General features: G+C 35.9%; 3 protein-coding genes across 5 annotated transcripts; 2 read left to right on the forward strand and 1 right to left on the reverse strand.

The window, feature by feature from the left end:
- Positions 1–7,394: 7,394 nt before the first annotated feature.
- On the reverse strand, positions 7,395–36,341 carry LOC121415561 (cell death protein 3-like). 3 transcript variants are annotated; one of them, XM_041608817.1, is made up of 14 exons: positions 36,223–36,341; positions 34,639–34,726; positions 31,151–31,295; positions 26,272–26,391; positions 24,668–24,738; positions 23,952–24,288; positions 23,039–23,181; positions 22,852–22,876; positions 21,756–21,844; positions 21,213–21,386; positions 20,736–20,964; positions 17,462–17,662; positions 8,489–8,598; positions 7,395–8,110 (listed from the first exon to the last, which is right to left on the reverse strand). In XM_041608817.1, exons 3-14 carry the CDS (start codon positions 31,269–31,271, stop codon positions 7,961–7,963), a joined length of 1,770 nt encoding a protein of 589 aa, XP_041464751.1. In that variant the 5' UTR covers positions 31,272–31,295; positions 34,639–34,726; positions 36,223–36,341; the 3' UTR covers positions 7,395–7,960. The 3 variants fall into 3 exon arrangements, with proteins under 3 accessions (XP_041464751.1, XP_041464762.1, XP_041464767.1); XM_041608828.1 differs by lacking the exon at positions 34,639–34,726; XM_041608833.1 differs by lacking the exons at positions 26,272–26,391; positions 31,151–31,295; positions 34,639–34,726; positions 36,223–36,341 and adding an exon at positions 25,601–25,656.
- A 19,884-nt stretch (positions 36,342–56,225) lies between these two features.
- Positions 56,226–57,696, forward strand: LOC121430855. The gene is made up of 2 exons (XM_041628281.1): positions 56,226–57,639; positions 57,677–57,696. Exons 1-2 carry the CDS (start codon positions 56,226–56,228, stop codon positions 57,694–57,696), a joined length of 1,434 nt encoding a protein of 477 aa, XP_041484215.1.
- On the forward strand, positions 57,636–59,738 carry LOC121406463 (adhesion G-protein coupled receptor G6-like). Its single transcript, XM_041597472.1, has 2 exons — positions 57,636–58,667; positions 59,549–59,738. The coding sequence occupies exons 1-2, from the start codon at positions 57,711–57,713 to the stop codon at positions 59,714–59,716; spliced, it is 1,125 nt and encodes a 374-aa protein (XP_041453406.1). The 5' UTR covers positions 57,636–57,710; the 3' UTR covers positions 59,717–59,738.
- Positions 59,739–72,089: the final 12,351 nt, after the last annotated feature.

The raw sequence follows: 72,089 nt of genomic DNA on the forward strand, positions 1-72,089 counted from the left end.
GCATCTGTAATTTTATCGTATATTTGTATTAACGCCTGATCAATCGAATGTCCTTTACTGAATCCATATTGGTTGGAATTTAGAAAATGAAAAGTATCTAGAAAATTTATAAAGTCTATTGTAAATAATCTTCTCTAATATTTTGGAAATGCTGGGAAGAATTGAAATAGGCCTGTAATTTGTTATTTCATGCGGATTGTCTTTTTTAAAAACAGGATTTACCTTTGCAATTTTTAGGGAATCAGGACATATCCCGGTGCTAATCTGTCGCTAATCGACAGATTAGCACCGGGATATGCCTGATTCATTAAAATTCTTTCATTATTTTTTAAGGTTATAATTTTGATTATAGTTCTTTATTATAGTTTTACTGTAAAAGGGGTTTTGAAATAATATGTTTGAAAATCCATGACTGCACAATGTATTTTTGGGTGGATAATCAATATTCATATTAAATCTATAGGCATATCCAATGACCAGTGGACCTGATGGGGTACTGCATTCATGTCACATTAAATCCTGAAAAATTCATTGTTCTTTGATCGCAATACTATATCATTTAAAGTACATTGCGAAAACCTTCTAAAATGATTAATCTTCTCCTGTATGTCAAAAAAAGATTGTTGAAATGTAAAAATATTTCATTCCCATCTATATTCAGAATTATAGCATACCTTAAACCAAAATTTGGCCAGAGGGTTATCAATACTTCGATGATAAAATCATACGCCAAACAGGGTAGCAGCAACTCCCATTGACACGACCGGGGTTTGAACTCCCGGTTGTGAGACCGCGGACGCTCTATATTGGGTGTTTTCGAAGAGTTATAGTCCCTTCCATTTCCCGGTCACGAAATTTTTTTCACCGCAGTTCTGGAACAAAATGAATATTCATTATAGTCCGGCAGCCCAGGAGGTTTATTCAACCGAAAGCCGGACAAGCAAATGACCCCATAGCTGGATGGCATGGACCTTGAAGTTTACAAAAATGCATTGCTGCCGGGTTCTATGCGTGGTCTTCTCTCCGAAATGACGTAATATATGACGTCACTATAAAATGGCCCTACATGTGTACATGTGTATTTTATCATTTTGCAGACATTGTACACATAGCATGAAGTCAAGGGAGAATATCTCAGCCAAATCATGCTTGTTTTGTATGAAACTTTCACAATATATTGTTCAAGTAGTGCACAAGAGATATGCAAAATTTCACGAACAGAAATTATTGTTTACATATGCAAATTACGTAATGAAATTTGCATATCATTAGTTTTGGAGATTTCTCGCATAAAAAATTGTCAAAAATCGATTCAGAAATTTATTTTCTTTTTTAGTGTACTTTATTTGATATTTTTCCTCTCAAGCATAATATCATTGTCTTCATCTATATCTCTACTTTAAGAAAATATATAACAGTAATTGAAAAAGACATTATAGACTGTGATTTCAGCCCCCTTTCCAATATGGTGCGCACGTAGAAATCGTGCGTTTTTGGCCTATTTTCACCATATGGCTGAGGTGTGCGAACGATATGCCTACTTTATTGATGTTTCCTGCATTTTGCATGATATTAAATCTTCCAAACAACATATTTTCCTCTTCATTATGTCTCTGGTGATCAATCAATGATTTCAGCAAAAATTGATTGCCCACTGGGCAGTCTATAGGCTACGTTTTCAGCCTAGTTTTCAACAACGAACCTATACCATGTATGACTGCATCGTTGTAGTCGAGTCGGATAAGGGGGTTTCTATGTACCATCAAAATATTTTTCTCTCAATGTTTTGGTATTTGCCTAAAGTGTCTAGTTAATGAATCTTGATGTTCCCTTCCCAAAATCGTGTCCAACGGAGTTCAAAATTGATATCTTTGGCGGCCCTCTTGGAATTTTTTTAATGAAAATCAATTATTTTCATATTTTATTGCACAAAGTCTGACAATGGGAAATTTTAAATCAATATGCATTTCACTAGGATTTGGATAGTAGAAATCGGTTGAAATTGTTTTCTGAATAGTCCGGTTAATATATTAAAAAAAAGAATTCATCAAAAAAAAACTTTGAACCAAAATGTTCATGTGCATTGACATCTATCTGTTTCATCTTGCATCCGATCGCCTTTGTTGATGTGCCTAACATGCAGAAAAAACGTACTTAGCGATCGATAGAAAGGTATGTATTGCTTTACTATCATGTGTATGAGGGTAAAAGGCAATTTCTACACAAAACAATTTTTATGATAATTAAATCTCTTGAAAAAGAGGCATTGCTCTGCATTTTCATTTTGCATGCAATTACTCTCTTTTGCATGCAATTACTCTCGGGCACCTTAAAGCATAGTCCCACAAGAACCAGTAAAATGTTACATACAGTACCATACCATTATCCATAGCTTGACTATTATGATATCGTGCTTTTCGGAGCCCCCAATGTGGTAAAATTTTGTTTTGAGTATGTAATTTTTTCCTTTAAATCACTTTTCTCTATCAGCTACATATACAGAAATTGGGGCATAGCAAAGCCTACCCCTCAGGGGGCTGCCAAAGTCATCCAATCTTTTTTTTTTCGTATCTTGCAGTCTTGCCAGTTTCTCGGAAAATAAGTCATTTTGAGGCAAACAGTGTTTCTGCCTTGCGGTAAAGCCCTTGTTTTTGTTTTGTAACCACATACAGATGACAAAGTAGGATCTTCTTTATCAGTTACATATGTCTATTTTCATTCTTTATTGTAAAAAAAATGCAATGTTTGAGCCCCCATTCAGACAAAAGGGCATTTCTGCTATATAGTAAAGCTAGCTTTGATTTTGGAAACCACTTGGAAATAAAAGAAGAGGCATTTTTTTCTATCAGCTACATGTAAAAAAAAGTGCTGGCACATCGACTGCTACCTTCTTCAGAGGCTTCAAGATTGGCAGATTATCCCCATATTGGAAAAAAATATGGAAAAGGGGTGGGTGACTTTCGGAACCCCCGGAGGGGATAGACTTTGCTGTGCAACCACTTATTAGCAGCAGATTGAAGAAAGTCTAGTCCTTTAATTCCATGTAGTTTCAAAAGAATGAAAGTGACTTCACTATATAGCAGAAACGCTTTTTGCCTGAATGGGGGCTCGAAAATAGCACATTTTCCCATAAACAGGTAAAGTATGGAAAAAGGGTAGGTGATTTTGGCGACCCCATAAGGGGGGTATGTTCCAATATGCCAACACCTCTTTATATGTAGCAGATAGAGGAAACTCTACTCTTTCGTCTCCATATAGTTTAAGAGCAATAAGAGTAGTTTTACCACATAGCAGAAACACCTTTTGCCTCAATGGGGGCTCGAAAATAGCATATTTTCCCCAAAAATAGTTATATTATGAAATAGGGTAGGTGATTTTGGTGACCCCCTAAGGGGGGTATGTTCCAATATGCCAACACCTCTTTATATGTAGCAGATAGAGGAAACTCTACTCTTTCGTCTCCATATAGTTTAAGAGCAATAAGAGTAGTTTTACTACATAGCAGAAACACCTTTTGCCTCAATGGGGGCTCGAAAATAGCATATTTTCCCAAAAAATAGTTATATTATGAAATAGGGTAGGTGATTTTGGTGATCCCCTAAGGGGGTATGTTCCAATATGCCAACACCTCTTTATATGTAGCAGATAGAGGAAACTCTACTCTTTCGTCTCCATATAGTTTAAAAGCAATAAGAGTAGTTTTACTACATAGCAGAAACACCTTTTGCCTCAATGGGGGCTCGAAAATAGCACATTTTCCCATGATTTTGCAAATTACGTAAAAGGGGCGGGTAACTTTGGCAGTTCCCAAAGGGGGTAGGCTTTATGGTACCAGCACCTCTTTATATGTAGCAGATAGAGGAAAGTCTACTCCTTTAATTCCATGTAGTTTCAAAAGAATGAAAGTGACTTCACTATATAGCAGAAACGCTTTTTGCCTGAATGGGGGCTCGAAAATAGCACATTTTCCCATAAACAGGTAAAGTATGGAAAAAGGGTAGGTGATTTTGGCGACCCCATAAGGGGGGTATGTTCCAATATGCCAACACCTCTTTATATGTAGCAGATAGAGGAAACTCTACTCTTTTGTCTCCATAGAGTTTAAAAGCAATAAGAGTAGTTTTACTACATAGCAGAAACACCTTTTGCCTCAATGGGGGCTCGAAAATAGCACATTTCCCATGAATTTGCAAATTACGTAAAAGGGGCGGGTATCTTTGGCAGTTCCCAAAGGTGGTAGGCTTTACTGTACCAGCACTTCTTTATATGTAGCAGATAGAGGAAAGTCTACTCCTTCGTCTCCATATAGTTTGAAAATAATAAAGGTGGCCTTACTACATAGCAGAAACACTTTTGCCTCAATGGGGGCTCGAAAATTGCATATTTTCCCATAAAGAGGTAAAATATGGAAAAAGGGTAAGTGATTTCGGAGACCTCCTAAGGGGGTATGTTCCAATATGCCAACACCTCTTTATATGTAGCAGATAGAAGAAAGTGTAGTCCTTTAATTCCATGTAGTTTCAAAAGAATGAAAGAGACTTCACTATATAGCAGAAACGCTTTTTGCCTGAATGGGGGCTCGAAAATAGCACATTTTCCCATAAACAGGTAAAGTATGGAAAAAGGGTAGGTGATTTTGGCGACCCCATAAGGGGGGTATGTTCCAATATGCCAACACCTCTTTATATGTAGCAGATAGAGGAAACTCTACTCTTTCGTCTCCATATAGTTTAAGAGCAATAAGAGTAGTTTTACCACATAGCAGAAACACCTTTTGCCTCAATGGGGGCTCGAAAATAGCATATTTTCCCCAAAAATAGTTATATTATGAAATAGGGTAGGTGATTTTGGTGACCCCCTAAGGGGGGTATGTTCCAATATGCCAACACCTCTTTATATGTAGCAGATAGAGGAAACTCTACTCTTTCGTCTCCATATAGTTTAAGAGCAATAAGAGTAGTTTTACTACATAGCAGAAACACCTTTTGCCTCAATGGGGGCTCGAAAATAGCATATTTTCCCAAAAAATAGTTATATTATGAAATAGGGTAGGTGATTTTGGTGATCCCCTAAGGGGGTATGTTCCAATATGCCAACACCTCTTTATATGTAGCAGATAGAGGAAACTCTACTCTTTCGTCTCCATATAGTTTAAAAGCAATAAGAGTAGTTTTACTACATAGCAGAAACACCTTTTGCCTCAATGGGGGCTCGAAAATAGCACATTTTCCCATGATTTTGCAAATTACGTAAAAGGGGCGGGTAACTTTGGCAGTTCCCAAAGGGGGTATATAGGCTTTATGGTACCAGCACCTCTTTATATGTAGCAGATAGAGGAAAGTCTACTCCTTTAATTCCATGTAGTTTCAAAAGAATGAAAGTGACTTCACTATATAGCAGAAACGCTTTTTGCCTGAATGGGGGCTCGAAAATAGCACATTTTCCCATAAACAGGTAAAGTATGGAAAAAGGGTAGGTGATTTTGGCGACCCCATAAGGGGGGTATGTTCCAATATGCCAACACCTCTTTATATGTAGCAGATAGAGGAAACTCTACTCTTTCGTCTCCATATAGTTTGAAAATAATAAACGTGGTTTTACTAAATAGCAGAAGCACTTTTTGCCCCAATGGGGGCTCTAAAATAGCATATTTTCCCATTAACGGGCAAAATACGTATAATTATCGGGTAACTTTAGCAGTCCTCATAGGGGGTAGGCTTTGCTGTACCAGCACACCTTTTTTTGTAGCAGATAGAGAAAACTCTACTCTTGTCTCCACATAGTTTAAAACAATGAAAGTGGCCGTATTACATAGCAGCAACACTTTTTGCCTCAATGGGGGCTTGAAAAAGCATATTTTCCCACAAATAGGTAAAATATGAAAAAGGGTGGGTGATTTCGACGCTCCCTAAAGGGGGTATGCTTCAGTATGCTAGTAGCAGATAGAGGAAACTCTACCCTCCTTATCTCCATGTAGTTTAAAAAGAATGAAAGTGGCTTTATTTCATATCAGAAACGTTTTTTGCCTTAATATGGGCTCCAAAGTGGCATATTTTCCAATAAATGGGTAATAATGGTATTTGCCCTTTAACTAAGCAAATAAAGACATACATATTATCATGAAGCATTACAGTATTATCGGTATATTATATCCTCTTTCGTGTCGAATGCTGATATTTTGGAATAGTTGTTGATGTTAATGATTGGACAGATAGATATCAATGCACATGCAAATTTTTGACCAAAATCATGCCCATTTCGGGATAAATTTTATTTCAAAATATATCATCAGAAAACGAATTAAATCGATTTCTACTATCTCAATCATAGTGAAATGCGTATTGATTAAAAGATTGTCCCATTGTCAGACTCTGTGCAATAAAATATGAAAATATTTGATTTTCATTTTAAAAAAGTCCAAGAGGGCCGCCAAGGATATCAATTTTGAACCCCGTTGGACACGATTTTGGGAAGGGAACATCAAGATTCATTAACGAGACAGTTTAGACAAATACCAAAACGTTGAGTGAAAAATATTTTGATGGTACACAGGAACCTCTTATCCGACTCGACTATACGATGCAGTCATACATGGTATAGGTTGGTTGTTGAAAACTAGGCTGAAAACGTAGCCTATAGACTGCCCAATGGGCAATCAATCTGTGCTGAAATCATTGATGTATCACCAGAGTCAAAATGAAGATGAAAATATGTTGTTTGGAAGATTTAATATCATGCAAAATGCAAGAAGCACTAATAAAGTAGGCATATCGGTCGCCCACCTCAGCTATATAGTGAAAATAGGCCAAAAAACGCACGATTTCTATGTGCGCACCATACTGAAAAGGGGGCTGAAATCACAGTCTATAATGTCATTTCCAATTACTGACATATATTTTCTTAAAGTAGAGATATAGATGAAGACAATGATATTATGCTTGGGAGGAAAAATATCAAATAAAGTACATTAAACAAGAAAATAAATTTCTGAATCGATTTTTGACAATTTTTTATGCAAGAAATCTCCAAAACTAATGATATGCAAATTTTATTACGTAATTTGCATATGTAAACAATAATTTATGTTCGTGAAATTTTGCATATCTCTTGTGAACTACTTGAACAATACATTGTATAAATTTCATACAAAACAAGCATGATTTGGCTGAGATATTCTCCCTTGACTTCATGCTTTGTGTAGAATGTCTGAAAAATGGTGAAATAGGGCCATTTTGTAGTGACGTCATATATTACGTCATTTCGGAGGGAAGACCACGCATAGAACCCGGCAGCAATGCATTTTTGTAAACTTCAAGGTCCATGCCATCCAGCTATGGGGTCATTTGCTTGTCCGGCTTTCGGTTGAATAAACCTCCTGGGCTGCCGGACTATTACTCGCATCTTTGAAATTGGAGTACGCATATACGCGTGGATCCATTCACTCTGTGGTCGTACACGTACGTTAATACGTTAAGAGCGTTCACGTAGGTTAATTAACCAGTTCGAAGTTAACCATGGCATTAGTCGGCTACTATATAGCATAAGGCATTAGACAGGTCCAGATTTGAGGTATTTTAATGCGCTAGCCTAAGCTAGCCCTAGCCTAGCATTTTGTCTTGTCAATAATGGCAGCTAGTTTGATGTTTAAGAATTTGATGTAGATGCATACAGATCTAAGCCCATAAGGCCTATGTAACTATAATATAGGTACCGGTAATTTTAGGGTGCTTATCAAGGCACTGACAATTAATCAACTCGCATGCGTACTCTTATTCCGAAGACGCAAGTCATGAATGTTCATATTTAGGTTCCAGAACTGCGGTAGGATAAATTATTTTGCTCCCCGGTTATTATTTCTCAGATTTTACAGATTTAAGAGAGGCTTTTTGCGTTCCAATTAATTAAGTTTACACTGTAAGGCATTATTATATTTTGCATAAACGACTTAACTAATTAAGTTTCATGCAGATTCCGATGTCGGATATTTAGGAGCGAAATAAATTTTCCTTCGTACTCCCTGTTTCCGGATATCTGGTGTCTGTAGCATGGTGACTTCTTGACCTGTCCTCAGTTTCATTCTACCCCATAATCTGGTTACTCGCCTCGTAACCTTAAAAAAAAAAACACGAAGGCATCTTTGTTAATTAATTACAGATGTAAACTTGGATCAGTGATGAATCTAATAAATCTGCTCAAAACATTACTATTTTTATGTACTTTGTATATTATTGTTCATTTGGATATGGAAAGGATTTCTGAATATCTCTCTATCTATCTGTCCTTCAATCCACCCATCTACCTATGTTAAATATGATATAGTAAATCATATATATCATAAATACATACGTACATAATAATGCATGAGGAAAAATAGTAAAGTAAACTGATGAATTAATAAATAAATGAACCCTAGATATATATATCATAATAAACCAATATATTAGCAGTTAATCAATCAGTTGATACTGTCAATGTGGTATTTACTTACACTTTCCATCATAGTATCAAGATCATCAATATGAGCCCCTGCAATGAATTCCTCACATGTAGCTTGTACAAACCACGAACCCTTCACCGTGTCTCGAACTGAGAAGTAACCTGGAACAAAATTTTTCATTACGATTTTTTTTCCTTTAGTAGAAATCGCTGTGTACTCAAATAAGTGGAATTAATGATTTAAACGCAACACTCACTAAACAATCAATAAAAATTATACCTTGTGTGTTGAAGATAATAATAATAATTAGAGTTATATCGCGCCAAATCCACTCTGTAGAGTGCTCAAGGCGCTTTTTAGGAAATGATAAAAGAAATTAAGAAAATAGTTGGAAAATAGTTTTTTTTATTTCTTCTTTTCTTGAAGGAAATAACAAAAATTAAATTAGATTACACAATTTTCTCACCTGATTACGATTTATTTAATGTGTAATTGTCGTTATCATTATTGTTCACATTATTACTTATTACAATTTTCAGATCTTTGTCGTTTTTACTATAATTATCATTCTTTCAAATTGGCAGCATTTTGTCTGTTGCGTTACTCTTTACAGTTCTTTCTTGATCTTTTTTAAAAGAATATGACCCCAAACATAAATACAATTACCACCGGCAACAGTAAACTCTACAACTGCCCGCACCCGCAAAAATATATATATAGCAAGTTAACTTCACGTTACTTAATCAACCACCCCAGCCCGTTTTCACACCAAATAAAACTTCTTGCTTAAGGCCCCCTCACACCTGACCGAATGTAGGTGGACGAAGGGTAACGAAAGGGAAAAATGAACGAAATGCACGCGAATTCAACGAATTCAAATAAAATTTCAGTCAAATCATGCGATCAGTAACTGTTGTCAAATTTTATCAACGAATGGTAAGCAAAGGATAAATATGATATGCGAAGGATGTCGATTTTTCGGTTTACCTCTTTGAGAAGATTGCGGCCGAAGGCAAGCGAAGGGTTGATATAACCCAGTAACACGAACGTACAGTGAGCAATGGTTTGATATGGCGTGCGATTAGAAACGAAGACGAGGGAATAGATCGGCCCCATCACACCTAACCGAATTGCCTGAAATATGCTTTGCGATGGCTGGCGAAAGGTATTTTTTTAAACTCGTTTTAAATGGTAACTGATAGTAAATCATATCTACGTGTTTGGGTTCGTACTTACAGCAGCGATTATCCAAATTCGCGCGGGAATTTTTAACATGCTTAAAATTTCCCGACGAATCGAAAAATAGTTGGTAAACTGTTTGAATTCGTATCTCTTATTTTAGTCTGCGGTAATCTTTCGTTTATAGTTCGTGTGGTTTGTCGCGCATAGTCCCTCTTTGCGCTTTTGCCAAAGTTGACCGATCTCGAAAGAATCCGTAACGAAGCAACACGATGTCACAACGAACAAGATTGCCTGATCTATTCCCTCGTCTTTGTTTCTAATCGCATGCATCAAACCATTGCTCACTGTTTCCTTTGTCTTATTGGGTTATATCAACCCTAAATTCATATTTAAATGATCAACTGAGATGGAAAATGTGTAAGATAAAAATTAAAGAATTAAGTATTAAATATTCTAAAGATAAACAAATAAGAAAGAAAATGTACTATTCCAAATTGAAAAAGGAATATCCAGATATTTGTGAGAAAATTGATGTCAGTGCAAATGTACGAGATATTGAAAAGATGGAAAAAATAAAATATGAGTTAGATGCCTGGTATAAATATAAATGTAAAGGTGCGTTTGTGAGATCTAGGGACAAATGGCTAGAGCATGGTGAAAAGTGCCCGAAATATATTTTTTTGGAAAAAAAGAAGTGTTAAAAAAATAAATTGTGTTGAAATTAAAGGTAAAATTGTACATGACGGTGAAAAAGTTTTAGAACATATATTTGATTATTATAAAGATCTTTATAAAGGGGATTGCAATCAAAATCAAGAGTTCGATGAATATTTTACAGGATTAAACTTAAACACTTTATTAGAAGAGCAAGCAAATTTATGTGAAGGTTTATTAACGGAAAGGGAGTGTTTTGATATACTTATGTCAATGAACATGAACAAAGCCCCAGGTAGTGATGGCCTGAGTGCAGAGTTTTACAGGTGCTTTTGGAATGATTTAAAAGATATGCTAATTAGTAGTTTAAATACTGGTTATGAGGAGAAAAAAAATGTCATCCTCCCAAAGTCAAGCTATTCTCACATTGTTATATAAAAAGGGTAATAAACCTTATTAGAAAATTGGAGACCAATATCACTGTTAATAACATTGATTATAAGATAGCTGCAGGTGCATTGGCAAAAAGAATGAAACAAATTATTCCGCATATTATTTCGGATGATCAATCGGGATTTAGGAAACATAGGTCGGCATTAGAGAATAAGCGACTTGTACAATATGTTATTGACTATTATAAAATGAAAAATCAATCAGGTGTTATCATGTACATAGATTTTCAAAAAGCATTTGATAACGTTAGACACGATTTTCTGTTCACTACTTTACGTAAGATGCAATTTAAAGAGTCATTTATTCAATGGATGCAAACGTTTTACACAAATGCAAATGGTAATGTCTTGAACAATGGTTGGCTGTCACAAAAATTTTATTTTAATCGAGGTGTAAGGCAGGGATGCCCGTTATCGGCTCCATTGTTCTTAGTAATTTCTGAAATATTAGCTCAAAAAATTAAACAAAATCCATTTATTACAGGTATATAGCTGTACCAACTAAAGATGATACTATAGTATTCGCCAATGGAACAAATTCTGTACAAAATATGACTGAGATTAATATATTTGGAAAGATAGCAGGGCCGAAAGTTAATTGGTCTAAATCTAAAATAATGAAGCTAGGTGAAAATATAGAGTTAAATGACCTAGAATGCACGGACGATCCAGTAAAATGTCTTGGAATGTTGGTAAAAACCATGTTGATGTAGAAAATAGAAATTGGGAAGGGAGACTTGGAAAAGTCGAAAATATACTTAATTTATGGAAAATGAGAAATCTGACTTACTTTGGGAAAATATCTGTCATTAAGATTTTAATTGCATCACAATTTGTTTATGTTGCTTCGGCAGTTCCTGTGCCCGATTATATTTCAAAGGAATTGAATGAAAAATTATATACATTTTTATGGAATTAAAAAAAAATAAAGTTAAGAGAAATGTATGTTTAAAGAAATTGATGGTGGGTTAAACATGGTTGATATGGAAGCCAAATTTCCATCACTCCGATTAGCATGGATTTATAAATATATATGGATGAAATAAAGGGAGCATGGAAAACTCTTTTTACCTATTGGACAAATAAGATTGGTGGCTTTTAATTATGTTTACATTATAATTGTAATAGTGTAGACATTGTTAATTTAGGGAAAAGGTATAATCTACCCTCCTTTTATATCGATTTTCTATGTTTGGGCAAATTTGAGATACCAGAATTTTTCAAAATAACTGATATTCCAAAACAAGTTTTATGGAAATACAGTAATATAAAAATACAAAATGAAACGCTAAGTTTAAATGGAGGAATTCTGGTGTATTGCTGGTAAATCATGTTATAAAAGAAGGGAAATGGAAAAACCTCAATACGGTATTTGATGATTTTGAAAACAGAAAACTATTATACAATTTTGAACTACAAAAGTTGAAGAAAGCATTTCCCAACACGTGGCTGGAAAATAGATCAAATGCACAACAAAAGGAAATAACGATTATACCTAACCTTATTGAAATATCAAATGGTGATATAATTGATGTAAATATCTTGAAAGCTAGACATTATTATCATTATTATTTAGAAACAAAAACAAAACAAAACAGAAGCATCTTTCTTTATGTTTTGGCAAAATTATTTAGGACTTCAGATATAAATTAATTGGGACAAAGTCCTGTATTTTAAACTTAGACAAATAAAAGATAACAAGGTTAGAGAATTTAATTTTAAGCTTCTGCCTAAAATACCTCCGTCCCAATCAAATTTATTTAAATGGAGTTTAAAAAATGATGATAAATGTAATCTCTGTTTACTTAAGGGAACAATTATGCATATGTTGATAAAATGTGAGAATAGAAAACCTCTATGGAAAATGGTAGAAGATACAATTCGTTCTGTTTCTTAAGTACAGGTCTGTTAATGAAAATATAGTGATTTTAGGTTGGAATATACAGGAACCGAAATACTGGTTAATTAATATCATTTTGAATTTTACTCAATACACAATTTACAGAAATTATATTGAAACGAGTATGAAAAAAGGTTATTACTCTGTTAATGTAAATAGATTGTGGATGAATTTGAAAATGAAACTAAGATGGTATCTAAGTTCAAAATATGTTACCAAAAATAAGAATACAAAGGAAATTGACAAATTCATTTATTGATTGATTAATTTGATTACTGTATATACTTTGTGATTTGTAAATTGTATTATAGAGATATAAATAAAGTCCCTCGAAAGAGGTTTAAAGAGAAAAAAAATACCTAATTCGCTCGCCTTCGGCAGCAATTTTCTTGAAGAGGTGAACCGAAAAATCTATATCCTTTGCATGCTTACCGTTCGTTGATAAATTTTTGACTATAGTTACTGATCGCATGATTTGACGGAAATTTTCGTTGAATTCGTGTGCACTTCGTTCATTTTCCCATTCGTCACCCTTCCCGAATGGAAAGCGTCCGTCTCACAACCAGGAGGTCGGGGGTTCAAACCCAGCCGCGTCAGACCAAAAGACGTTAAAAGATGGGAGTTGCTGCTACCCTGTTTGGCGTTCAACATTTAAAGGGATAGAGCCTCGTCGATCTGGCGCTGCACGGTGGCTGCCGGGCCCACGATCAATTGGGCAAAGCAAATTTTCGGAATATTTCATTTCATGTCTATTTCGAACAATAAATTATGGATTTTCATTTTCGTTCGCCTACATTCGGTCAGGCTTTTAAATTTACCGACGAATTGAAAAATCGTTGGTTACCTGTTTGAATTCTCATCTCATATTTAGTCTGCGGTAATCATGGTAATCATTCATTTATCTTGATTATCGTTCGTGTGTTATTGTCTCGCATAGTCCCTAATCGCGCTTTTTTGTATTGAGTAGTTTTTATTGACAACTTAAATTCATATACAAAATAAAATATATATAACAAATAGAACTTTGATATCTTTACAAATACCTGGACAACTCATAATTTTAACATCATTTTCATGTCAGACATCTTCCAATACATAATTATAAATAACATTGATGATAATTATATGCATAAAGAAGAAACTTCTACAGTAAATTCAACATATTGAATTTTTTTTCAGTGTCAAATAAAAACATAAAAGAGAGATTTTCCAAATACAAAAAAATAAATCATTAATAAAACCTAAACGAATCGAAGCCATCAGCATATATATATATATATATATATATATATAAAAATCCATCACCTCGGCCTCTTCACTCAAATAAATTCAAACTTAACAACAAACTCAGCCCTGGTCCCTACCCCAACCCCCCCCCCCCCTACCCTCCCTTAGACACCCCCATCCCTTATCCGGTGGAGAACTGGATCTGGGCTCCAATAAATGGTCTAATATTTAAGTTTTCTCATTTAGAGAAATGGATTGTAAGAGTCCCACTCTTTGTTGCTAATTTCTTTCTTCTCTTTGATCCCCTTAATACTATTTTTTTTTAATTTCAATCAACATGATCAATGAAGGAGTTTTTTTAATTCTCGGTTTTTGTAAATTCGATATTTAACTAAAATCAAGATATGATTAATTAATTGATATTTACCTTTACTTTTCTCCTGCTTCCCGAAAAGAATTTCCTGCCAACTAAATTTATTTATTTCAAAATTTAAACTTCTTGCACACAGATTCCAAAGTGATTTTGAAAATTCACAAGTATAAAATAGATGTTCACACGTTTCTTCTTCTTTTTCACAAAATGAGCATAAATTGGTCGAAACAGGACCAAAACGGAAAAGGTGGTGATTAGAGTATCATTATGCAAGAGTTTATACGGGAACTCCCTTAATCGACTATTCAGTGTGCAATATCTTAGTCTTAAAAATATACTTTCTATTTCCTTATTGGTAAGATCATAATTTGTTCTAATTCTGTCAAAAATAGAAGGTTTAATTTCATTTTTATACAACAGCTGTTCGTATATTTCTTTTGATTTTAAAAACATTAAATTAGTCGTTTTCTTACCCAAATTGAAATCAATTCCAGAGTTTTGCTTTGCATTTATTTCAATATTTGATTGTTCTTCCCATTAACGGGTAAACAGGCATGATATGCTTAATCTTTTCAACATCATATGTATGCAAAATATGATGCAATTTATAAACCTCTTTGATTGATTGATAACGATTGATAACGAATTTATTCAGTCCAAAATTTTAACAAAGTTACAAAGTAAAGCAAAATATAATATTATATTTTGAAATGAAATAGGAACCTTCTGGAAAGCAAAGCTTGTTTTCGAAGGTTTCCTTAAATAAATAAGACAAATTAATGCAAAAACAAACAATATATATCTATTACAATATACAAATCATATCGTTCTTGTTGAAGTTCAAAATATATATAACATACAAGTCATCATATCTTTCTTGTAAAAATTATATGTAAATCCTTGTTAAATATAAATATTTTTTTACATATTCTCCCAAGTAAAAGATAAACAAGGCTGGATTATATTACAAGATATGAAGAAAAGTGAAAAGGACACACAAGACAAAAACGTTACGAAAACAGGACTTGACAGAACGGTACAAGAACAAGATCTCTTTATCGTATAGAATCTTATCTTATCAAATATACAACTCCCTTTATATCGAATAAGCTTATTACTAAAAATCTCCACTTTCCCAAACTCTGTACTTCTAATATGTTTTATATTTACCCACTCTTCTAATAAGTCCATGTAAAATTTGGAAGCTGTTACTTTCAATAAACCTGATATATAGTCACATGAAAATAAAAAATCTCCACCCAAATGTTTAGTGGTAAAATTAAAGTACTGTTTCCATTTCATATCTTCATCTTTATTTAAAAGTCTTTTAATCCACATTATTCGCTGTGCCTTTACCTACACAGGGAAGTTTAACATCTTTAATCCTCCTTGCTTATAGTCTAAAAACATTGTATTCCTATAAATTTTGTCTTTCCTTACCTTTCCATAAAAAATCAAAAGTTAATTCATCCAATGATTCATGAACCCACTTAGGAACAGGAGTAAGAGACGCTCGGAAGAGGACTTTACAAGATATGCACCATCAATATTTGAATCATCTCCATAAGCGTTATATCCCTTAGCTTCCAAAAGTTCAAGAGTGTTTTAATTTTGCTTAAGATTTGAGATTTCTCTGTAATTTAAATCTTCTTTCTTATGTTCATCTAAGGTGAAAAATACTCCTAAAACTTTAAGATAATCAACGATCTCGCAAAAGGGGAAGTTATAATCCAAATGTTGACATGAACCTAATTTCAATACTTGAGTTTTGTCATTACTGATTTTTAATCCAGAAAGTTTTTCAAAATCTGCAAATAGAACTATTAGTCTATCAACTGATTTTACATTACGAGCAAAAACTGTCACGTCATCTGCATAAAGAGCTAATTTAATTTATTTATCTCCAAATTTAATTCCTTCAATCATATTATCTTTTCGTAATTTATGAGCCATTACTTCAATACACAAAATAAAAGTTCAGGACTACGAGGATCCCCTTGCCTTACCCCCTTTTTATTTCAAAATAACCGATGAAATTTCCTTCATTTAAAATGCAATTTAAAGTGTCGGTATACAAAACTTTGACCCATCTCTGAAAGGATGGTCCAAAACCAAAAGCCATCAGAGCCTTTTGAAGATAATGATGTGATAACGAGTCAAAGGCCTTCTCAAAATCCATAGCTAACAAAAAATAACAGGTAGATTAAAATGGGATGTATGAAAAATAACATCTATAGTACGAATGGGTTATACGAATGGCCTCACCAATATTTCTACCTTGTATGTAACCCACCTGATCCCCTACAACGATTTCATTAAAGGACAAGTCCACCCCAACAAAACTTTATTTGAATAAAAAGAGGAAAATTCAACAAGCATAACACTAAAGATTTCATCAAAATCGGATGTAAAATAAGAAAATTATGGCATTTCGCTTCATTTTACAAAATAGTTATATGCACATCTCGGTCGGTATGCAAATGAGAGAACTTATGACATCACTCACTATTTCTTTTGTATTTTATTAGGCCTATATGAAATATGAAATATTTTGATTTTCTCGTCATTGTCATGTGAAATTAAGTTTCATTCCTCTCTCAACACGTGGAATTCCATTATTTGAACATTTTGTGCTTCAGGCAAGGAGGTCCTAATCATCAAATTCGTAAAAATTGAAATATTGTATAATTCAAACAATAAAAAGCCAAAGAAATAGTGAGTGACATCATCGACTCTCTCATTTGGATGTAACTGGCTCGGTTATAGAACTTTTTTGTAAAAAATAAGCGATACTTTGAAATGTCATAACTTTCTTAATTTACATCCGATTTTGATGAAATTTCAGCATGGTGCTTGTCTGATTTTTCTCTATTGATTCAAATTCAAATGACAGAAACTACAAGAACGCCCAATCTATTCCCTCGTCTTTGTTTCTAACATTGTCTAATCGCACGTCATATCAAACCATTGCTCACTGTTCGTTCGTCTCACTGGGTTATACCAACCCTTCGCTCGTCTTCAGCTGCAATTTACAGAGAGAGGTGAACCGAAATATCGATTTCCTTCGCATGTCATATTTTACCGTTCGTTGATAGAATTAGCGATACAGTTATTGATCGCATGATGACGGAAGTTTTATTCGCGTGCATTTTGTACATTTTTCCCCATTCGTCACCCTTCGTCCGCCTACATTCGGTCAGGTGTTAAGGGAGGGGGGGGGGGCTTGTTATACGCACCGTATGATGTTGCATACGCTACATAGATATCCGTGTTGTCGGGTAGAGAGTCTACTTCCAGAGAGTGATCAGGGGTGGTTTTGCTCGATGGGTAAACGCCATCATCCGTTGCTACACCTCTTCTACGGAGACAATCTTCGGGTTCTTCTCGAGAGTCGAATAAAACTGAGTCACCATCGACGGCGCTCTGCTGTAGATTTTCTGTGATTTCAATGAAAGAAGGAAAGATGAACACTTGCCTTCAGCAGCACCAAGATGGATAGGATTGGGGGGGCATGGAGGAGACCCCCCCCCTCCCGCTCTATGCCTCTGGTGCTCCACTGACACTTGCAAAATCGGTATAAAGTACTTGCGACGATTGACAAGAATTAATGATTTACTGTTTAAAGAAGCGCAAATAATTATCAATAGAGACAAATACATGGACAGATTAATATATACATTAACCAGTAATTGAATCTAATGATGATTACAGTAATTATATGAAATAAATGAATGGATATGTAATCCACGTATTAATAGTGACACTTCAAAAATCATTTAAGGTAGACCGTAGAGGGGTTTTCTCGTGCATTCTCTTAAAGGGAAGTTTACTGCTCAGCATATATAGATAAAAGCGCACATAGATGAGTCTGAATAAATGTTGGTATTGTAGCGGGACAGCTTTGTGAGACGGTCGGCTGACGCCCACCGTCTGTCGCTGCCCACGTACAAAGGCAGGGGCCGCGGAACGGTTTTCAAAGTGGGGGGGGCTTCAGCCCCCCCCCCCCACTTTGAAAACCGCAAAAGAATCACAATCATATGGTCATGTTTACGTTTTTGTACATGGTTTTGGAAAGTGGGGGGGGGCTGAAGCACCCCCCCCCCCCCCCCATGCGGCCGCTGAAAGAAATGACAAGTTTGAGCGAAGAGATGAAGTAAAGTTTTTTTTTTTATTGAAATCACAGAAAATCTGCAGCAAATCTCTTCATTGTCTCCCTGTAAAGAAGAGAATTATCTTTTAATTACTTCGTTTTGCCTTCAAAGCTTTTAATAACCAGATGCCAAAATATATCAAAGATAGCCTTGCTTCCCATAGACCAAATCGCCCTAATCTCCGTTCATCTAAAGACCTATATTTTGCTTGCCATACCCAAAACTCGTACAAAAACAGGTGATCGCACATTTAGTGTTACTGCTTATAAAGAATGGAACAACATACCCACTTTTATTAAATCATCAAACACTTCAGATCAATTAAAGAAACTTCTAAAAACACCTCTTTTCCGATTTATTGTTTTGCATGTATTTGTATAGTAATTATTATGTACTTTTGTTTTCAATCGTTTGTAAATGCTGTGATATAGTTATGGAGAGCGTACTAAATGCTATTTATTGTTATTATTATTATGATTATAATGTGTTTGTTTCGAATCAATGTCAAGTCAACAAGCTCAGCTGGTATACATATCGCATCTCTGCACTGGACGACCGACAATGGGGTATAACTAAACCGATATTGCCTAATGCAGCAGAACAAATCGTGAACGAAAACAACTTCCCCGGGACCCCGCCCTACCTAGCCCTTTTTATACCTCTTGGCTCAAACACCACATGGCGAGAAGACCCTTCCCCAAATCGGTCCTATTACTTTTGGCGCAATGCGCCAAATTAACCAGCCCGTAATATTATTGTATAAAACGGAGCTAATTAAAAATTGTGCGCATTCTGATTTCAAATCCACTGAAGTTCCTCGGCTTTCAATTATTCTTCCCTCTTATATTTAACTCTCTCTTCACCACTCCCCAACTGCTCTCTCGATCAAATTTTTCCCCTCTGCGACTCTCACACTTTAACCACTCCCGCTAGCGAGGCGCTATAGCTCTCTCATCCCCTCTCTCACTCAATTCTCTCGTTCTACGACTCTCGTATCTTACCATTCAGTTATCTATCCCCCGAGGGGCACTCGACCAAAAAAGTGGTGGGGGTGTACCGCGGGCGAGACAAAAAAACGGGGGCCTTGAAGCGGGCTTATTGTAAAAAGGAGGGTCCTCGGAACGGGCTTCGGAACGACAAATGTTTGTGAAAACGGGGGTCCTTGGAACGGATCGCCAGCGTGTGAGTGCGTATGCATATGGAACGGTCGTGCGTGCATGATGCAGCTAGCGCGGCCTCCACCGGGGGAGCTCTGCGGCCGCTTTTCACCAAAATTGCAGCTCATTCAATGCGATCTGAACGGCGTAACGAAAAATATGCGAAGCTTTGGAGCGGATTTCTCTCTTCTTTTTTCTCGATAAGAAAATGCTATGCCTTGGAGCGGCTTTCTTTGTTCTTTTTCTCAACAAGGCAAAAATGTTATGCCTTGGAACGGAAATTTGAGTGTAAAAATGGGGGTCCCCTCCGCGGCACACACCCACTATGCATTATATACTGAGTGCCCCCCCCCCCCGGATCTAGTATCCCACCTGTTCATTCTATCCCCCCCCCCCCTCTCTCTCTCTCTAGCCGCTGAAGAATGCGGAGAGCAGGAAATCAGAAGCAGAATATAAATATATATTTAAGTTGAACTGGACAGTCCAAAAATTCTAATTCAGTATTCAATTCAACTCTTCAAAAATTCATCGAGCCCCGAAAAATACTTCATTCTGAATCCCAGACAGCCCAACAAATAACCAAGCCAGTTTGCATTCTTTTACCTTTCACTTTTACATTCCAAACGCCAACTTGACCAAGAAACTGAAACTTAAATTTACACATTATGGAATGTAAACAAAGCAAGAAAGAAGGCAAACGGTTTTTTTTTTACGAAAAGAAACAAATCTCTATTTTCCACCCCGCTATAGTGTAGTATAGAGTAGAATATGTTCGTTATGGATGAAGAATATTGAAGTGAATATTAACATGATAAAGGAGTCGACCATAATTATGGACAGGGTGTTTCTAAAAAAAAAAGGTAACCGAAGTTCAAAGATATATATCAGGAAAATAAGATTTATTCGTGTGATTTCTCTTGTTCATAACTGGGTAACTCATCAGCATTAATTTGATTGCGTCACAATTGTGAGTGGGCCACAGAGTCATGGTCCATCGAAGGCGAAGGATATGCTACGAAACTGAGTTTTAATGTACATGCACGAAACGAACTTTGTTTATTTGTAATCTATTGATTTCATCGGAGTTCTTCCCTGCAAATTTCAGTGAAATGTTATCCCCTCTGTGAACTTTTTGTGAGTGACTGGCATTTACAGAATATATTAACTCTTTTCAATGATGACTGTACAAGTCGTACACTTACGTCCGCGACAAGCCTGAATGAAAACAATCTTCGGCTTCTCGACAAGCGCATGGCAGTTCTTTGCGGATAGTCGGCCCATGATTTCTTCAATCGATATTTCAAGCTCGTCAGCACCCAGAATTCCACGGGGAGTCCCATGACTCATCAGAAACAAGACCAGAGAACTGTGAATTTGGACCCCTTCTCGATTGATTCGTCTCACTAAAGAATCTAAGTTGCGGCGTATTTTCTGTAAGAAAAAGTTAATTCATTTTAAGATTTAATTTAATCATCAGTTATAGGTTATTCATAACGCATGAAAGCAATTACTTTTTACTTCATTCATTTAATCACTAAGTGTCTATATTATTTATTCATTATTTCCCTTATCGTTTATCTATTCATTTAATTTATCTAATTTCTAATAAATCTCGGTTCATTTATTGTTTTTAAAAGAAGTTTTAAGGTGGGGAACTGTAATTGGGATTCATATCTTACTTCAGCCGTAGCATTCTCATCGATGATAGTCTCATATCCAAGCTGGGTGAATAAATGTTGTACATTTTCGAGGTCGACCTCTGAACCTCTCCGTTCTCTGCCCGAAGAGAATAGACGATTGTTGAGAATGTATGCTACACCCTTTTGAGGCGATCGATACATGGAGTCATAGTTCTGTTGGTGAAGATACACAAATATATGTATTCAGAAAATTTCAAAATAATTCTGATAAAACTACTGACTTCGGTTTAAGAATGTAACATTAGGTAATATATTTTGTGCTGCAATCTTGTGAAAGGTTAAGATAGCAGACATGAAAGGCTAATTTACATGAAATTGAAAGTGAAGAACTTATAACTTTTTTTGAAAAGTTTAAGGTAAAATACAAGATAAAGATTATTTTATTAGCTCGGTGCCTCTAGTGATTGCTTCCTCACTTGACAGTCACAAGATGCATGCTTAAAATTATATTGGCAACAGTTTTACATCCTCTCCCCCAAAAGTCCGCAAATCGGCTATTCTTGTGAGGCTAATAATACATACCCTGACACTATCAAGCTGGTCGATGGTTGGCATAGCTGGGCTGATTACAAGATGTTTGTATAAACCATCCCCGTCTGGTTCAATGTCATCTGAAACAAAGAATGAGTTCAGAGTGATATGTTTGGAAACTATGAGAGCTCCAGTACTTGGTCTGCAAGAGTCAGGGGGAAGTAATGAAGAAAATTAAAATGTACGAGAAAAAAAATTGTACTTTTTTTTTAAGTGATTGGTTAACATTGGTTTGACTTTTAAAAAATCTGAGCTAGAAGGTCACACTTCTCACCTGTGTCTGTGATATGTTCCAAAAATGAAGCCCAGAAAAAATTGCGTTCGAAAATGATTATTTAGTGCTTCAAAAATTGAAATATAAAGTGACCGGAAACACCATCTTAATTTCATCCCATACACTTATGTGTACTATTTAAGGTGTCTATAAGACGCCTATTTACAAAATCGAGGTTTGCCTTGTAGTTTTGGCTTTTCATTCTCAATAATGGTTGTTTTCAGGGTTTATTAGTTCTAATACATGCACTTGTACACATGTTTCATCTTGGTTTCAGAATTTTTTAAATCAGCTGCTCACAAAGTTAAACAATACCTTTAACGGGACGCATGTGAGCAAAACGTTAAAATTTGTACCTTTAAAAATGCAACTCATAATTCTGAACTTTCCCGGTTTTGGATCACAGCATATTTTATAAGAGCTGAAAATTTCAGACCCCCCCAAAAAAGTGCCTATACAGGTTTGACCACCTTTTCTTAGCCAATACTCCAAATCAAATGCACATATGATAATAAAACGGTGGTTTATTTTTTCCTAGTCCTAGTTTGTATTTTTTCATTACTTTATAAAACCGTTGTTTAAATCATCTAACCAGGGTAACACGGAAGTAATAATCAGTTCATTCAAAAATTCAAAAATGACAATGGCAAATCAAGTATATTACCATAATTACTGCATGTGCTTTTTTGTAATTAATACGAGAAAGGAATTTGAAGCTTTTCAGAAATGTTGTTTTAGGTACGTGATTGAGGGTAAATCTTCGTAAAAAAAGATCAAGCCTAGGCTTCAAAACTTTCCTTTCTTAAAACTTACCCACTAGTAATCTTGCAACGCTAGTCTGAAAAAAAATCAAGAATGAAAGTAACATTACATCAATATAGAAAATTAAAGAGCAAACACCATCTGACAAATATGTAAAAAAAAAATAACATTCTGTAACACTAGTCAGAACTGATGTTAATATGATCAAGAATAATGAAAATCAACTAATTCTACTTACTTGTAAGATGCGGTTTGATTTTCTCTTGAAAAAATGAATTGCAGCTAAGAATAATAGGAGACATAAGGCAATTCTGGAAAGGAGTGCTTCCAGGTGAAGAAAAATATCTTGTTTGAAATGTTCCAGGAACATCGACCATATTCCTGGAAAAGCACAAGAGAATCAAGTCGAAATAATTTTCTTCATTTTTGTAAACTACATTGATATTTTACAACCATCGCATTTAGAACTAACATGGAAATATTGTGGCTTGAAATGAATGAAAAGCTTTAGTTTTAGTACTCAGTCATTTTATGTGCGTATATTTGAATGCTGAAAAACAAGAAAATAATCAAACTTTTCTACATTCAAACACAGGGAATCACAACTTCCCTCTCATGAAATAATATAGGATATTTATATTGCGCACACATCCACCTTGTTAGGTGCTCAAGGCGCTCCTTTATTACCCGGCTAAGCTAGGCGTTCATAGCGCACACAGCTTCTTTCTTAAGGGATTACTCCCTACCGGTACCCATTTACCTCTCCTGGGTTGAGTGCAGTTATTGTGGATCAGTTTCTTGCTGAAGGAAATTACGCCATGGCTGGGATTCGAACCCATAACCCTCTGTTTCAAAGTCCTAAGACTAATCCACTGGGCAACAACGCTCCACTGAGATGATGTAATAGAGTTGACGTTAGTGATAATTGCCCTTGAATCACACTTTCGAGCATTTCTAAGTATTTCTAAAGCATAATATGCAACTGATATAACTGGTATATAGTGAAAAAATGCATGAAACTCATAAATGTGTATTCTACTTTTCAAAATATTTGGTCAACAATGTGTAGTTGCTTTGGCTTCCGATACGGTATCAGTTTAAGAACATTTAAATTTCAGTGAAAATACCTATTTGAAATAAGGCAATATTACCTGTTTCATCTTCATGAATCCCGGTATCCAGTGGTGGATCTTCAACATCATCAGGCGTTGACTCCAAATCATTAAGCAGAGCCCTAGCATCTTGTGATGATTCCCCTTCCTCATTAGTTTCACCATGGACCTCGAGCAAGAGTCCCCTGCTCTCGAGTTCTTGAAATACTTTCTGCACTGCTTCCTTGATGACCTGGTGCTCACCTTTCCGATGTCGGACCTCAATCTCGACCCCGCTTTTGAGGTCTGTCATCCGACAGTCATGCACCCACCCCTCTTTCAGGTTATGGAAACGATAGCGAGTCTCATAGGCCAGTTCACGCCCCTCTATTGTCATCTAAATCATAAAACAGTTTAATAAAACTTAATTTATTTGAGTGTGTTCATTTAGGTAATCAGAGAAGGTGAGGTTGGGGGCCATGACAATTGTCATTCTCTTGACTGATAGAACAATGTCGTCTGCTTATTCCACTTTAGGTATTTTCGAATTTAACAGAAACGACATGCGATATATTATTTGTGTTTGTGTCAAGACAGATCTATCCCACCCATGATCTGAGAAATTTGTATGTGATGTGGAGTATGTCCATATATTGTACTTCTTATAACTTTCAGATCAATATCGGGATGATTGTGAAAAAGTGGATAGAGATTACTTTCACAGTTTTTTTACGACGAATTAACATGATCAGGTAAAAAAGAATAGATAGTAATACCTTTCCTCGCTGTTTGCCAAAGTCCTTTACGACACCGACTATCCTATTGAATGCATCCTCTTCGTCATTATCTTTTATAGTAGGGTATAAATCAAGAAAAAAACATTCAGTTTAAGGCAGAATTTAAAAATAAGAAACGGCAAGTTCCTTTGAACAGATAGAGAGAATTTTTACGAGCAAAAAAATTAATATTTGCTTGAGATCAGATTTGAAATACAAACCCTTAGGCTAATAGGCTTCAACTGTAACTTTTACATTTTGTTTTCAAAATGGTGTTTGTTCTAATGTGTGTGTCATAAAGGAGAAGTATATAGTGTGAAAAATGTTTTAATAATGCACATAAAATAACCTTTTGAAATAAATTCTTAACATATTCTAAAAGTATAGGAGAGTATCATTTTGAACGGGATGATTAACATCAATGACGGTCTCAAACTCTTACATGCAGTTGTCGGCAAGCCTTGAAAAAGTAGCTTCTTTTATCCAAGTGATATTCATGACTAGGGTTTTTGCATTGTTAATGAGCTTGGTGCGAACCAAAACACCTCTTTTTATTCGGCCATTGCTGCTCTACATATTGACCAAATTTCATGTATTTGGTATCTTTGTAAAGAAGAATCATTCTTTCAGGTCATGTGTTTTGGATTTTTAAAAGAATGTTGTAATATAGGGAAAACTTTTGATATAAAACATGTTACAAAATAACTTTTTCATGCAACAAAAGTTGTTGTTTTCACACTTAATTTCTGTTTTTTAGATGTTTAGATCATGATAAAGCTGACGATCTAAGCTATAATATATAATTTGTATTATAGGCCAAGTACATTTAGCAGCTCAAAAACAAGAATATTGCACTCTGATTGGTCATAGAGACCACATACCCGCGCAAATTCCAATGTTCCCCACACTGGGCCTCTGCAAGGTCACACTCACCATGTGGTAATCTCTTCAAATTACCCGCGCCTGTTGTGAAAACATAATTCAGTCAATCAGAACTCTAGATTTTATGTTACTCATTTTGGAAATCTCGTCTTGCATCTTGATGGAAAAAGCTGGCTGCTGTCCCATCTTAAAGATGCCACATATTAAGAGTGATATTGTAAGAAAGTAAAGAGTTTGAGCTTTTTGATGATATAAATAATGTTTGTGCCTAAAACACAAAATGTTGCACAATTTGAAGTGAAAACAGAGGAAGAAAATTGTGTTTGGTGCATCTTTTCAGGTAAAAAAATCACTTATTTATCAACATATTTTATTCAAAAGAAATGAACAATATAAAGAGTAACATTTACTCTTCCCCATGGTACAAAAATAATCAATTTTACTCAAGGGGAAAGTGGTTAAATTCTTTGAGAAAGAAAGTTTCGCAATTCACGAGATTTTGCAGGGACATGAATTCAGCCACGAGACGACTTGCCCATTTGCTCATTAACACAGGGGCTTGCCGAATGACTGTATGCAATTCACATGACATTTATTGTAGAAAGGTATAAACAGATATCCCATTCAATATCTTGTTATGATGAAACTGATGACCAACTTTAAATTTGTTTCCAAATAAGAAATCATTAAAAAAAACCTAAATATAACGGTTTAGTACCTACCATTCCATGTATCGTCATTATTAGATCGCCTTCCTTGAACTGAATTCGAAACTTTCTCGTTAAGATGTTTTATAAAGTCAGGATTGAGTCCTTGTGATGTAGTCAACGAGATACACAATGCTAAAAAAAATAACGTAAAGAGCATGCACATACTTTATTACACAAAATCATCCAGGTCTTGGAAAAGCACGTCATAAAAATGAGTAATAATAAACACAGCTTTTATTTTGCGCCATCTATCTAGTAAACTATTCCGAGTGCTCATAAAATTCTTCAGACATAACAATGCAGCTTTTACCATCATTATCTACTAACAATCTCGTGAAAAGATTTAGGTGAGGATATCAAATAGGAAAAGCTAAAGCAATAGATTAATTGAACAATGCTATACTCTGCATGATATTTCAATTTGCATTTTGATTTTCCAATCACAATAATGCTAACCAGCCTATAAATATCATGATCCACACAATTCATGGCTTCTATTTTTTAAGACAGACTGACCCGTCTCGTCTTTTAATTGCCAGTTCTCTGAGGGACAAATACGGCTATATATGAGATAACGTGGCAGAATCGTTGGATCCTGGCGTGATATAAAAACATACATAGGCTTGTTACTACCGATAATGCCACAGCAACGCATAATGTCGCAGATTATGCCAAGAGTGTCCAACAGATAATGTCGCAGTCAACGCATAATGTCACATCGGTATTTGCTTCAATACCCGAGTTACAGATAAGATATAAAAATGTGTTTTCACGCAGTATTTTGTTCAAGTTCTTTCATCGATTCTTTCAACGATTTCTAAAGTATATGTGTGAGGGTGTGTTGGAATGTAGGCAGGGATTTTATTAAGTATAATATATATCTACATACACACACTCACACACACACCCCACACATACACAGATTTATGAATATATATATATGCAAGAGTGTGTATGTGTGTGAATATAGAACGACATCAACATATTTTACTATTTCACAACATTTCTTTTACAATATATTTTGTTTAAACTTTTTTTTTAAATTCAATTGAGAAAAAGTGAGTACCCTAGTTCCAATTCTCATATGGGAGTGCCGATTGTACCTAAAACATATTTTATTCTTTTTCCAGGTTTTAATGGTAAAATAATCGTTTGTAATGCTAATGAAATTAATTTTCTCAGCCCGGGTCTATAAGTAACAATGATAACGAAATTTCTCCATTCTAATCTAATTTCTGACTACTAGTATGCTTACGCGAGTGTTGATTTCGTGGGCGTAAATCCAGGATATATCTTCCTTGACTTTCCGGTGAAGGGGATGGCTTGTGTAAACCCCCCCCCAAAAAAAAAAGATAAATAAATAATAATAATAACAATAATAATAATTTACCGTCGGACATCATGATGAATTATAATAATTAATGATAACTATGATAAAAACAATAAGATTAATACCAAAATTATCATTGATATCAGATGATAATAATGATAATAATAATTATAATGATAGCAATTAATCCAGTGGGACCGGAATGACCCCCCCCCCCCCCCCTTATTGGCGGCACAAAAAACATAACGAGGGAGAAAGAGGGGAAAGGAAGGACAAAAAAGAAGCATAAGAGAAAGAAGACAAGTGAATAAAACATGTGAGGGAAAGACATGGAAAATATAAACTCTTCCGTATCATATACCACTTCCGGCTCGCACTCCGCGCTTGCTTAATTTAATAAGAAAGATATCCATCATTTTCATGATAACTAAATGAGTTCAAAATGACTCGTATCTAGGTCTAAATCTGAAGAAAAAAGCAGCACGCGTTTTGCGCTGGAACTGTTTGTTGATGAACACAGATTGTTCTAAATTGCAAAAAAATAAATCTCCAGTTTCAAATCGGAATATCAACAATGTTGAGCTCGTGCTCCACGCTCACATATTACATTTAGGAAGAAACCCATTTTTCAGTGTTAGAAAATATGAATGAAATTTTTCATTTGTTAAAAAATCAAATTAATTACCTTGTATACAAAGCCAAAATCACTATTAGGATTACCCCTTCAGAGAGCCCAACAAAAAACAGCTCTATGCGGCTGATTGGGTTAAATGTGGATGAAAACGTTTTCCCAACCTACCCCCTATCATGCCTATTGTCGAACACTAGATACGAACCTGGAAGTATTGCTACTGCTGCTGCTACTACTACTACTACTAATAAAAAGTACTACTACCATGACTACCAAAAGGTACTACTACCATGACTACCAAAAGGTACTACTACTACTTCTACTACCACGATCATTAGTAATGATGATTATAACACTAAAAATAAATAGACAATAGTAGCAGAGTAGGGGAAGGCGGGGTAAGTTGAGCATAGGGGCAAGTTGGGCCACCACCCCCAGGCCTATAGTGAATGAGTCAGACATTGTGGTGGTGCCATGCATTGATGACCCACTACATAACCATTAACCCCACCACATTGTTTTCAACTTTGAAACAATAAGTACTTTTTAGAGGAAAAAAAATCAAATTTCAACCAAAAAGTATTAAAAAAGAGTTTGAAATAAACAGTTCTTTTTAGCCACACACGTCTTTAAATGTAATACAGAAATAGGAATATCAATAGGAATAACAATATTGTTAGTCTAGATATGGATTCTCAAGCGTGTCAAAGTCTTTTTAATGATGGATGCATAAGAAATGTGTGGATGTGAAAATATTGCATGAAAGTCGGACTGGGTAATTTGTGACAGCCAACATGGGGCAAGTTGAGCCATGGTAATTCGGTGCCAGGTAAAAATGGCAGAGGTAAAAATGTCAGAGGTAATAATGGCAGAGGTAAAAATGGCAGAGGAAAAATGGCAGAGGTAATAATGGCAGAGGTAAAAATGGCAGAGGTAAAAATGGCAGAGGTAATAATGGCAGAGGTAAAAATTGCATAGGTAAAATGGCAGAGATAAAAACGGCAGAGGTAAAAATGGCAGAGGTAAAAATGGCAGAGGTAAAAATAGCAGAGGAAATAATGGCAGAGGTAACAATGGCAGAGGTAATAATAACAGGTAATAATGGTCGAGGTTAAAATGGCAGAGGCAGAGGTATCATTCTATCGACCTGTTTTGAAGGAGAAGTTCACCCTGACAAATGGTTTACCGTAAAAAATAGGAGAAAAATATATTGGTGAATATTTGAGGAAAACCCATCGAAGATTAAGAAAGTTATTATAAATCTTATTCTTTTATCTGTGACATCATATACAATCAGCTGCCCGTATGCACCAAAATGTATACTTTTCAAGTTTTTAATCAGTGGGTCCTGATTGCTAAAAAATCTTTCAGGGGCGGATGTAAAATGATTTATTATGTTGATATACTTAAGGTACAATAAAAACATTTTAATTTTTTTTAATGACATTTTATTGATATTTTTCACTACACCATATGTGGAGATACACTGCTCGCAAATGACGCCACCATTAAAATATAAAATTCTAATAGCTTTTTAAATCTTTCATGCATTCGCTGAAACCCTCACCAATATTGTTTTAATTATTTTCTATTATTTTTACAATAAATTTAAGTTTATGTCAGGGTGAATTTTCCCTTTAATGAATTAAGACAAGTACAATATTTGAGATCCAAAGTGTGCTTCAAATTTGAATATCAGAGGAGCGATTTGACATGAAGGCCGTGCATGAAAGTCGAGGAAACAAATACCAACTCAACTCAACTCGATTTGGTGCATAAGATCTACAGTATGATTTTAAAATGTTACCCTTTCCATTAGTTCAACATTAGCATTCTAATTTTCTTTTCAAAACATTTCTTGTTAAATATACTGTACATGGAGAGGCTTTTGGAATTTTTTTTGCAGGGGGTTTAACACTGGTCATTTATACCTCTGTCATACCTCTGCCACTTTTACCTCTGCCATTTTTACCTTTGCCATTTTTACCTTTGCCATTTTTACCTCTGCCATTTTTACCTCTGCCATTTTTACCTTTGCCATTTTTACCTCTGCCATTATTACCTTTGTCATTTTTACCTCTGCCATTTTTACCTCTGCCATTTTTACCTTTGCCACTTTTACTTTTGCCATTTTTACCTCTGCCATTTTTACACCGAGCCGGTAATTATTTTGGTGATGTTTAATAATGAAAAAAAACCTTATAAAGCTATTGATATGCAGGCAAAACTGAGCGAATTCACATGACAGTACTTTTACTTTCAGAGGATGTTAGTATTTATAGAAAATTAGCAAGTGAAAAGACTTGAAATAAAAAATTGACATGCCGGTTCTTCCCTAATATATTTTGTACATACTTTTTGTGGCTTAACTTACCCCAGAAGGTGGCACAACCTACCCCACAGATGGGGCAAGTTGAGCCATTTGACATCATTTTTTTTCAAAGGCCACAATGACTTTCAGTGTGGGGGTGGAAAGTTATATATAGGTGAATGAAAATTCCCAAGAATTAAATTTAAAGGCAAGGTACTTAATACTACAACGTTAGTCATTTCAATTCTAACATATAGTACGTCGACTATAATTTCTTCTTTTCCAAGGGGGTCCACAATTTTACAAGTTTTGCTTTTTAGTGTATCCCCCTCATTTCCATATCCATTTATGCTCTATATTATACTGGGTTTTTTTTTACGAAGTAAGAATGCCCTTCTGTAAAATTGTATTTGATTTGTATTGTTTTATATTACTTTGTATTATTTTTGAATGGAAATGAATTTAATTGAATTGAATTGAACATGCAAAATGCAAAAAAATGTCACAACTTACCCCGACTTCCCCTATAGCATACCGTTGTGAATTCGGCTCTATGAGTTGGACACTCTTGGCACATTGTCGCAATCTGCGACATTATCAGTATAGTAACAAGGCTTACCGCCAACACAGCAGTAGATGAAAAACTGCAAGGAATAGTCCATGCTGCTGTCAAAGAGCCTCGACCTACAGACAGGACTCGCGAACAGAAGCAAGCAGTGATGATATACGTTATTCACCATGTTCACGCTTTATCGCCAGGATTCCTGCAGAAATCAAGCATGAAATATCATGTATTGAGTCTACATGAAATTACTTGAGTTACACATAAAATTACTTTTTTTTACAAAAGCAAAATCTTGGAATTTGTCTGAACAGCAAGCCTATCAGTTATAGGTACACACAAGAAGATCTCGGTGCATAGTAAACATTTTATTTTCGCCAAAATTAGGTCTGATATTAAGTTTGATTTTTAATTCATGGTAGGGATGTTGCGTATATATAGTCCGTCAAAAGCGGATAGCTTATTCTGAACCTGCAGATTATAGGCCAATTGATAATTTGGATCGCTCTCTGAAAATGAAACTTAACAGAGGATGCGCAAGACTGCAGACTAGCTGCTAACAGTTTTGAAAGGGAAACCCATCATAAACCTACAACCACATTCAACCAAGATTTAACTCTCATATTACATATCGCAGTATCGTCTGCGCTGTATTTCAAGTTCCTTTTTCACGCTCACATGCAACCTCCCTCACACGCAGATCGAAGCCTGATCGAAACACACACACACACCCTCCTTTTATCACCCATTCCCCCACATACACTCTCACACTCCATACGGACCCTTCCTCATCTTGATAAAAACACATATTCTTCGCGCTCTCACACATCCTGGCAATTCCACTTCCTTCCATATTCTGATTAACACTGTCACAAGTCTTACGCATACACATTTTCTCACACGTATGCTATCTCACATCTGAATAAACACACATCATCTCATATCCTATACAATTGAACTCCTGATAAACATCTACATATTTCATGCACCCACACACAAATAAATTATGACACGACAGACTGTAAATTACTGGAGAAAGATAGAGGATCCTTGTCCTCACCCCGTCTGTCAATGATAGCCTATACCATGGACCTACTACTTGGAATAAACAAAAGACACTTTCTCCCTCTCCCATGGACGAACTCCACCCCCCCCCCCCTCCTCTCTCAAAACAATACATACAAAGCAAGAGATATGACGAAAATAAAACATCAAATTAATTTGTCTCTTTGTATAAAGTTATTTATGTGTTTAACATAAAACATGGATTAAAACAAAAACATTGTGACATACCAAAATTTGATTTTAAATTCATAAGTAAACATAGAATAGTTTATATTAAACAGGAAAAAAATAATATTGGAAGACCATTTTCTAGCATGTTTATAAAAGTGATTAATTTTGAAATATGGGAGGAATACAATCTGTTTCACATTACAATGAGAAAATTCGAATTTTTCATATTTCCTGTAATAAAATACAAAAGAATAAGTGAATTGGTGACGTCATCAGTCTGCTTATTTGCATACCGACCAGGATGTGCATATAACTCTTGTGAAATTAAGCAAAATTTTGAAATGTCATAATTTTCTTATTTTTCATCCGATTTTGATGAAATTGTCAGTGTTATGCTTGTTGGATTTTTCTCCTTTTATTCAAATAAACTTTTTGTTGGGTGACTTGGCATTGAAGACTCCAGGATAAAACATCCTCGAAAATATCAAATCCTGGTCTACAAGGGCATGTGATTGCTGTGGGAGTAGTCAATGAACTCCATGTGTCTGATCATTCAATTATTTTGTTCAATAACGAGGGTCCGGATGTTTTTCTCTTTATGACGGACTTTCCTTGGCGTACGTTGAGGAATATTGCTTCGAATCCAATCTAAGACGTAATTTCGGTTGCTCCATATTTTGCTGCACTGAGCCATGGTGAGGTAAAGCCTGGCAAGAATCTATTTTAAAAGAGTATACCATGTATACTGTAGGCTGGTGCCAATCATGCTGCATTTATTGTGGAGCGCTCAGCTAGAGACTTCTAATAAAGAGGTTTTAAACCCAGGGTGGGGGGGGGGGGTTAAAGCGCTTTTATATTATAATATGTTACATGTCCAGAAAGATGTTAGCGATTAGGTCAATCTGTCGTCTTTAAAGTTCATCTCTGATGAGATTTTCCCTTTTCAGCCGCTCCATTAGTTTGACTACGGCGTGTTCGATGGCTCCCTGTCTACTTTTGTAATGTTTGGCCTTTTCACTGATTCCACTCAGTATATCCCAAGCGGTTCCGTCGTATACCCATGGTTCTTTAATGCTGTGGACACGCCCCTTCGCCTTGTATTTAATGACTCGATCTTGAATTTCAAACTGTAAAATAACATGAAGTTGAATATGAGGCATGTACTCGTCTGTTTTATGGCTAATGTTAACTATACCACAGTGTAAACGTACATCAAATTGACTTGTCAATAGTAGCGCTTATTCCTTAATTTAATTATTAAAAAAATCTTGAAGCAATAAAGCAAATAAAGCAAAATTATCAATATGTATGGTATCAATGTTGAAGTAATTATTAGGTAGAACTAATTTTGTCATTGTTTAAGATTCAACTTGAAAATCCTTGCTCCTAATTATATTCATTTTTAAAATTATTTACATTATATTACTTCTTATTTGTATTATTACCATCATCATTATGATTATCATCGTAATAAGAATTATGCATTCATGAAATAATAAGTAAATTAAAACATGAGCACAATTTGAAATGAAATAAAATAAAACAAAGCAAAAAAATAACGCCCTAGTGCAAATAGGGTATACACATACCTGTCCTTCTTCATTCGCAAGAGCGTTGACAATTGAAGAAATACTCGTTATCAACTTTGGGTCCAATGCCATATTGAATTCTAAAAATAATTGACAAAGTAATTTTAGAAAACTAATTCATTACACTTGGTGAGTTTTAATGCAAATAAAGCAGGGAATTCAGATATAAATACTGATGTAGGTTTGCATAAGGTTGATAAGGGATGATACGGTAGGCCCCATTGGACAATCCGATCGCTGTATTTGCATTCCAATTTGAAATTCAACCTTAAAGCAAGTCCTTTAACAAAATCAACAAAAAGTTGATTTATTAAAAGGAGAAAAGTTCAACAAGCATAACACTGAAAATTTCATCAAATTGGATTTAAAAATAAAAAAAGTTATGACCTTGTAAAGTTTCGCTTAACTTCACAAAACAGTAAATCTATGCACATCCTAGTCGATACGCAAGTGAGGAAATTGATGACGTCATCCACTCACTGTTTCTTTTGCATTTTATTATATGAAATATGGAATATTCTAATTTTCTCTCCATTCTCTTTATAGAAAGAAAGTTCACTTCCAGGTTATAATATCCATTTATCTGATTATGAAATTCAAGAAGTACGTTTACTTAAAATAATGAGTAAAAATTAGGCAATAGTTTATAAACGTCTATCCGATAAATGGACTTTACTCAGTCGTGTATTTATGATTAATGTCATAAATTGATAGCCCTACCTGGAAAACAGGATGTTAAGAGAAGTATCACTATCGGTATAATCTTCATTTTGACATGTCAATGGGTAATGGTAGAAGGCTGATCGGGCTGAGATTAATAAAAAACACATGTGAATCATAAATATCCATTTATCTAAAACAGATTTTAAAAATGGCAAGGAAACTACTATCTCTTTTTTATCCATGTTATAATCTCAGAGCAATAAAAGTCTGATCCTTTTCTGACTATAAACATTTAAGTGGATCACACAAAAGGGTTTTGGTAGCTTCAACATGAATTTGGCGAATGTTGATAAAGTATAGGCCTATCCAACTTTTGTCTTTACTTGCTAAATGTAATTTATACTTATTCATTTATTTTAGTTTGTAACGCAGGGTAATATTTTCAGTTATGAAACTGATTTATGATGGGGCCCCACAGTAATAATATGTTTCAAAATATGTTTCAATCTTTGTTTCTTCTGACGAAACATCCAACTCGTGTCAGGAAGCATTCTGTTTCTATACTATTCAATATAGGAATCTTCTTTCTATATTCACAAACATAAGAAGTAAATCCCACTGACCTTCATCTTCTTCTTCACCTATAAATTATTTAAATATTATGATTCGCTTCCGTTAGCTATTAAGGAGTTTAAGGAGTAATAAAATTTTAACATGTAATTAAGAATGAATTTAAAAAGAGAAATTAATTCTTGCCAATCATCGGATTCTATCCATTTTTTCTTTCCTTTGTGTCTTTCCCTATCAAACACCCTCATTTTTAGACTAGATTTTGGTGTTCTTGATAATATTGAATACATACACTTGTATGATGTAGGTGGACCATTGTAAGGGTAATTTTCTTTCCGCCTGCAAATCAGCATATGTGATTCTGTCATAATCAAGTAATTATTTTATTTTGTTTCAGATCAATGGTTTTTGCACTGTTTGGATGAATAAATTTGAAATAAATTAGGAAAACACACTTTTTTATTCTCATAATTATCCTTTACATTCTTTCATTACCAACTTGAAGATAGTAACGTGTATGTTAGTGCCATGCAACCGAGTTAAATAATCAATACAAAAATACATCACTTTTTTCTCCATGTTCAAGTTGACATTTGGCACTAATTACAAGAAAAGGTGAATGGTTTCCCCCATTGTCAAGATGTTCATTGCACTTACAACTAGGCCTACTTACAACACCAAAACTTCGCCTTACAAACAATCAACTACATGCACTGTAGCGCACTCTTTATATTGAGACAGAAATCTCGAAATGATTTCCCCTGACTTTTTCATGGTTATAAAGGGCATGAACCAAATATATTTTCTAGCAAATTAAATTTTGTCGTAACCATAGTAACATGCGTTCTCAATAATTATCATAATCCATTGAAAGAAAAACGACGCAGATTGTCAATACATAAAGGGGCCATTATAATACACTATATCAACGACCCGATTACGTTTTGTGTAATACATTGTAATAACATTGTGCACTTGGCTAGTACACATTACAGTCATCCAGATAACTAGCTCTGTGGCAATAAGGCTTGGCAGGATAGACAGAAATAAGATATGAAATATCATACTCACATTTATGATTTTAGAAGGTGACTCCTCCGTGCACAGAGTTATAATGGCCAAATCGTGGTTTTGGGAACCACTCGTAGATTTGTGTACGCGCACTTGTGTACAAAGTGGAGGTGGAAAGGGAACCGTGCGTGTGACTGAATAAAGCGCTGCTGTGTGAAGTGAACGGTGGTTCCCAATATCACGATAATGCCGTTATGATGAAGTACTCATGCCGGAATATATCATGTATATACTAGCGCCTACTAAATTGTGATTCAAGTACGAGTTGAGAATTACACCGGAATTACATAGGATAACACGGCTTGCAGTCTTTCTGTTGACAAGGAGACTCGGGTGTGAAATGGTGCGGAAATATAAAAACACAATGACATCACTGGGATTCCCAACATGCCCAATAGAGCAATGAGGGTGTCACACGCGTAAAGCATTCCCCATAGACTTGTGTGTTAAAATGGCACTTTTGATAAGTGAGGATCGAATATTTACTATATAGCATTGGATATATATCTGAGATTCCATATATCTGACCAGAGAAGGGTGTCGTAGCGGGCTTATTTTAAAAATAAATCGCCATTTATGAACTATCAAATTTATCAATTGAAATAGTAAAATATTCCTAATTCTTCCGCCAGTCAAAAATAGATCCAAGGTTATTGATATACATGTATCTTCCCAATTTTGGGAAAGGAAGTTCAGTAGTTATCATTTCTAGAAGCAGTGTTAGATTTTCAATTATATTCGTACACTTTGGTCAATCAGCAATTCAATTCAATTTATTTTTCATTCTTCAACATACCAAATAAGTACAAGATAGATTGATTCAATTCAAATAAAAGCATTAGATTGAGGATTAGATGTTACCATGCATTATCGGTCTGCCTTGGGTCCTGGACCTGGACTGGGCTCGAACTTAGATTTAGATCTAGGGCTAGGCTTAAAGTTAAGCCTTAAACAAAGTTGATTTGAATAGAAAAGGGTCGTTCACTGCGTTAGACTAACGTTACTTAGATATCTATAGATCAAGATCTAACGTTATATCTATACCAGTTCAATAAATCACTGTGAATATCATAAACATGCTGCACGCATCGTTAGACCTAACTTTATCTGCATCATTAGAGGCTATCTAATATAACAGATATTGACTGATGTGATGTGTAAACAAATTCTTTGGACCACCTAAAGGATTACTATTTTCCCTCGTGATCATATTTTCCCTCAGCGCTGCGCGCTTCGGGAAAATATAAATCCGGCGGTCCAAAGAAAGACACCCCATTAGTCAATATCTGTATAATATCAAATAGCAATATCAAATTGAAAAAAAAACATCGAATGGGTTGGGTCGAAGGAATATCTTTAGCATTCCTGTTGTAATTAGGCTCATGAAACCTATATTATATTATGACCTTTGAATTTTATTTTCAGAAATAGCTTCTTTGCTATTCTTTTATATCTGTACGAGTACACTATCACAAAGAAATGCATCGAAAATGCCTATTTCCTATGCAATGGTGGCTCAGTGGTAGAGCGTCCGCCTAATGAACAAGAGGTCGTGGGTTCGATCATCGGCCGAGTCATCCCAAAGACTTATAAAAATGGGACCTTCTGCCTTCGTACTAGGCGCTCAGCATTTAGATTGGAGAAGGGTAATAATAACATATGTTATGCAGGGCCCGCTGATAGAGCAGTTATTATCATCATTATTATAATTATTAATGACCCTTTTTAATGTGTTACTCATACATGTTATATGCAGTATATGGATGTACACATATCCTATAGGGGAAGGCGGGGTAAGTTGTGACCATCTGACCATCTTAGACATGACTTGACCTCGAACTAAAAATGGAGTGATTAAAATAAATGAATCATTCTCACTGAAATCCCCTTACATGAGCTCCAATACATAACAACCTTATTAGGGAGAGCACTTCTTCAAGGTTCAATAGTCTCGGAAGTAGTTTTTTTTTTCTTAATAGGCCTATGGCGTTTAGTGGTCATGTTGGATTATTTTGACCTGGAGATGATCCTACGTACAGAAATTGAATAAACATACCAAATAACTCACGAAAAGAGGGATTATTCATGATTCTGGGACAAAAACTTGAGAATTAATAAAAGAAATGAGTATCTTACTGAAATCCCTTTACATTAGTTCTAACACGTATAATAAGCCTCGAAATTTTTCAAGATGGCGGTTGGCGGCCATCTCGGATTTGATCTGAAGATTATCTTTTGTGCAAAGTAACTACATGAATTGAATCAACATACCTAATGACTCATGAATAGAGTTATTATTCATGATTCTGGGGCAAAGGGTTCAACAATTGATATTTCAAGATGGCGTCATATGGCGGCCATCTTGGATTTGACCTGAAGATGACATTATATTGCAAAATAGAAAGCAGAAATGGATTCTGCACACCCCAAAACCCCTAAATAGAGGTATTATTCGTCATTCTTGGGCAAGGGGAACAAAAGTCAATTTTTCAAGATTGCATATGGCGGCCATCTTGGATTTGACCTAAAGATGACCTTATATTGCAAAAATGATTGCAGAAATCGGTTCTACACATCTCTAAACCCCTAAAACGAGTCATTACTCATCATTTTGTGGACAGGGGTACAAAAGTTAGGTTTTCAAGATGGCATATCTGGCGGCCATTTTGGATTTATGCAAATTAGCAAAATTGCCCAAACGGCAACTTTGGGCAACCAAGCTGAATTTGTTCTAGGACCCCATAGGAACACGAATCAAGAAAAAAACTTCATCGGAAATAACATTTCTAGGTTCGGAAAATGTCAAATCGACTATTAGGGGTTATGCTATGGGTCATCAATACATGACACCACCAGAATGTCTGACTCAATCATTATTGGCCTGGGGCTGGTGGCTCAACTTGCCCCTATGCTCAACTTACCCCGCCTTCCCTTACCTGTATATAGCCCAACAGCATGAACAGTGAATGGAATGACCATACAGGGCCCTGTTCTCCTTGTAATATAAAGATGTAGTTAATTTTGTGTACATATCAGGATACCAGAATTGCCCCCAACATATAAATGAGATTGAATGAGGAAACAATGAAAGAATGAGAACATAATATTTTAGTACATTTGCATATGACCTTGTTATCAAAATCTTCCTATTAAAAGCAGATGTAAGAAAGAAGAGATACATAAATAGATAGAGAGAGAGAAAGATATTTCCAGCTTGGACCATCCCTTTAATAATCAAAAGTTAGGGAACAACATGGGTCGAAATAAAATGAACAGGGAGAAGGAGAAGATATTTTAGACAATTGCATAACATATACCTTTATGAAATAAATTCAAGGCAAATGATTTATTTCTAAATAAACAGATCGATACCCCAAGTCAACAATGTCGTTATCATACAGGTGATTTATATCAACTTTAGTATGTTTTATCATTGCTGGTTCACATAACTGCTGTCATTAGAGCTATTTACAGAAAAATATATATTTACTAATTCAAAATCGTCTGTATACAGAACTTAACTAGTTTTAGGGTAATCTCCTAATCACAAAGTTTCTACATAATTTACGCTAGGGATGTTTATGGACGTGAGTCAAGAAATTGAAGGCCAGAGTGAGAACCACGTCATCACTGTTTTGACGACGGCGGATGAAGCTGGTGGGGTGGTGGAGGTGGATGTTGGCGATTTTTTTTGCATCGGCACGCAGAACAAATACAAGAACATAGTAAATTTAATTGAAAACATTCGTCAAACAACAATGAATAGCTGAGAGGTCTTTGTCGAAAAATGGTGAACTGGAACAGCAGCTCGTCCTAAGTTTCGGAGCTGACAAAAACTGCATATGTCGTTTGTCCAGAGTCCAGGACGAAACTTTTTTTTATTGTATTTTAATCCACAAATTTTCGACTAAGATCTGTTGCTCATTGTCATGAAGGGGATTTGACAAAATATTGTGTATGTTTCTGAAAGCTGTGCGAATATTTTTCTCCCTACTATTGTTGGTGACGGCAGCGATTATGCCTTCTTGTTTAATTATATATACACATGTATGTTGCTCATCAGTACACACGGAAACAAAGTGTAGACTTTAACAGACTCGGAATTGTTTTTTTTTTTCTATTGCCATCATACGTGTAGAGATAACGAAGGTTTTAACAATGGTTAGTTTTCTGTTCTTTTTGGAGTGAGTGTATATGATTTTAAATCGACTATTAAATAAAAATCTTATTTATTTAGCATATAGTAAACAGGCTTACTTGGAGCAAATTTCTTAAGAAAAGAATCAACAATTTTTTGGGAAAATCGCCATTTGAATAAGGATTGAATGAGGTTAGTGAGAAAGGGGAAAATACTAGTGGCTCTAGAATATGGTACAATTCGTATATTTGTTAGAATGTTGAGTTTATGACTCCCCTTTGGGCCTATACTCTCTATTGCATTAGGGTAACGTGTTGAACAAAAAATACAATTAAAACAGATGTTTCCATACATGTAGATCACAATATACAAATAGCGAATAGGCATGAGTGCGATGGTGCGAGATTTCGCATGAGGTGAAAGAAAGATAGGCATATGCTCTATTCAACTCGGCTAACGCCTCGTTGAATAGAGCGTTTCTTTCATCGAATGCGAAATCTCGCACCATTGCACGAATAAGAATATTCGCTATTTGTGTTGAACAACGCCTCGGAATCTAGCAAAAATATGAAAAATGAAGAGTTTTCCCTCCAGTAATCTTTGAAAAAGGAGCAAAAATATTGAAAGCGAAAAGCAAAATCCCACAAGCCGGGCCCATGCACAAGCGCACATGATCTTGGACAGCATCGCGCATTTAGCCAGCGGGTTGTACGCACATTGTCATCTTATTCAATGAAATCGCATTGTGACGTCACCTCCTAAAGCTGTTCAATGGTACATTTTGGACGGTACATTTTGGATGGTACGTCTTGTGTGCAACGGTACGAATGTGTGACATTCAGCCTCCCATTTGATTGCGTACAACAAGCTAAGTAGGCGTTGTACAATACCGTATAATATTAACGTGATGAAAAGCGATATCCAGTGCAGCATCTTTACTGTATTTCAATTTTCCAAATAACGATATGGGGGGTATTCTGAAAAGTCTCGTAAGTTTCCATTTAAATATCCTTTTAAGTTACTCATTTAATGGAGCGCTAATGTAACTCCAAATTCGTATTCTGAAAACTATATTAGCGCTCAATTAAGTCATTTTAGGCCACTCCCCTACTGAGCCGAATTAACCAATCAAATGCGCTCTTACAAAGTAAATTTTTCTCCTAGTGCGCAATGTCTCTTCACTTTGCTGCCTTGCAGCGCAGCGCCCGGCTGCTGCAGGTGCACTGCACCACGATCTTGATACAAATAATTTTTGCTGAAAAATAATGCTTAAGCATATTTGCATCGGAGATTAGAGGTTCGTTATGTTGTTGAAATTAACTGTTGTCTTTTCCTTTTCTCTCTCATTTATTGTACCTTTGTGCTTTTCTCTTTTTTCGAACGCGTTCTGATTTTCACAACCCCCTATCCATTGAATCCATTTGTAGCTTTCTTTCTTTTTCTTTTTTCTTGTTTACAATATTTTATTTGCCTCTGTCTCGGGGCCATGATAGGGGGGGGTCTTCTTTAACTTAATTCCTACTTATTCTAAAAGCTACATACTATTCATTTATATGAGAAATCTTCTCCAACAAAATTTGAATAAACATTTTCAAATCAAACAAGCATAATTTGAAAAAAAGCCGAAATTTTATTGAAATTTGATGTACAAACGTTTTGACATAGGTTTTTATAGGTGGAGAAAACGATGGAATCACTTCACTATTTTTTCTTTTGTATTTTATTCTATATTGTTTTAAATACTAAAGGGGTCTATGCTTATTTTTTCATTGTCAGAAACAAGGTTTAATTCACTCCTGCACATTGCTGCATCTGCCGTGATTTGGCAATTTCATTATTGTCAAAAAAGTGTGCAAAAACAAAATAGTTTATGATGCTAATAATAAAAGAAAATATAGAAAAATAATAGTCATGTTTTCCCTATAAGTACACAAATATTTCTGTCTCCTTTTTCCCCCTTTTCTAATTTATTTATTACCAAATATAGTCCCTAGGCCCTATTCCTTATTTTACTTGTTTCTATACACCACCTTTTCCCCCTTTTTTCTATTCCCTTTTTAGCTCTCTCCTTTATTCTCTTCCTTCCTCCTAGTATTAAACCGATTTGATGATATTTATACGAAATGAAAGCAACATTTAGCAAGATATGGTGAGACTTCAATGAACCTCTTATCACCATTATCTTTCCCCACTGGAAAGTCCGCTAATTGAGCGCTATAAGATTTTTCAGAATGCCAAAAGTCTCGTAACTACTCAATTAAGTCTTCGCACGATTAGAATTAGTATTGCAAGTGCACGCAACGCAACCCTGCCAAATAAGGAAAGGGGCACTTAAGTGACTTTTCAGAATACCAAAATGCTAACTGAGCGCTAATTGAGCGCTAATTGAGCTTTTAGAATACCGCCCCTGGAAATGATATTTCCTGTTTACTCTTTGTTTTAACACGGCATTGATTTGGATAACAATTTAAATTATTACGCTGCATTCAGCAATGTTAATCATACAATCTAAATTCAGGTATTGTTCGTACACGCCGTTATTTGAATGAAAAAATAAATGTTATTAATTGTAGTGCTTTGATTAAAAAATGATAATTTCGAAATCAACAATTTTCTTTTGAGCTGTCACATGACCTGCTGCTCTTCAATAAGTTCTTATTGTTGTTGTTCTGGTTCTTCTTATCCTACCATTTCGCAACCTTCTTCTCTTAATCATTCTTCTTATATCCCTCCTCGTCTTTCTTCTTCATTTACTCTTCTTTTTGTCTTCATATCAATGACTGTGGTTCTACTTTAATCGTAATTTAATCGTACCCTACCGTACACATGCTACTTTCCTTGTTTGTGAATTATAACCTTCATCTCTACGTAATTTCAAAGGTGTTTCGACGTTCGCGTCTTCTCGAATATAAGACGAAAAGTTGTCACACAGATACCCGCAACCTCAAAGACTGACTTATATCATTTCTCTCTGTTAGCAGAATGATCTGATGCATATTTGCAAGCCGGTGTAAGCGTTTACTGCATCCACTATTGGAACAGTCACACTCCCTATGAAGTGGAGAGTCTACCAATGTTTTCATCCAAAGGAGAAATAATGAATTATTGCGTAATTCATGCAATATTATTTATCTATATTCTTCATGTATGATAAGAAATATATTCCCTAAAAAAGAAGTGGATGTGTGTTATCATCGGTTACACTTTCATCTCTCATATTATATAGGCCTACATCCATGGATGTGTATAAAACGGTTTCATAAAAATCAGCAAAACGTAAAAAAATCCCTCATTCTTTGTTTATTGTTCCATTACATTTTTTGGAGTGTCCAAGTTATGCTTGTTTGAGATTTTCCTCTCACCTCGGACTTTAACCAGTGGTGTATGGCATTGATATACATTGAAATCATTGAATATGAACTTCAATTGTATGATCCTTATAATCAAATTGGGTAACGCACTCAGATTACTTACTAGCCTACTACTGCCCGATGCAGTGGTGGATCCAGGGGGTGGCGCAGGGGGCGCCCCCCCCCCCCAATATTTGAGCGACGCCGAAGGCGCCGCTCAAAAAAAAAGAAAAGAAAAGTAAAACAAGAAAAAAGCGCTGCTTGAAAAAAATAAAAATAAAGGAAAGAAAAAGGCGCCGCTTAAAAAATTATACACGGATATAATATTAGCAACAGTGAAGGAAAGACTATCCCCTAGCAAAGCACAATCATATCATCTTCCTTATCTTTTCTTTTGACTACCTTTTTCCCAACAACTTCGCCGATTGAAAATAATCAGCAGTGCGCTGCCTGCATATAACTGGCGCCAATCAAGAATAATCAGCGCCACTTTAATCTAAATCGGCGCCGGACAAGAATATTCAGCGCTATTTGGTTATAAATCAGCGCCAGTAAAGAATAATCGGCACTGCCAGAATCTTAACCCGCGCCGATCAAGAAAAATCAGCTCCACCTTAATCTAAATCGGCGCCAGGCAAAAATAATCGGCGCCATCTGGTTCTAAATCGGCGCCAGTCGATTATTAATTGCCGCTGCCTCAATCTTACATGACGTCGGTAAAAATAATCAGCACTAATTGTTCTAAATCGGCGCCGGTCAAAAATAATCAGCGTCCCCTGGTTCCAATAAATAGGCGCCGGTAGAATAATGCAGAAGGGCCTATTGCAAACCAAATCTAGATCGGCGCCGGTCAAGAATGATCAGCGGCACCTGGTTATACATTTTATTGTTGAATGGTCGGAGAATGGTAGTTAGATAAAATTACTCATCATTACAAATTGCACTAGATTTTGTGATGAGCATCACAATATATATACCAAATTCTGTATATAGGCCTATACATCATGTACATGAAAACTGAATGATAATTATATAAACCTGGATTGGTGATGTATTCCGAATGATTCATGATGGAGTATCATTGTATATACAGAGGCGTCGATCCTGGGGGGGCAGGGGGCGATCGCCCCACCAATGAAAATATTGTGGGCAAACATATCGTTTTGCCCCCCCCCCCTCCCTAATAATTCCACATGTTCAAAAATAAAATAAGATGGTAATTATATACAGAAATCAGCAAGCGAGATTGAGCTACACAACTCGTTTTTTATTTAAAATCGTGCTCAAATTGTCCGCTTCTCAGTTTGGAATATAAAAATTTTTAGCTCGCGCTTCGCGCTCGCATCATTTCTGTAGCCCAACCCAATGATTAAATAGGTAAATAGAATGTCCTGTTTTCAGTTCTAAACCTCAAAAGAACTCCCGCTTCGATTCGCAATAATCTTTTGTTGGATATAATCTTGTTCTTTATTAAAAACGTCCATTAAACAGTCATTTTTTTGTCAGATCGAAAAATCAAAATTTAAAGCTCGCTCTTCGCGCTCGCATCTATTGTTTTCTTTAGATACCCATCTTAATCATTGGTACCAAAAATGCCTAGAATATCAAGCTTTCTGGTCAGAATATAAAGAAATTTAAGCCCGCCCTCTGCACTCGCATTATCTGTGTAGTGAGATATGTATCCTCCTCATGAGTTACTACAAACAGTCCTAAACAGGCACCTTTTTCCTGTTTTCAGGTCAGTATACTAAAAAACTTCAGCCTGCGCTTCGCGCTCGCATTAATTTGTTGGTGAGATATGTGTCTCTATCTCATGAGTCATATAAATATATATATATGCATATGTGTGTGCGCGTGTTTGTGTGTGATATCGAGCGCCTTTGGAAAGTTGATTCATGATTTTGCCCCCCAAATCTGAAAAAAGGATCGACGCCCCTGTATATATATATATATATATATAAAGTGAAACAAATTGTATCTCTATTAATATACAAAAGTATTGGCCTCATCGCAATAAAAGATTTTGAAATCGCACATAACATGCATAATTTGTGTTACTTTTTGCTTGTTTCTTCTTTAATAAGTTTTTCAATCTCTCTCTATATATGTTTTAGAAAGATTATATGTTTACATTGTTGTATATTTTCTGTTATAATGAGATATGTTTAAGTGGACTTCAGGGAATGGTCGTACGCAGCAAGGGGGGGAGCAAATTTGCGATCAGCTGTTGTGAAAACAAATTTTGTTTCCTAAACATTTCATGAAAACTATGAAAAATGTCCAAATGTGAGATATGCATTATATACTTTTATTACACTTGGAAAAAAATAATCGCCCCATTGAGCAGCTCGGTCCGTTCACTCGTTTTTATATTTTTTTTCAAAAATTTGTTCGAGTCTTGTCCCCTCACGGAAATATTATCTGCGCGTGGTCACGCAAAATGGCATGACTGGAAATCCTACATTTTGAAAAGAGCATTTGACAGGGACAGACTTGACACTTTTTTTCAACATTTTCTTTTATGGCGCCGGTGAAGTGCCAAAATATGTCCGCCGCTCGGCATTGCGCCCTCCCCCCTTTCGCCAAAAGCTGGATCCGCCTATGCGATGATTGAGAATGCAAGCAATTTAACAGTTTAAAGGGAGCGACACAACTTGTGTCACTTCGTACTCTGCCACAATCTAAATGACCCGCCGCGGCGTGCCCTCTGCTGCGTGCTTTCTTACCCTTTATTCATTTTCACTCGTCAGATAGCTCGACCTTCTTACATGCAGCCATTACTCATTGAACGTGCTGATGGAGTATGTACCCGATAAACTTTTATTCGAGCGCATCACCAACGATATACACCAAGATCGGAGAGCGTTTTAGAGATCTGTATACACTAAGTTCGCTACTCTCTAATGGTGTAATTTGTCCCATCCTAGTTGGAAGTATCGGAATGCAAACTTTGAATTTAATTCCAGATATGTGACGCCCAACGATCACGACGATTCTAAGATATATCTGATGAATTCGACAGTAGACATGGTACGTCTATAAAGGATACTGCCCATCTCTGATTCTATTAGTAGAACAACGTGCCCAATAACGCAGTTGTATTTTTCCAGCCAACTTGGAGTTTGTCATACTGTACAATTTTTATTGCGTTTTTGATTGATTTATGAGTGGAAAAATTTAATTCTCGGTTTAACGGTGTCTGCGAAAATTCTGTTCATGGTTTTTAAGTGATCAAATTGGCTATAATCTTATTTGAACAATGTGTTATTCACCAACATTTCACTGTTCATCCTTTGTGGGGAGAGTGCAACTTACACATGAATGAATTTCTTAACAACTTTCATTCATTTGGATATAATCATAGTAAAATGCATAATCGACCAGTTTGCCGTACAATCAATCTTTGATAGATATTGCTCGTGGTATGACATGTGTTCTGTATAAGAAAGCTGAAATGTTGAATAACTGTTATTCAATAAATTTTTCATTCAGTCTGAATGGTCTGAGCAAGATAATTGGCATATGCGATCAGTATTGCTTTATTTTGATTGTTCAGATAACATACGTCGTCCAGGAGTTTCTACCACATCAGAGAGGAGTAAAGATACAAGACGACGGCAGTGACGGATACAGTAATATATAAATGATGACCATTACTGTGGACTCTTATTTCAGTAATGCACTTCTTCGGACGGTTAATGCATTACCCGTCCCCAAAACGTCATAATTGAAATGGTGTGAGGAATGGGGACAATATGCGAGAATGTCGATGAATCTTGATGTTTGGAGTATGTATCTATCTACCTATCTTGAATTTCCCATGAAGTAGCCAAGATGGGCTATCCAATCTGGACTTGGCATGCCTGTCGCCACGGAGAGGTCATCTTCTTGATTATGGCATGTTTGTGTTGTATTAACGAGGGAATTGCTTCCAACGTAACTTCATTTGGGGATGGACATAGTAGGGAACGTAAGTAAAAATGAACTTAAAGGAGAATGAAACCTTTGGAACAAGATAGCTTGTGTGAAAACAGAAAAATCAAAGAAATAGATCAACGAAAGTTTGAGAAAAATCGGCCAAATAATGAGAAAGTTATGAGCATTTGAATATTGCGATCACTAATGCTATGGAGATAGCAAACTGGCAATGCGACAAAGATGTGTGATGTCACTTGTGAACAACTCTCCCCATTACTTTAGTATATATTTCACTTGAAATTGCCTCTTTCATCACATCTATCCATAGATCATGTGTTCTTTCTACATGAGGGCATGTAATACATATTTTTTTAAGAATACATTATGGATAAAGAGTTTGTATCATCATAAGAAAAAGCAAAAAGAGACATTTTGAGGGTATTTTATGGTCCACAAAAGGGAAAGTTGTTCATCAGTGACATCACACATTCTTGTCGCATTGCCAATGGGCGGATCTCCATAGCATTAGTGATTGCAATATTCAAATGCTCATAACTTTCTCATTATTTGTCCGATTTTTCTCAAACTTGCTTTATTCTTATTCTTTGATTTTTCTGTTTATACACAAGCCTATTTGTTCCAAAGGTTTCATTCCCCTTTAATAGTTTTTAAAAGAATTGTGACAAAGACAGACGTGGCGATCATGGGATGTTAAGTTATTATATAGGGCTACAAGAAGGAAATATAGTATAAGTATAATATATCCTATATATATAATGTTCTACGATCATTGCTAAGCTTTGTGTTATCATATGGGCCCCAGGTACTACCGTAATGGCGCTTGAGATTCAAACCCCTTTTCCTTTGGTTGACATATCGATATCATTTTAGGGTCAACGTACATGCCATTCGAATTTGGTTGCCGTAAAATAAGGGCAAAAATATGCCTTTTGAAGGTCTGTAATTTACAGCTTCATGCTCTTTCATTATACCCCTTTTCCACTAGGGCTAGGACAGTGTCAAGACAAGTCGCGAAATGTAATAATTGTAATCCGCGACCCTTCCGCAACCTTTCCGGACATTCCTGGGAGTATCCGCACGTTGTCCTAAACCCTCTCTGGGGCCCGTTGCATACAACTTTTGCCTTAAAAAAAACTGTGGCAAATATTTTGCCAGAGTTCTTAATGTGTAATTTTCAATGGCATAATTTCGTTTGCCAGAGTTTTTCTTATTTACCAGAGTTTTTTATGTCAAAATTTTTTTTCCAACGGGCTCATTGTGTTCGGGAATCAAAATTTGTCCGCATCTCATTTGGACGCGGATATTGAATTTCTGACATCTTCGGGACCTTGTCCTGACGATGTCCCGATGACGTCCCATCGTTCCTGATCAATTCCACGTCTTCCGGAAACCTTCCGCGATCAGGTCAGTTTCAGGAGAAAAGAAGAAGCCATGCGGAATGTTTCAGGAATGTGCGGATTGGAATAAGAAGGCAAGCGAAGTGATTCGGGAACGCGCGGACAGGAAAGAGAAGGCATGCGAAGTGATTCGGGAACGCGCGGACAGGAAAAAGAAGGCAAGCGAAGTGAATCGAGAACGCAGGGACAGGCTGGAAAAAGAAGGCAAGTGGAAGGTATTAGGAATGTGTGGATCCAATTCAAATATAAATGGAACGTTTGCACAAGTAGCAAAAGTCATTTGTGGTCAGTTGGCTAGAGGGACAACGGGACATAAACAAGAAAACAAAATAACAAAAAGTAACGAAGAATGGAGTCAAGGGGTGTTATAAATATTGAATCGTTTAAAAGTGATCTTGCGATTGAGGAATGGTTAGATGTATTTAATGAGTCAAATTCAGATATTGCTTACACAAATTTTGACCAAAAATTGCAGAAATATTACGATAAAAATTTTCCTCTATCACCTATCAAAAAAAGAAAAGCAAAAATGCCATGGATTACTAAAGCTATTCTACGATCCATACATACCAGAAATAAACTATACAAGACATTTTTAAAGAACCCTTCTATTCAAAACAAAAATAAATATAAAACTTATAGAAATAGACTAACCAATATAATTCGGGCTTCTCGCAAATTGTTTTATTCCGAGAAACTTAACAAAGTTAAATCAAACATGAAAGCCACATGGGAGATCATCAACGATTTGATTGGCAAGAAACCCAAAGTATTACCTAAAGACAATTTCACAGTTCATGCTGCTGCAATAAATTCAGATGATGTAGCTGATACCTTTAATTCCTTTTTCGTTAACATAGGACCCTCTTTGGCAAACAACCTTGCCAGACCAAACCAAAGTTTTGCAAAATTTCTTCCCACACCCATCAATTCTTCCCTATTCTTTAACCCCACAAATGTTCAGGAAATAATTGAAATAACAAAAAATCTCAAATCCAGCAAATCAAAGGGATATGATAGAATTAGTACTTTCCTTCTTAAGCAGATCATACATTATATTGTCACTCCATTGTGTCATGTTTTTAATCTGTCGATCAGCACCGGTAAATGTCCAGATCCCCTAAAAATTGCAAAGGTAAATCCTGTTTTAAAAAAAGACAATCCACATGAAATAACAAATTATAGGCCTATTTCTATTCTCCCCAGCATATCCAAAATATTAGAGAAGATTATTTACAAAAGACTTTATAAGTTCCTAGATACTTTTCAGTTTCTAAATTCAAACCAATATGGATTCAGGAAAGGGCATTCAACTGATCAGGCTTTAATACAAATATACGATAAAATTACAAATGCAATGACAAATAAAGAACACATAATAGGAGTATTCATGGACCTAAGCAAAGCATTCGACACTCTTGACCACCAGATTTTACTTAAAAAACTTGAAAATTATGGAATTCGGGGAATCACACTATCATGGTTTGAGAGTTATTTGACTGATAGAAAACAATATGTCACTCACAATAATATTTCTTCTAATTTTCAGACAATAAAATGCGGAGTTCCACAAGGATCGATCCTTGGCCCCCTACTTTTCCTTATATATATTAATGATTTGACTACTGTAACGCCTTTATTATCATTAGTATTATTTGCCGATGACACAAACATTTTTTGTTCACACACTAGCTTAGAAACTTTAGTAGATACATTTAATCGTGAATTACCTAAACTATCTTTATGGTTTAAATGTAATAGGCTATCACTTAATATAGACAAAACAAACTTTATGTATTTTAAGCATACAAGTTCACATATTACTGAGTTTCCATACGACATAAGCATAGATAATATTCCACTCAAAAGGAAAAAAGAAACAAAGTTTTTAGGTGTCACAATAGATGAAAATTTAAATTGGAATGAACATATACGTTGTATAACTACTAACATCTCCAGAAACGTAGGTGTACTTTACAAAATGAAAAACATAATTCCTCATACTACACTCGTTTTACTCTACAATTCATTGATATTGCCGTATATATCGTACTGCAATATAGTTTGGGCAACGTGTGCAAAAACTAAAATTAATACAATATATTTATTACAGAAAAAAGCAATTCGAATTTGTACTAATTCGCAATATTTATCACACACAAATCCATTATTCCATAAACTAAAGACTCTAACTATTTTTGACATAAATTCTTTTCAAAGCTTACTGCTTATGTTCAAATACGTAAATAACATGCTCCCACCTTCATTTCACAATTTTTATACTATGAACACATCTATCCATTCATACCCTACGCGGAACTCTTCTAATTTCCATTTAATCAACCCCAAATTGCTTATTGCGCAGAGATCCATAAGACACCATGGTCCTGATTTGTGGAACTCTCTACCAGAATCTATAAAAAGATCCACGTCCCTTTACTCATTTAAAGCAAACGTTAAATCCATGTTGATATCAGAATATTTGAAGTAAAATTTCTGTGTCGTTGTGTCATTAAGGCATCATCACCATCATCATCCTCTCCATCACCTTCATCTTCACCATTTCACCGTCATCTTCATCCTTATCATCTCCATCTTCAATGCTCAAATTAGATTACTGCTGTTTTTCATAAAATGTACTGTATATCGATTCTGCTGTATTAATGTATTATATTAATCAATGAGTTTTAACCTGGGGTTGTCATTTTTTCAAGCAATCTGCTTATGATGACAATCCTTGTCCTGCAAATTGTAAATGTTAACTAATTTGGTATGAGATCAATTTTGTTTGTAATGATAATTTTAGTACATTTAGTTATGATTCATGCCAAAAAAATTATCAATATACTATGTTTGTTATGTTATGGAAAATGTATTCTATACGAATTATGTAATTGCAGAAGTAAACAATAAAATCAATCAATCAATCAATTTGTATATAACTAAACAAACCTGAAAACTTAGTATTTCAAGCAGTGGTTTAAACATATCACGCGAGCTGATTTTTTTGGGGGGTGGGAGGGGTTACAGACTTGAAAGAGGAAAATTTCAAGCATATTCTTCTGATCTGAAAAGTGGACATTTCAAATATTCCTTGTATTAGTGAAGCTGGTAATGATGCGATCCGACATGTTTTATACTGAACAAAAAAGGTGTGTCAAGCAACGTTTAATTATGAACTACATTATTTCAATGTACTCGGTTGAAAATATGACAGTTCAGGCAGCGCTTGACTTAACAAATAGAACACAATTTGACAAATATCGTAACAAAATAAATAATGCAGTCATACATTTCAAACTGAAATTAAAGTTTATATTCCGACTTTGATCGGGAATGAGATACTAATCTCATTGATAATAATAATAACAGTAATGATAGCTAGTTTTTACATATCGCTTTCTCAGGACGGCTCAAAGCACTTTATAGTAAGTTATTACCCAAGTCATTGGATTCATTTCAATCCCGCATGTAAAGGGCACAATTTCCACTCGTTGGGAAGAATTTCTTGCATTCATTGCAGCCTCAAAATGGCGCTGGCAATTCAAACATACAATAACTTTCGCATCCGACAGGGTACCCACTTAACACCCGGGTCGAGAGTGGCAAAGTATGGATTACGCCTTGCCAAAGGACGCTATAGACCGCGGTCGGATTCGAACACACGACCCCCTGTTTACAAGGCAAGCGTCAGAACCACTTCACCACGGCTCTTTCACAAAAACAAATAGGCCTTTGTGAAAAAATCTCTTGCACAAAACATGTTTCTCGTAAACATAAAATGTGATTGAGAAGCGTGAGCTTTTTTTCTTTCTCTTTTGTCCTGAAATTTAGACATTTTGGGCCATGTTTGTGACCCTGAAGAAGATGCATATGGAACAAATAATTACTTCCAGCGCAAAGCGCCAGCAGAAATGTTTGTATACGATCTGGCCTGATAAAAAAATGCGCGTGTTTAGATTCAGACCTAGAATCTTGCTGGACATTCTAATTATATTTTTATTATAATATCAATAATGTGAGCGCGAAGCGCAAGCTGAAAATATTCAATATTCCGATCTGAAAAAAGGTGAATTTAAGCGCTATTTCGAGCACTGTATAGGAAAGTGGGTAGGGATCGCTCTTAATAAGAGATGCGAGTGCGAAGCGCCAGCTGATATTTGTTATTACATGTATTTTGAAGTGCGACCGGGGATATCTGGTCATCATATGACTATAATGACTATAATCTTCCCATTAGTCTTCCTAAGCGCGAGAAGAATCTCTTCCATATTTGATTCTGAAAATAGGGACAAAATGATTATTAGGTAATCATGAAAATATTTACTCATTCTAATAAGCGTAATGAGAGCGCAAAAATGACATTAAGGCCAATAAACTCGGCATTTCGTAATAAGGAACAGGACGCGTGGGTTAATAGACAATAGATATTAATTATTTTGGCTATTTTCTAGGGTTGTTACGTTTTCAATCTTTGCTTTTGTGACGACCCTTGCAACCATCCTATTCATTGTGTAACAGAAAATACCACTTAATGATTTTCATTTATTTAAGATATATTTGATGATTTATATACGAAACTAAAAATGAAGTGAAGTCACTATACACGCTCTTTAAGAGCTAAATTAGCACTTCATTTTTTTAGAGTGTATTGTTCATTATCTTGATGTAAAGTTTCAGATATGTATTTTCTTGTCCAGAATTTTGTTATAAAAAATGTTGCACAAACCAATAAATTAAATGAAAATGAAATAATAATAATACTAATGCGAGAGTAAATTGCGAGCCGAAACTGTTGATAAACTGTCAGCGAGAGCTGTATTTGTTAATATTTAGACCATAAAACTGTAATTTTACATAAAACTTCACAAAAAGTCGATTAAAAAAAACAGATAATGAAAGCTCGATATCTGAGAAATGTTTTGTATATTTAAATCCAAAGTTTAATCATATTTTAAATTCCATATAAGTCTATTAAAAAGGTAAATGTATCTCATAGATTAGGCAATGCGAGCATGAAGCGTAAGAGAAAATGTAGTGACATGAAAGATATTTTTCCCTCATCTTGTTTTATTCACACGTCTTTCTCTTATTTTTCCTCTTCCCTTCTTTTTCTTTTCTTGCATTTTTTTCATGCTTTGCTCCCTCCAAAAAAGTGGGGAGAAGGGGGGGGGCAATTGATATCGCCCCCCCCCCTTCGACAAAAAAGTAAGGGGACACATCCCCCTGGAATTTCCACACATGGATGCAATCTGAGTTGAAAGAAAAGAAAATCCTATATAGTCTTTGTAGTCGATAAATGTGTAAAAAAAAGTAAAGTATTTTCATGACGGATTTCATTATTCTCGCCTTCTCCGGACTCGGACTTAATAGCAAATCAAGGTTCATAAAAAAGCACCCCAAATCCCCAAATAGTACCCCTAAATTTTTTTTTTTAATATATGAACGAGTATTCGCAGGTTGTCCGAAAGTAACTCTAATTGTCCTAGTCCTTGAATTTACCACTCGTTACGTTTTCCTAAATGTGTCTGCTTCTGTCCTTATACGATTTGCATGCTGTCCGCGCCAAACGTCGAAAAAATTATTCCGATAATCCTGTCCTAGGACAGTCCCAGGAATGTCCTAAGACAATACGGAGACAGTCCTGGTTGTGTCCTCGGACAAGATCATTTGCATAATCTTTTACGGAATTTGGTTGCGGACAGCATGCCGAAATTACAAAAAGTTGCTTCCGCAACCCTTCCTGGGGAGCATTTCATGAAAGGATTTTATCCGACAAGTACTGATTTATCCGACAATTACCATAGTAACAGTACCTCTCAGCTAATCAAAATCAAGGAAAGTTGTCAGAACTGACAACTTGTCATACAAAAATGTTGATGAAACTCCCCCCCCCCGGTCTTGTCCGCGCCCTAGTGGAAAACCGCCTTTACGAGCACCGTGGGTTTTATCTCGATCTCAATCGTGTCAATACTGGTACGTCGCGACTCGCCGCGGACTCATGCAACTGCACTCGCAAGCGATGTGTGATCAATGTCTTAATGAAATTAGAAAGCATCTTGACCTTTTGATTGAATTGATGGAAGTAACATGGGCAGAGTGTATATACGACGATGTACGGCCTGTGATATTCGTAAGGAGACAGATATACTACGTGACAGAGAACAACGGGATTTATATTAACGTGTTACTTGATAATTATCAAATACGCAATACCATTTAGGCAAAGTACATGTATTGAAACATAATAACATTTTCCTCAAAAAAGGTAAAAGATGACTAAACAATTCTAACACTATTTTTTCCTACATGTGAGTCATAACAAAACTCGTACTTAGGAATGTAAATATTGTCCTCTATATCTCCAGTTGCTTGTAAGGGAGGAATTTGTACCAAATTTGATATTGAATTCATTTTTTTCAAGTGCAAATCAGACATTATCATACTCATATTTTACCCATTATTTAGATTTCAATTATTTATATTTTTAGCTTTCTCGAAGGGAATAATTGTGAACCCGCAATGGTGTAGTGGCTAGAGGTTGCTTGTAAATAGATAGATAAATAAATAAAATTAAGGATGATCCAACCTTTGAATCTGCAGGGCATAGTACACAATAGCAATTTTATCGCTTAGTAGACGGTTGAATTACACAAAGAATTTAATTCGAATATTCTTTTCAAATTATTTCTCTTATTTCCTGACACACTTCATTGGAAGTGTGAAGTGGGAGGGGGTTGAAATTGGGAGATATCTCTAAGAATATGAACTCCCTATTCGAATGTAAGTCAATGGATCCTTATAAGACGTTTTCCCAGTATCCATCTTTAAAGATATTGTCTATTCTGCCAACATCCATTATCAAAAAGCTCTTCTCATGCAAATCATTTGGTCAATCATGCGATTTCTGTTCTTTATAAAGGGAATTCAATACTTTCTGCTACCATTCCCATCCTGTTTCATGTTCTTACATCATAGGGTGACTTATAGCGGGCAAAATTGGTATCAAACTTATGTTAATGGTAGGAGAGTGCATGGTTTTTCTCACGTTCTGTTAAAAGATTTCATATGGGTGAGATAAGCTCTATATAGCTCATAATTTTTCGGTGGCTTCGAGTATGACGTCACTGGAAATCGGTTCTACTCCTCTTGTTCCCATTCCAGTGCCTTGATTTGTCCATGTCAAACGCATCTGTATCATTCTTTGTTTCAGAACTCAACGTGACCCTCTATAACATTACAGTAAACGTGTGTGAACATCATCAAACTTGCGATGATATTGGATGTGGCGTCTCGAACAGTACCGTGTGCAATTGTGACGATGCTTGCGTCGGGTATGGGGATTGCTGCTGGGACTTCGCTACAACGTGCAATCGCCGTTATATTGACTATGTTTACGACCGGGAAGTCGGTCTTACGACGTGTGAGATTGTTATTGCCAATTCACCTCGACATTCGATGCAATCGTACTTTATGGTCGGACGATGTCCCACCGACTGGCTTATCACGGAAACTCGCGAACTATGTGAGCGATACGATCAGAACGACAGTGTCATTCATTGGCTTCGAGTTGACAACCAACAGGGGATCACGTTCAAGAACATCTTCTGCGCCTTTTGCAATGGGATGGAACCACGTGACGTCACAAGCTGGACAGTCTTCGGGAATTGTTCGGAAGAGAATATAAACGTTTCGTCTTCATGGTCACATTTGCAAGAGAAATGTAGCGACCTAGAAATGAAACCTGCGAATCCACTAATCCTTGCCAAATTAAGAACTTGTTCGTGTTGTGTTCCCTATAAAAATCCCAACGAGGATGCTGCATTATGTGGAGAATCCGTAGCGGATTCGTCATCTTCAAAGGCCTGTGCATTGTACAAGGCACCTATTACCGTTGGGCGCAGGAAATACAACAATCCTCATTGCTTGCAGTGTGATATCTCTCGCAATAACATCGACAGTAATATTCATGGTGGAACACCGTCACAAGACGTTTGCCAACGAGAACGTTCTGGACCTAGTTCAGAATATATAGAAAGTGACGTTTTTACCTATAGACTTCACTTCGTAGTACCAGTATCAATCTTCTTCGACCTTCCTACTATAGAAACACTTTTTAAGATAACCAAGAAAGAGTCATTCGAGCAAAATGTGAAAAGCTGTGAGAAGGGAAGTCTGGAGAGCTCGGGATTTGATGATAAATGTGACTTTAAAGCAACAATTGATGATTTATGTGATAATACCACGTCACATGGCTATGAAATAACGGCAGAGATTCGATTGAATAATGAACGTGTCCAAAATATAAACGAAAGTACAGTGTTGTCCTCACTACTATACTTCCTAGAGGATCTTTTCAAAGTTCCACTAAATAAATTTCAAGTTCTTGATAATTTAGCGTTTTGTTTTCCTAGAAATGGCGGTACAATTTCCACGCCTCTCTCGAAAAGATGTAAATCGGTCTTAAATGTAACAGTATGGCTTGATTACAGTGAATATGGACGTTATTTTGATGACTTGATTTCAGATATAAATATAAACTCTGTTATCGCTCCTGCTGATTTTATTCCCCGGCAACTAGATCGAGATTGTCGTAATCAGGATGCCTTGCCTAGAACTTTATGTCTTAGCAATCTGGACGATGCTTTAAACTCAACGAATACCATGACGCAGCACAACAATTGTCTCAATGAAGATTGTACATACGTCGTTCTTACGAGAAAATTAAAGACACATTTACATTTTGTAAATGCTTCAACCAAAGATCTCACTATGTCTTACATCGAACAATCTTGTATTGTAAGATGGTGTGAGCTTCATTTCGCTGAGGTCAATAAAAGTCTTGATGGCTATGATTTTTTTAACCCTGCTGCTGTGTCAATTGGAAATCCACTACAAATAAGCATAACTATTAGTCGATGGAATCGAACACACGTTTTTGTTTGTTCATCAATGCAAAACGTTTCCGATCGTATCTTTCAGGCTCCCCATCAAATCTTGACGCTTGTTGGATGTGTCATATCGATTATAGCGTTGATGCTTACCCTTCTGACCTATACACGTTTCCCACTGTTACGGAAGACTACATTCGTGAAGCTAATCATGGCGCTCGCCGGCACCCTGCTCCTTGGACAGCTTCTCTTGGTTGTGTTTCTTGGTGCCGCAAGGTTTAATGCTAACGCATGCGCTATACTTTCAGTAGTAGCACACTACGTTTGGCTTTCTGTCTTTACCTATACGCTTTTGATTGCTTTCGAGCTGTACCGCACGTTCGGTCGGAGGAAAACGAAGTCTACTCGTGGCGTAAAACCGAGCGTATTTATCACATACATCACCTCTGCCATGGCTTTTCCCCTTCTTATCATCATTCCTAGCCTGATATTGCACCTCTTGAGGCGGACATCACTAACCTATGGTGATATCTCTAGAGGTTGTTGGCTTGGTGACGCCAGTGCGAATCTGATAGCCTTCGTTTTACCCATCACGCTTATCCTTGTCTTGAACGCGGTAGTTTTCGTAGCTACAGTGTATCATCTCTGCACATCTCGAGGAGATATGTTCAAGAACGACTCGAGGAAACGCAGGACAGAGGCTAGGAGGAACCTCCGAATATCAATGAAGGTACAAAGAATTTGCTTTCGTCCAACTTTTATGAAATAGAAACAAAAAATAACGATTACATTAAAAGTGTATTCATAGGAGAAAAGGAATTCTAGTTAGATTTGTCTATACACGTAAATAGCTAAGGAGAACATTGTATTAGTGTTCAGAGAAATAAAGACCGCCACTTCTTCTAAATTGTTAAGAGCTGGTCGTTCTACTTTGGAATCAATTATAAAATATCAGTTAAAACATTTGAGATACACCATTTTCGCAGCATTCTGCAATCATACACTCTTAAAATATTTGGGCCTAAAATGCCCAACTCTTGACCAACCCTGGGCAACATACTCTACACGCAACTATTGGATGAAATCTGCCGCAAAATTGGTTAATAAAACTAATAATTGGTAATTTGCTCAATTGGATAATAATTGCCAAGAATATATGTATTTCATTACCATCATACATTACCCAACACAGTGGACAGTAGGTTGCCCAACATTAGAAGTGTGTACATGGTTCTCTCACTTACATGTTCTGTTTATATTCAAGGCACATTATTCGGCAGATGTATAGCGAAAGGGAACGTCGCCCTTCTGCTTCAAAAATAATCCTGCATATATAGCGAATTATCCATTTCAGGTTTTTCAATCGGTACAGAAAAAATGCATAAAATTCGTGTTATGATAAGTAGTGTACTCACACATCAACCATGTACACACATGCTTATTTAGATTGAACTCTCGGGTGATGTACTAATCTTGCGTCCACATTCGGCAAACTCTTCATTGAAATGCGGACATGTTATCAAGTAAATTAACTTAACATTCATATTTTCTATAAGTAGAAATTTAAAATAACCCCTTCTCCAATGTTCTCTCTCTCTCTCTATCGAACAGATTTCGACTCTTATGGGGTTTACTTGGTTCTTTGGATTCGCCGCTACGTACCTTGATTTCGCGGCCCTATGGTATATATTCATTCTACTCAACACACTACAAGGGCTCTTTATATTCATAAGCTTCATGTGTAATAGCAACATTTGGCGACTGTGGACGGCAGGGTAGATGATTACTTCTGGAATTTTAATGTGTAAATAATTCAATTTAAATTCAATTTATTCTTGATAATCATTAAAACATCATCAAATTGTGCATTCGTACATAGAAATATTATTACAAGATTAGAAGGGCAACAACAAATTACCACTTGAAAATAAATAAATAGAGCAATTAATACAAGTCATGTACACCTAAAATGAAGAAAGGGAAAGGCGAAATATGCACATTCACACACACACACACCCATGTACATAGTCCGGCAGCCCAGGAGGTTTATTCAACCGAAAGCCGGACAAGCAAATGACCCCATAGCTGGATGGCATGGACCTTGAAGTTTACAAAAATGCATTGCTGCCGGGTTCTGTGCGTGATCTTCCCTCCGAAATGACGTAATATATGACGTCACTACAAAATGGCCCTATTTCACAATTTTTCAGACATTCTACACATAGCATGAAGTCAAGGGAGAATATCTCAGCCAAATCATGCTTGTTTTTTTATGAAACTTTAACAATGTATTGTTCAAATAGTGCACAAGAGATTTGCAAATTTTCACGAACAGAGATTCTTGTTTACATATGCAAATTACGTAATGAAATATGCATATCATTAGTTTTGGAGATTTCTTGCATAAAAAATTGTCGAAAATCGATTAAGAAATTTATTTTCTTTTTTAGTGTACTTTATTTGATATTTTTCCTCTCAAGCATAATATCATTGTCTTCATCTATATCTCTACTTCAAGAAAACATATAATAGTAATTGAAAATGACATTATAGACTGTGATTTCAACCCCCTTTTCAATATGGTGCGCACATAGAAATCGTGCGTTTTTGGCCTATTTTCACCATATAGCTGAGGTGGGCGACCGATATGCCTACTTCATTATTGCTTCTTGCATTTTGCATGATATTAAATCTTCCAAACGATATATTTTCATCTTCATTTGACTCTGGTGATAAATCAATGATTTCAGCAAAGATTGATTGCCCATTGGGCAGTCTAGAGGCCACGTTTTCAGCCTAGTTTTCAACAACGAACCTATACCATGTAAGACTGCATCGTTGAAGTCGAGTCGGATAAGAAATTCCTGTGTACCATCAAAATATTTTTCACTCAATTTTTCACTCAACGTTTTCGTATTTGTCTAAAGTGACTAGTTAATGAGTCTTGATGTTCCCTTTCCAAAATCGTGTCCAATGGGGTTCAAAATTGATATCTTTGGCGGCCCTCTTGGACTTTTTTTATAAATGAAAATCAATTACTTTCATATTTTATTGCACAGAGTCTGACAATGGGATAATCTTTTAATCGCATTTCTCTATGATTGGGATAGTATAAATCGATTTAATTCGTTTTCTGATGATATATTTTTAAATAAAATTTATCCCGAAATGGGCATGATTTTGGTCAAAAGTTTGCATGTGCATTTATATCTATCTGTTCAATCATTAACATCAACAACTATTTCAAAATATCAGCATTCGACACGAAAGAGGATATAATATACCGATAATACTGTAACGCTTCATGACAGTATGTATGTCTCTATTTGCTTAGATAAAGGGCAAATACCATTATTACCCATTTATTGGAAAATATGCCACTTTGGAGCCCATATTAAGGCAAAAAACGTTTCTGATATGGGATAAAGCCACTTTCATTCTTTTTAAACTACATGGAGATAAGAAGGGTAGAGTTTCCTCTATCTGCTACTAGCATACTGAAGCATACCCCCTTCAGGGAGCGTCGAAATTACCCACCTTTTTCATATTTTACCTATTTGTGGGAAAATATGCTTTTTCAAGCCCCCATTGAGGCAAAAAGTGTTGCTGCTGTGTAGTAAGGCCACTTTCAGTGTTTTTAAACTATATGGAGACAAGAGTAGAGTTTCCTCTATCTGCTACAAAAAAGGTGTGCTGGTACAGCAAAGCCTACCCCCTCTGAGGACTGCTGAAGTTACCCGATAATTATACGTATTTTGCCCATTAATGGGAAAATATACTATTTTCGAGCCCCCATTGGGGCAAAAAGTGCTTCTGCTATTTCGTAAAACCACGTTTATTATTTTTAAACTATATGGAGACAAAAAAGTAGAGTTTCCTCTATCTGCTACATATAAAAAGGTGTTGGCATATTGGAACATACCCCCTTAGGGGGTCTCCGAAATCACTTACCCTTTTTCCATATTTTAACTATTTATGGGAAAATATGCTACTTTCGAGCCCCCATTGGGCAAAAGTGTTTCTGCTATGTAGTAAGGCCACCTTTATTATTTTCAAACTATATGGAGACGAAAGAGTAGACTTTCCTCTATCTGCTACATATAAGAAGTGCTGGTACAGTAAAGCCTATACCCCCTTTGGGAACTGCCAAAGTTACCCGCCCCTTTTACGTAATTTGCAAATTCATGGGAAAATGTGCTATTTTCGAGCCCCCATGGAGGCAAAAGGTGTTTCTGCTATGTAGTAAAACTACTCTTATTGCTTTAAAACTATATGGAGACGGAAGAGTAGAGTTTCTTCTATCTGCTACATATAAAGAGGTGTTGGCATATTGGAACATATTGCCCTTGGGGGGTCGCCAAATTCACCTACCCTATTTCATATTTTAACTATTTATGGGAAAATATGCTATTTTCGAGCCCCCATTGAGGCAAAAGGTGTTTCTGCTATGTAGTAAAACTACTCTTCTTGCTTTTAAACTATATGGAGACGAAAGAGTAGAGTTTCCTCTATCTGCTACATATAAAAAGGTGTTGGCATATTGGAACATACCCCCTTAGGGGGTCTCCGAAATCACTTACCCTTTTTCCATATTTTACCTATTTATGGGAAAATATGCTATTTTCGAGCCCCCATTGAGGCAAAAGTGTTTCTGCTATGTAGTAAGGCCACCTTTATTATTTTCAAACTATATGGAGACGAAAGAGTAGACTTTCCGCTATCTGCTACATATAAGAAGTGCTGGCATATTGAAACATATTGCTTTGGGGGTCGCCAAATTCACCTAACCTTTTTTCATATTTACCTATTTATTGGAAAATATGATATTTTCGAGCCCCCATTGAGGCAAAAGGTGTTTCTGCTATGTAGTAAAACTACTCTTATTGCTTTTAAACTATATGGAGACGGAAGAGTAGAGTTTCCTCTATCTGCTACATATAAAAAGGTGTTGGCATATTGGAACATACCCCCTTAGGGGGTCTCCGAAATCACTTACCCTTTTTCCATATTTTAACTATTTATGGGAAAATATGCTACTTTCGAGCCCCCATTGGGCAAAAGTGTTTCTGCTATGTAGTAAGGCCACCTTTATTATTTTCAAACTATATGGAGACGAAAGAGTAGAGTTTCCTCTATCTGCTACATATAAAGAGGTGTTGGCATATTGGGACATACCCCCCTTAGGGGGTCCCCAAAATCACATACCCTATTTCATAATTTAACTATTTATGGGAAAATATGCTATTTTCGAGCCCCCATTGAGGCAAAAGGTGTTTCTGCTATGTAGTAAAACTACTCTTATTGCTTTTAAACTATATGGAGACGAAAGAGTAGAGTTTCCTCTATCTGTAACATATAAAGAGCTGTTGGCATATTGGAACATACCCCCCTTAGGGGGTCGCCGAAATCACCTACCCTTTTTCCATACTTTACCTGTTTATGGGAAAATGTGCTATTTTCGAGCCCCCATTCAGGCAAAAAGTGTTTCTGCTATATGGTGAAGCCAGTTTCATTCTTTTGAAACTACGTGGAATTAAAGGAGTAGACTTTCTTCAATCTGCTGCTAATAAGTGGTTGCACAGCAAAGTCTATCCCCTCCGGGGGTTCCGAAAGTCACCCACCCCTTTTCCATATTTTTTCCAATATGGGGAAAATCTGCCAATCTTGGAGCCTCTGAAGAAGGTAGCAGTCGACGTGCCAGCACTTTTTTACATGTAGCTGATAGAAAAAATGCCTCTTCTTTTATTTCCAAGTGGTTTCTAAAATCAAAGCTACATTGCATTTTTTTACAATAAAGAATGAAAATAGACATCAAAGTTGGAAGAGTTCGGCAGCCCATGAAGGGGGAAGGCTTCAGTGTGCTACCACATCTTTATATGTAACTGATAAAGAAGATCCTACTTTGTCATCTTTATGTGGTTACAAAACAAAAGCAAGGGCTTTACCGCAAGGCAGAAACACAAAATGACGAATTTTCCGAGAAATTGGCAAGATACGAAAAAAAGATTGGGTGACTTTGGCAGCCCCCTGAGGGGTAGGCTTTGCTATGCCCCAACTTCTTTATATGTAGCTGATAGAGAAAAGCCTACTCTTTTGTCTCTAAGTGATTTAAAGGAAAACATTTAATACTCAAAACAAAATTTTACCACATTGGGGGCTCCGAAAAGCACGATATCATAATAGTCAAGCTATGGATAATGGTGTGGTACTGTATGTAACATTTTACTGGTTCTTGTGGGACTATGCGTTAAGGTGCCCGAGAGTAATTGCATGCAAAATGAAAATGCAGAGCAATGCCTCGAACTTCTATCTTTTTCAAGAGATTTAATTATCATAAAAATTGCTTTGTGTAGAAAACGCCTTTTACCCTCATACACATGATACAAGTATTACATACCTTTCCATCGATCGCTAAGTACGTTATATGCATTTCTGCATGTTAGGCACATCAACAAAGGCGATCGGATGCAAGATAAAATAGATACATGTCAATGCACATGAACATTTTGGTTCAAAATTTTTGATGAATTTTTTTTTTTTAATATATTAACCGGACTATTCAGAAAACAATTTCAACCGATTTCTACTATCCAAATCCTAGTGAAATGCGTATTAATTCAAAATTTCCCATTTGTCAGACTTTGTGCAATAAAGTATGAAAATAATTTATTTTCATTAAAAAAAAGTCCAAGAGGGCCGCCAAAGATATCAATTTTGAACTCCGTTGGACACGATTTTGGGAAGGGAACATCAAGATTCATTAACTAGACACTTTAGGCAAATACAAAATCGCTGAGTGAAAAATATTTTGATTGTACATAAGAACCCCCTTATCCGACTCGACTACAACGATGCAGTCATACATGGTATAGCTTCGTTGTTGAAAACTAGGCTGAAAACGTAGCCTATAGACTGCCCAGTGGCCAATCAATTTTTGCTGAAATCATTGATTTATCACAAGAGACATAATGAAGAGGAAAATATGTTGTTTGGAAGATTTAATATCATGCAAAATGCAGGAAACATCAATAAAGTAGGCATATCGTTTGCACACCTCAACCATATGGTGAAAATAGGCCAAAAACGCACGAATTCTATGTGCGCACCATATTGAAAAGGGGGCTGAAATCACAGTCTATAATGTCATTTTCAATTACTGCTATATGTTTTCTTAAAGTAGAGATATAGATGAAGACAATGATATAATGCTTGAGAGGAAATATATCAAATAAAGTACACTAAAAAAGAAAATAAATTTCTGAATCGATTTTGACAATTTTTTATGCGAGAAATCTCCAAAACTAATGATATGCAAATTTCATTACGTAATTTGCATATGTAAACAATAATTTATGTTCGTGAAGTTTTGCATATTTCTTGTGCACCACTTGAACAATACATTGTTAAAGTTTCATACAAAACAAGCATGATTTAGCTGAGATATTCTTCCTTGACTTCATGCTATGTGTACAATGTCTGCAAAATGGTAAAATAGGGCCATTTTGTAGTGACGTCATATATTACGTCATTTCGGAAGGAAGACCGCGCATAGAACCCGGCAGCAATGCATTTTTGTAAACTTCAGGGTCCATACCATCCAGCTATAGGGTCATTTGCTTGTCCGGCTTTCGGTTGAATAAACCTCCTGGGCTGCCGGACTAACATTGTCATACATCATTGGCACATATCTTGCTATTTGTTTTCACATTATCCACATACATACATAACTCATGTTGTCATTATCACATTGGTTGTTTGGTCTAGTTCTATCGACATTATGTTCATAATGATCACTTGGGCAATGCGTTGCCAACTGATATTGTTCTATTTGATATTTAAATTCTATTTGAATTTTTACTACTCATAGGCGACTTTTCTCTTTCTGTGACATCTGCTCTCTTTAATGAGTAGAAACCATGTCGTGCCTAATGTTCGGCCCCATCGTCATGTAAGTCCTGAACACATACAAAATAAAAATGCAACTGTTACGGATATTTATAACGAAAGGATGCCTGATCAAAATCTTACTTATGATACAAGTGACTAATCAATAAAAAACATGTCTTCTTTTCATACATCGCCTTGGGATTCAAAATGTAAAAGTAGAATTCTCATTTTTTTTTCAGCTCTTCATTATAATATAAGAAGCTTGTGCAAAAAAAATTGACCCTTTTCAATTGTTTCTCAATTCACTGAATGAAGAAATATATATCGTAGGTTTATGAAAAACCTGGTTATCCGATCACTTACTTCTCTTGATAATTTGACTGATTATGCAATCGTTGTTAATAAAATCGTTGTAAATAAAAAAAAGGTGGCGGCGTAACAGTATTAATCTCCAATTTGCGTAACTATCGCCATATTTCCATGCTGATTACTTTCTCCAAAATTTTAGAAAAAACAGTATATTCTCGTACAATAAAATTTCTTACGAATTGCAATGTTAAACTCACAATTTCGTAATATACATTCAACAGTTCATGCAAATAATGTTTTTCATCGATAGAGTTACCGAGGCAGTTGATGAAAAAGATCTCATGTTGCTAGTATTTTTCTGGACTTCTCCAAGGCATTTGACATGATCAACTACGAAATACACATAGCTGAAAATAGCAGTACTTTCATATTCATTTTTATCATATATTATCTTATAAAACTGCTTTTGGTATCTATCTCTTGCTAATTCTTTATAAGCCGACGTAATCTAGGGAGATCCTTTTATTTTTTACGCACTGATACATACGGCGCATGTTTGTTTCTAGATTTTTTTTTCCAAATGACATCAACATCAGTTTAATTTATAAAATAATAATTACAATCAATACTTTCGACGTCACTAAGAAATGAATTTTCATTGAAAAACTTGAAAGATCGGAATCGTGAGAACTGAGGAGGTAATCGCTGTGTTTTCAGTTTTGTAACAACATATCTTAAGGAATGGTCACTACACCCAATAGACTGCACACCTGAATATAGCTCACCTAATGAGTTTGAAACATAAATCAGATCAATGAGGCTTTTACTAAAAGGGGTCACACAAGTTGGGTCTTTGATGCGTTTTAAATCTATATTTCATATTTCATAAAAACATATTTTCAGATTTTCCCCTTTATTTTACATATTTCACATTATCTCCTCCTGACCTTGACATATAAGGTGTGGATTATATTTTCCCATGACATATATTTTATGATCAGAAGGAGGCAAAATGCAATTTGAAAGATACTGAAGAAAATCTGAAAATTTGTGTACAAAACAAATGGAGAGTTGTCCACAAAATCAGCCATTTTGAAGCACGTTTGCCAATTTGAGGACGCCCATAGAAAGTACAACAAGAGTTTTCAAACTCCCATAACTTGCTTATTTCATAACCGCTTTTGATGAAACTTTTTTTTAATTGTTCCTCTCATTTTACTCTTTCCAATGAGATTACTTTTCTTTTTGGTTTTGGTTTCCTTTAAAGTGATTGCCCTATTTTAAGGTCTTAATATAAAACTTTTCCTGTCCGTGCTAACGTTCGCATTAGTTGATTGGTGAGATGTCGCTCTTCATGAATTCCTAAATCAGTCCTTAAAATGTCAATTTTTCTGATCTTAATATCAAACATTTTCGAGCTCGCATCATTTGGTTAGTAAAATACGTACGGTCTTAGTGAATTCTTACAAACAAGCCTTAGAATGCCTATCTTCAGGTCTGAATTTCCTAAATTTTCAGCTCGCGCTTCGCGCTCGCAGTATTTGATTGGTGAGATGACAACAAAAAGTGCTTCATGTGTTTAGATGTAATTCTAAAAAAATCAGCTCGCGCTTCGCGCTCGCATCATTTGGTTACTAAAATACGTACGGTCTTAGTGAATTCCTACAAACAAGCCTTAGAATGTCCCTCTTCAGGTCTGTATTTCCAAAAATTTTGATTAGTGAGATGCGTATGATAATCATGATTACAATGACTACAAAAAGTGCTTCATGTGTTAGATGTAATTCTAACAAAATCAGCAAAGGATGGCACAAGCATTACATGACTATGCTGAGATATTTATACTCTTAATGGATTCCTAAAATACATGTATAGTCCTTATTGGAATATCCCTGTTTGGGGTTGATATATACAAAGAATTCAGCTCCGTTGTTTGATTAGCGAGACAGGTACATATTATGATTACCCAAAAAAAAAAATTATAATGCCCCTTTTAGGTCTGAATATCAAACATTTTCAGCTAGCGCTTCGCGCTCGCATTATTTAATAAGTGAGATACATATCCGTTTAATGGCACTGCATGTCCTTAAAATGTCTCTATTAGGTCAGTATACCTGGCAATAGTCACATCTAACCAGGTGTCAGATAATGACATTGGATGATATGGACAGCGCTTATCAACCATTTTATTGCGAAGACTTTTAATGTTTAAATGGGCAACTTTAAACCCCTTTCTATATAAGTGATTCGAGTTCCGACTCATTCTCATTGTGGGCTGACATGTTTACTGTATTGTCGGTTATATTTAAGTCTGTCTGATCTAAATCATAATTATTTAAGCTCATTAACACAGATTGATTAGAACATTCATGAAGGGGTAGCTCTTTCCACAGACAATCGCATTTCCAGCCAGCGTTTGATCTGAAAAAATATTATTATTATTTGTTTGGCGTCACCTGTGTCTGGGAGGCGAGAAGCGAACTGGATCACTATGACCCGCAGGTCTCTCCTCCCGATATAACTGATTGGGGGAATGCAGGTGGACCACTACACAGGGGTCTCCCCCTACTCTTATACGAATAATGCAGTGGGTTCTTAACGTGCAAATGTGGTGACTCTCCTCTACACGGGGCATCCATTTAATGTCCTATCCGAGGGACGGAGTGTTTTCCGTTGTAACATAGCCTGCATCTATGAAACATGGGAGAGACGTTAACACACAACGCACTGGCTTCAGTCATCCGCCCGGGGTGGACTCGAACCCACGATCTTTGGTTCGACGGGCAGACGAGTTACCGACTGAGCCAACACCGACAATGGCATGCCAGAGCAATCTAAATGTGCCCAGTTTTTACAGTTAATACAAAGCAAAATGTTCTGATTATTTCTGACTTTTTTCTTACAACAGATACATGGACATCTTTTAGGCATAGTGATAGGCAATCACAATAAAGAAGTAAACAGGCGTAAACAATATATAACAAAAAATACTAAAAATGTCACTCAAGCGTTACAAGGAAATTGAGGGTAACACTATATAAAGTTCTTCAATCAAAAGGAAACAAGTTACCAGTTTTGAGTCAATGTCAGCTAGACTTGTGATCGAGATCTTCGTTCCGTTAGCATTAACAACCGTGATCCTCCCATCAAGTGTCCAGACTTTCTTGACGTTCTTATTCGACCGAAGTTGCTGACAATGGCTTGTCTGCTCGCGGTGAGATCTTCATGAATGTTAGTGCCCTTGAGTTTTATAGATCGAGCCTTGTAGATCTCTTGTCGGGTGTTATCATCGGCTGATTTTTATGATGATCGGACGAGGTTTCTGCGATGCGTGGCTCCTAGATCTTGGTGTGATCTGATGGCTCCGATTGATATGCACGGGATCAAGATTGATTGCAAGATTGCGACGAAAAACATCGATGATCAGCTGATCTGTGTTTTCTTCTTGATTCTCAGCGATTCCATCGAAACGAAGACACTGTCTACGTGAATACTGCTTTTGGTCCTCACACAATCGTCGGATTTCCTTCTCTTGTCTGGAGAGATCGTCAACTGTCGCGATTTTTTTAGAGTATTTGTGAAGATCCAGTTGAATGGACTCGTGAACTTGCTTCGTGACCTCTTCTCTCACTGCGTCGATAATTGCTTGGAGGTGATGAGAATGAGTTTCTTCGCTGATCGCCTTGTCATGCTTGTGAACCTTAGTGCGAATGTTGCGTAGCAATGTGGGGTCATATACGTCCACAATTGAATTTTGTATTGGTATGTTTCTAGATTTATCGAAGGCATTTGATACTATCGATCATGATATATTATTGTACAAGCTTGAGCATTATTTTTTTTCTCTATTTTTTGTATTACCATTATTATTATTATTCTTTATTCGTCGTTTATGGGGATAGGGGGGTTAAGTATAGCTAAGGGTCTGGTTTTAAGTTGTGTGTATGTTTTTTTTATTAATGTAACTTCCTCATTAATCAGTTTGATTGGTAAACGAGGGAGGAAAAGAGAATCTAGACTTGTATAACTTGAGTTTTATATACAGATTATAAGTGTATTTCCGTAATTCAGATTTTTGCTGTTGTTGTTGTACCCGGATTCGATTCTGTATTAATCCCTTCGTGATTATAAGTTGTTAAAGAAATGTGAGCAGATTGATTCTAAGTTAACATTTGAAATTCATATATATTCCTTTTCTTACCATGTTAAAATGTTTATGTGTAAAATTGAAACAATTATGTTTCAATGATGTCATGTTATATTTATTTTTACATGTGACATGAGGAAGAAATAAATATGATTTAAAACAAAAATTATTGGTGTTCTTGGGGTAACCTTGAGTTGCCTTTAAAAATCACTTAAAGATCGAATAGATGTACGTAATGATTAATGGAGTTAAATCACAATCTAAGGAGGTTAACTGTGTTGTGCCCCAATGCTTGGTTCTGGGCCTACTTTTGCTGATTTGTGTTAATGACATTATAAATTCATCAAAATTGTTTACTTATTCACAATTCACAGACGACACTTGCTTACTTTCCCATCACAAAGATATGCATACTCTAATATTCTCAACTAACAATGAAATTAAAAATATATTTAAATGGTTTTGCTGTAACAATTTTTTATCAAATGCTAGTAAAACTCTATATGTTGTCTTTAAAACAAGGGGTAAAAGAGTCCCTGAAGATACTGACCCATTATCAATCGGTGGCCATCAGATCAATTGAAGTCAAGATGTAAGATTTCTGGGATTTGTAGTTGATGATCATTTATCATGGAAAATCACCTCAGTTATGTTTGTACTAAGGTATCAAGGTGTGTTGGTGTCATTTTTAAGTTACGTTTCTCTCTACCTCAGCAGACCTTAGTAACTCTTTACAATGCTATTACTATGCCACACTGAAATTATTGTAATGTTGAATGGGGAAATACATATTGGAACCATTTAAACAGACTGCTAATTCTTCAAAGAAAGTTATGAGGCTCATAACATATTCGAATTACAGATGTCCAAGTATTCCTTTATTTCTGCAATTGAAAATTTTGCCTCTTGATGATTTAATCTCCTTCAATTGTTTGAAATCTATGTACAAATCAGAATCCTCTCAAAACTGTTCATTTTTAAAAGATGCATTTGTTGTTAACTCGAATGCCCATGTGTAATACACAGCAGGAAAATCTTATCCACCAGCCACTTGCAAGAACAAATACCGGTTTGAATTTTTTTGTGATATCCATGTCGAAAATATTTATTTGAAAGATTACAAAATATCTTAAATTGAATCTTGATAAACCATATATGTGTGTGTGTGGGGGGGGGGGTTGGTGTGGGTGAGTGGATTTTTGTAGGTATTTTTCTTAATTACTCTTTAGATTATCATTGTATATACTTTTCATTTCATTCTTGCTGTAATGTTGTATATAAGGGGCCCCTCTCACAAGCTCTGCTTCTATGGGGGTCCCAAACTTATCATGTATTCTCTTTTTTGTGTGTTAAACTGTAATATGTCTCTTGTTTTGATTGGTTTAAATAAAAACTTGGACTTGAAAACCTGAAATCGTTGAAGATGTTTTGGCTGAATCCATCGGGTGTGCCCTGGGCGTTTGTTGGAGCTGGCCTCGGACTTTGAAGTCCTCTTTAGGTCGCAGCGCGGTGGCTTCAAAGTTGCCTTTCTCGATCCGAGATTTGGACTGCATCTTTGAAGTGGTAGGAATACTCATAGTGGTAGTAAGAAGTATGATATATAAAATGAAAATTATAAAATCCTGATATATATCCAACAGAAAGCTGAATTTTGTTCACACTTTGGTCACACTTTCGTTCACGTACACGCTTGATCGTACACGGGTTTAAAAGGGCGGGATGATTATACCCCTTTTCCACTAGGGCCAGGACAGCGTCAGGACAAGGCGCGGAATGTAATAATTGCAATCCGCGACCCTTCCGCAACCT

This window comes from Lytechinus variegatus, chromosome 1 (genome assembly GCF_018143015.1).
Source record: "Lytechinus variegatus isolate NC3 chromosome 1, Lvar_3.0, whole genome shotgun sequence".
Lineage (NCBI taxonomy): Eukaryota > Metazoa > Echinodermata > Echinoidea > Temnopleuroida > Toxopneustidae > Lytechinus > Lytechinus variegatus.

Bases quoted from the DNA above. Each gene is read 5' to 3' on its own strand.
- LOC121415561 (XM_041608828.1), bottom strand. From the start codon at position 31,271: ATGGTGAATAACGTATATCATCACTGCTTGCTTCTGTTCGCGAGTCCT. The intron at 24,739-26,271 runs GTAGGTACTAAA...CTACTATAAAAG, and splicing joins TAATGACGATACATGGAATG to ATAATGACGAAGAGGATGCA. The intron at 17,663-20,735 runs GTAAGTGTACGA...TTGAAATCACAG, and splicing joins CATTCAGGCTTGTCGCGGAC to AAAATCTACAGCAGAGCGCC.
- LOC121430855 (XM_041628281.1), top strand. From the start codon at position 56,226: ATGTCAAACGCATCTGTATCATTCTTTGTTTCAGAACTCAACGTGACC. The intron at 57,640-57,676 runs GTAATCAGGATG...TTTATGTCTTAG, and splicing joins GCAACTAGATCGAGATTGTC to CAATCTGGACGATGCTTTAA.
- LOC121406463 (XM_041597472.1), top strand. From the start codon at position 57,711: ATGACGCAGCACAACAATTGTCTCAATGAAGATTGTACATACGTCGTT. The intron at 58,668-59,548 runs GTACAAAGAATT...TCTATCGAACAG, and splicing joins ACCTCCGAATATCAATGAAG to ATTTCGACTCTTATGGGGTT.